Genomic DNA, 72,089 nt, shown 5'->3' with positions numbered 1-72,089 from the left:
TTTAATAAATCGTTAACTTTCTTATTTTCTAATCCTTTTCCATGCCTATTTATTACTTACCTTCTTTTACTTTTTTCCCTTTTTTTCTATTTCCTCTTATTTACTAATCAGAAGAGGAAAGGGAGAAAAAGAATCCTTCACTAGTTAAAAGTTAAAACATTGGTAGGCTTTCAAAATACACCAAACGAAAATACTAAAACAGAATCTTTCTCGACTTCTCCGGTTCTCCTTGTAGGTTTCGTAGGCTAAACTATGAATAACAAGTTTTCCTGACCTCCCCATCTCAAAATTAAAACACAAGGAACAAGGTAATAAGATTTGGTATTTTGATTTAAGCTAGTTAGCTAGAGATTTTGGGTATAAATTACAATATTTTATCAAAGATATTGGGTTTTACAAATTACAATTCTTATTACCTATGCTTTGTAAAATAGATTCAGTATTTTTTTTTGTAATTATTTTGTGGCAAATAAACAATAGTTATGCGTACTTGTCAAAAAGTGAAAAATTAATTTATCTCTATTTCTGACTTAATTTCAAAACTGATTTTTATTTTTGGGATAAATGTAGGTTATTAGTATCAGTTTGTGTGATTGATGAATTTATCCTCATTGGCTCATTGCTTCGAAAATTTGTAAGTTTTCATCTTATCTTCCGAAAGAATAAATATTTCTGATATTTTTAGTTATAAAGAAGTGTGATCAATTTTCCGCTGCAATATAGTTAAATATGTTATTATTGCTTTATTATTTGTATTGTTATAGAGGGGCATGAGTTCCCCAATAGGATTTAGTTGAATTATTTGAATTGAATTTTAGGTAAAATTGAATAAAATTGAATCTTATTCTGTAGGAATATTTCATCAATCTTTGTGAATCGAGATGGATAGGTTTGTCACAAGAACGAATGTTGGGAAACCAAGTTCTAGTTCTATTAATCCATCTATTGCTTCATCCATAGCTCCGAAAATTTAGAGGGACAAATTTCTTTCTGATCTTGATTTAGAAACTCTCAACGTTGATCCGGGAGATAGAAAGCCTATTACAGAATACAGTCCTAATATACGTGATGAAGTTAGAAGACATTATATTCAAAAAAAGCCTTGCCAGCCTGTGAATCATGATTTTCCTAAAACTAAGTTTGGGAAGACTGTGCGTCAATTTTGTCCTGGTTGGTTTAAGGGTCAACATTCTAAGTGGTTGGAATACAGTATATCAAACGATGCTGCATATTGTTTGTGTTGCTATTTATTCAAAAATGAACATGAAAGTCATGGAAATACGGGAGATGCTTTTACAAAAAATGGCTTTAAAGCTTGGAACAAGGCTATTGAAAGATTTAAAGCTCATGTTGGAGAAGTAAATAGCATCCACAACAGGTGTTTCAACAGGATGCTTGATTTAATGAATCAATCACAATCAATTCACACTTCTTTTGACAAACAATCTGAGAAAGAAAAAAATGAGTCTCGACGTCGCTTGAGTGGTTCAATCGATGTGGCAAGATTTATTTTGAGACTAGGTTTTCCATTTTGTGGGCATGATGAGAGTCAATCTTCTACAAATAGAGGTATCTTTCTTAAGCTTTTGCAATGGTATGGAGATATTGATCGGGATATTGGAAGCATTATATTAGAAAATGCTCCAAGAAATGAAATGATGTGTTCTCCAAGTATTCAAAAAGATATCGTTGATGCTTGTGTTAAAGAAACAATCACAGCTATCATTGAAGACCTGGATGGGGATTTTTTCGGGATACTAGTTGATGAATCAAAAGACATATCACACAAGGAGCAAATGGCACTTGTTTTGAGATATGTTAACAAAGAAGGAGAAGTCATAGAGAGATTTGTTGGTATTGTTCATGTTAGTAATACATCGGCTATGTCATTGAAAAAGACAATCTGCTCTTTTCTTTCTAATCACTCACCAAGTCCAACACAAATACGTGGACAAGGTTATGATGGGGCTAGTAACATGCAAGGAGAGCTAAATGGTGTTAAGACTTTGATTTTGAATGAGTCTCCATCAGCATATTGCATTCACTGTTTCGCTCACCAATTTCAATTAACATTTGTGGCTCTTGCAAAGAAGCATTCAGATGTAGATGACCTTTTTTGTATAGTTACTAATGTCTTAAATATTGTTGTAGTATCTTTTAAGCGCAGGGATTTGCTTCGAGAACATCAAGCTGAAAAATTAGATGAGTTGCTCAAATCAGGTGAAGTACATACTGGACGAGGATTAAATCAAGAACGTGGGCTTCAACGACCAGATGATACTCGTTGGGGTTCTCATTATAAAATGTTGGATAACCTTATTGTCCTATTTCCATTGATTATTCATGTGCTTGAATTTACTGCATGTGAGTGTCCAAACTATGCCGACAGAATTGTTACTGAAAGTCTTATGGGTAAGATTAAGGGATTTGATTTTGCTTTTATGTTGCACTTGATGTTAAAAGTTTTAGCAATGACAAATGAGTTGAACTATGCATTACAAAGGATGGATCAAGATATTGTCAATGTTATGGGACTCCTTGCTCTTTCAAAACAACGATTACAAACGATGAGGAATAGTGAATTTGGATCTTTAATGGAAGATGTATCTTCTTTTTGTGATAAACATGATATAATAATTCCAAAGATGGACGCTCGCTACTTTCCTGGGAAGTCGAAGCGTAGAGCTATTGATGTTACATATTCTTATCATTTGCATGTCGACATTTTTTATGTTGTTATAGATTTGCATTTTCAAGAGCTTAACCGTCGTTTTGATGCTGTGAGTACTGACTTACTCCTCGGTATGGCTAGCTTAAATCCAGTTAATTTATTTGGTAATTTTTATAAGAACAGGATAATGAGATTGGTTGAATATTATTCGAATGAGTTTGATAGCATCGAGCTTCGAGATCTCAGTTGTTAGCTTGATAGTTTTATAGTTTATGCTTGTGGTGTTGACAAGAGGTTCTTTGGCACGAAGGAAATTAGTGATCTTGCTAAAGTGTTGGTTAAGTCAGAACTGCATCAAACTTGGCCACTTGTTTATTTGTTTATCAAGTTGACTCTCATTCTTCTTGTTGCTACAGCTTCTGTGGAACGAGCTTTCTCATTCATGAACTACATCAAAAGTGAACTTCGTAACAACATCAGTGATGATTTTTTAAATAGTTATTTAGTATGCTATGTAGAGCGTAAGATATTTTTAAGTGTCAGCAATGATGCTATTATTCATCATTTTCAACATATGAAAAGTCGTCGAGCACTGTTATAAGATATGACTAGAAGTCCTTTTTTTGTAATGATAACATTATTATCGTAACTCGTGGCTAGAAGTCATTTTTGGTAATGACAATAGTAATAGTATTTTTCTCATTAGATTTTTTATCGCCCCGTTCGAATAATTTGCGCTTATATTATGTGATTGATAGCACCTTTATATTAAAAGAAAGTAAGCACCCACGATCTTAAAATTCTGGATCCGCCACTGGCATTCAAATGCCTATAAAAGGGGTTTGGCTTTTCATTTACAGATCATCCCTCAACCTCTTCTTTCTCTTCAATTAATAAAGAGATATTCTTTGTGTGGTCGTGCAGTAGACAAATCAAACCATGTAAATCTTGTCTTGTCTTGTCTTTTAAATATTTTTCCCTTCTATTAGTCTGACACGCTTTCTAACAACTGGTATCAGAGCATAGACAATATAATTTTGGTAGAAAAAATATAGTATTGGTGTAATTTATTATTCACAAGAATAGTGTAATACTATTGGTCATTATTCACAATAGTAAAGTACTATTCATAAATAGTGAAGTACTATTCAAAAAATAGTAAATACTATTCAAAAATAGTAAGGCACTATTCAATGGCAAATATTTTGGATTCTGGAAAATGCAAATAAAGTATTATTTGTACCAGAAAAAATTACACTTACCTCTAACGGGGGTAAAACCAAAGAATATGGCCAAAACGGATCGGGATCTATTAGATCGACAAACTCTTAGTGTGATTCATTTGACGCTAACACGAAATGTGGCATTTAACATCATTAATGAGAAGACCACAGCAGGCCTGATGAAGGCTTTATCAAATATGTATGAGACGCCATCTCCACTTCCAAGAGGGGTTGCTCTGATGGTAAGCAACCTCCACTTCCAACCAAGAGGTTGTGAGTTCGAGTCACCCCAAGAGCAAGGTAGAGAGTTCTTGGAGGGAAGGATGCCGAGGATCTATTGGAAATAACATCTCTACCTCATGGTAGGAGTAAGGTCTTCGTACACACTACCCTCCCCAGACCCCACTAGTGGGATTATACTGGGTTGTTGTTATTGTATGAGACGCCATCAACTTCAAATAAAGTCTATTGAGGTGTCGATTATTCAACTTAAAATGACAGAAGGTGAATCTGTTACGGAACATATAAATGAGTTTAATGTAATATTAACTCAGTTGAGTTCTATTAATATAATATTCGATGACAAAGTCAGGGTGTTGATTCTACTATCATCTCTACCAGAGAGTTGGTCTGCAACAGTAACTACAATTAGAAGTTCATCGAGAAGTATCAAACTCAAATTGGATGATATTAGAAACTTGGGTTCTAGGCGAAGATATTCACCGGAGAGAATCAACTGATTTTTCAGGATCTACTTTTAATACCAAAAGCAGGGGAGAAGTATCTAAAGAGGACAAAGTCATTATCGTGGCAGATCAAAGTCAAGGAGAAGAGGGCAATCCAAAAACTGCAAAGACATTACTTGTTGGAATTGCGATAAAAAGGGTTAGTACAATAGTAAATGTAGAGAGCCAAAGAAGAAGAAGAACGACCAATACATGAATGATAATTCGGCAAATACAATTGATGAACAAGTTGGTGATGCACTAATTTATTATGCAGATAGTCCAGTCAAGTCTTGAATTTTGGACTCGGGAGCATCCTCTCACTCTACCGCATGCAAAATATTATTGCATAGTTATATTGTTGAAAAATTTGGGAAGGTTAATCTAGCAAACGACGAACCTCTGGATATTGTTGGGAAATGTGAAGTTCATATAAAGACTTCACAAGGGACGCTATGGAAATTGTAAAATGTCCGATATGTTCCTGGCCTCAAGAAAAATCTGATATCTATGGGTCAGGTTGACAGTGAAGGATACACAATGGTATTCGGTAATGGATCATGAAAAATAACCAAATAAAATTTGGTTGTGGCACGAGGCTTCTAGAAGGGAACATTGTATGCAACTGTAATACAGAGAGATACTATAGCAACAGTTGTTCATGGTCGTGATACAACATTGTGGCACCAGAGGCTCGGGCATATGAGTGAGAAGGGAATGAAGTTGTTGGCATCCAAAGAAAAGTTTCCAAACCTAAAGTATGTTGAATTAGGTTTGTGCAAAAATTGCATTTACGAAAAACAAAAGAGAGTTAATTTCTCAAAGGCGGGAAGGACACCAAAGAAATAGAAGCTGGAACTAGTGCATATAGATGTGTGGGGACCAGCTTTTGTAACTTCTTTGGGAGGCTCACGCTATTATGTCACCTTCATTGATGATTCCACAAGAAAGGTATGGGTTTATTTTCTAAAAAATAAATCTGATGTGTTTGTTACCTTTAAAAGATGGAAAAGTGAAGTTGAAAATCAAACAAGTCTAAAGTTAAAACGCTTGAAGTGTGACATTAGGAGAGAGTATGATAGTCAAGAGTTTAAAGCATTCTGCTATGAGAATGGGATCAGAATGATCAAGACAGTTCTTAGAACACCAGAACAAAATGGCGTTGCCGATAGGATGAACAGAACCCTTAACGAACGATACAGAAGTATGAGAATACATTCTGGATTACCGAAGTAATTTTGGGCCGAGGCTGTTAACACGGCAGCTTACCTCATAAATAGGGGACCCTATATATCGCTGAATTTTGAAATTCCTGATGAAGTATGGACAAACAAGGAGGTAACTCTCTCACATCTGAATTTTTTTGGCTGTGTTGCTTATGTGAATGTAAACTCTAATGATAGAGATAAACTTGATCCTAAAGCCAAGAAAAATTTCTTTATTGGCTATGGTGATGATAATTTTAGTTATTAATTTTAGGATGATCATAATAGAAAGATCCTAAGACATAGAAATGTCACATTTAATGAAAATGTAATGTACATGGATAAGCTTGAAGTAGAACTAACCAGCACCAGCAAACATGCATCTGAAACAGTTGAGTTAGAAGAAATCTCAAAAAATGAAGTTGCTAGAGGGATTACAACTGATTTTGAAATTGAAGATGAAGAACCATAAGCCGAACTTGGATCAGAACCAAAACCAAAACCAGAATTAGAGATAGAATCAGATGCACAACCAAATATGGAGTTAGGACTTGAACCAAATTCGGGACCAGATACTCCTGAACCTACATTAAGGAGATCTAAGAAAGTTATGAATGCTCCAGATAGATTAACTCTTTCTCTCTCTCTCTTTACTATTTATTTCTGACTGATGTTGCAAAACCAGAATATTTTGTTGAAGAAATGCAGGTGATAAACCCTGATAAGTGAAAGTTAGCCATGAAAGAAGAGATACGTTCTCTTCAAAATAATAAAACATGGATACTTACAGAGTTACCAAAAGGAAAGAAAGCATTGCAAAATAAGTGGGTGTACAACGTCAAAGAAGAGCATGATGTTAAGAAGAGATACAAAGCACAGTTACTAGTAAAAGGATTTCACCAGAAGGAAGGAATTGACTACACCAAAATCTTCTCTCTTGTAGTCAAATTAAGTACTATCAGGTTGGTGCTAAGTATCGTACCTGTAGAAAATTTGCATTTGGAGCAGCTAGATGTTAAAACTACTTTCTTGCATGGTGGCCTTGAAGAAGACATCTACATGAAGCAACCTGAAGGTTTTCAAGTTTATGGTAAAGAAAACCTTGTGTGTAAGTTGAATAAGAGTTTGTATGGTTCGAAACAAGCTCCCCGACAATGTTACAAGAAATTTGGTAGATTCATGCATAACAATGGTTTCACGCGGTGTGAGATGGACCATTGCTGTTATATTAAAAATCTTGATGAATCCTATATTATTTTACTAATGTACGTTGATGATATGATAATTGAAGGATCTAACATAAAAGAGATCAACAGGGTTAAGCAACAACTGGCGGAGGAGTTTGATATAAAAGACTTAGGACCAGCCAATCAAATGCTTGGGATGAGGATTAGCAGAAACAGCCATGAAGGAACTTTAAAGTCATCTCAAGAAAAGTACATACATAAGGTACTAAGGAGGTTTATTCTTCATGATGCAAAGACCTGAAGCACTCCACTCAGAAGCCATCTTAATCTGTCGAAGGACTAATCACCTAAGACAGATGAAGAAAGGAAGTACATGTCCAAAGTTTCATATGCTTCAATAGTACGAAGTTTGATGTATGTTATGTTTTGTACTAGACCTGACATAGCCCATGCAATTGGAGTTGTCAGTAGATACATGTCAGATCCAGGAAATGAGCATTGGGAAGCTGTAAAATGGATATTGCGATATCTCAAAGGCACCTCAGGTATGACACTTTGTTTTAAAATGAGCAATATTATCTTACAAGGTTTTGCTGATGCAAATTTAGGCGGCAATCTGGATAGTCGAAAAACTACCACATGCTACGTGTTCACCTTAGGTGGTACTGGTGTTAGCTGGATGTCCAGACTTCAGAAAAGTGTTGTTCTATCTACCACTGAAGAAGAGTACATGGCAATCTCAACAGTTGAAAAAGAGATGATTTGGCTCAAGAATTTTCTTAAAGAGTTAGGTAAAGAGCAGGACAATTGTGAGCTTTTCAGCGATAGCCAGAGTGCAATTCATCTTGCCAAGAATCCAGTGTTTCATGCAAGATCGAAGCATATCCAATTGAGGTATCATCATATCCGAGACTTGATAAGTGAATAAACTCTTTCCCTACAGAAGATACTAGGATCGAAGAACCCGTCAGACATGTTGACCAAAGTTGTCGGTATTGACAAACTGAGGCTATGCACTGCCTCAGTTAGCCTTCAAGACTGATAATGTGAAGGCGCCACCAGAGAATAGCAAATCTTTTTTAATTTCTTTCTTGATGTATCATAGGTTTGAGTGGGAGATTGATGGGAGAAAACGTTATTGTATGTGAAAAAAAGAAAAGTAAACAAAATAAAAGAATAAAAAGTCAAAGAGAGAAGAAAAAGTAGTACGGAACAGAATGATAGGCGGAAGAATTCATCTTTAAATTCTTTTCTTATGGCGGAAGTGATTACGTCGATACGGTATTCAAATACTATAAAAAGGGTCCTGCCTTTTCATTTGGAGATTATCCTTCAACCTCTTTTTTTTCTTCAATTAATAAAGAGTTATTCTTTGTGTGATCGTGCAGTAGACAGAAATTGTCAAACCACATAAATCTTGTCTTGTCTTATCTTGTGCAATTTATTGCTTTTTTTAAAAATATTTTTTCCGTTTCATTAGCATGACACGTTTTCCAATAATATATAATAGTCAAATGCACAGGCGCGTGTATAAAATTTCGATCATTGTCACATAATAATTTAGTAACAATGTTCATACTTCTGTGGCAGATATGGAGCTGCAGTCAAGGCACTGCATTCGCCGCCTTATGTTGAAAACATTAATAACAACATTTAGCTATTGATAGAATGTATTATATATGTAGTGGTACCCAATACAACTTAAAATTTTGATTGCGCCTATATCGATATTTATCATTAATTAACTTGGCATCCCGCTCATATCTAAAGATAACCCCAAATCAAACTTATAATAGTCAAATTAAATCAAAGAAAGAAAAGATAAATATAATTGTAGAGCTAAGCTTGGTACAAATTTCTTTACTTTTAAAATTATCCCATATATTCCAATGTTCGATTATCAAATAATACGGAACTACCTCTTGCAGTAAATGGAATTGCGTAGCATGATTTGTTTACTCAAGGAACAAAAGTTTGGTACCATACTTAACAACAAAGTATTGACCAAAAAATTGGTTGTAATTTCTTTGGTGATACGGCAGTCTAAAAACTAAAAAGTCATAAGAACAAACTAATTATATCAAATTCATAAATCATTGATGACCATAAGATTTTCAGAACTCAAGTATTACCCATAGTGTAAAACATAACTTAAACAATCAAATTACTTAGAAGTAAATATTTACCCGAAAAAGGGATAGAGTTGAATTTGTACGTAGTTCTAAGGATATGTGGTATAGCTTTATACAAATCGTAAGGATAAATAAAAATATCAAATATGGATTGCAAAGAATGCAAAATAAACAAGGTTGGAAAGAAGATGATTTCTAGGACTAAGCACAATGAATCAATTAACGAAACTTAACAGAATAGTCCTTGAATATAGGAGAATATAGTACTTGAATTACAATGTAAGCGAAAAACTGCCTTCTACAGAAATGTAGCCATCCTCTTTATAGTGGAGGATACTACTTTAGATATAATTAAAAACACATAGTGAAGAACCCATGAGAAATCAGCTTTTCTCTAATTTCTGCGAGATTCTTTCCCTTAGTGTATTTACAACGGCTCTTGCCTGTGAACTCGAGCTCGATCGGCCTCGGTGCTGGTCGGTATTGCTTCTAAAGCTCGATGTGGACTTGGGATCAGGTGATGATTCAGGCTCGGCATCGGTTGGCCTCTGCCTACTTAAGCTCGAAATCATCTCATCATAGTTCGATTCAGATCCGGGCTTGATAATGACTTCGAACTCGTTGTTTGACCTATACCTGAAATCTGAAGCTCGTTCATACCATCTTCGGAACACATCTCGATGTTACAAAGTCTTTCTTCGATCCATTATGTTTCGACCTCGATCAATCGTACGAAGGCCGAAATCTATTTCGACCGTATACAGATAGTCCCCTTATTTCTCGGGGAGGATGTGGTGAGAAACGATATGATTTTTCAATGGCTTGACTGGATATGCGCTAACGTTTGCATCGAGCCCGACCATGACGTCCATGATAGATGTCTGTCGGTTTAGCTTACCAAGGCATTTAATGTGTGTCAGACGGTGGTCGGCCACCACTAATATTGAACTGCCATTGCTTCAATCTATAAATAGCCCTTCCTTCCACCATTTATCACTTTTACGTCTTCAACCTTCAAAAAAAAAATTTAAGTTCCTTTTCGTCTGTTCTGAGTTCATTCGCTGATCTATGACTCTTTTCTGCAAAAATTCTTCTTCTAAACCACCAAATCTTTGTCACCTTCTTTAATTCTAAAAATGGTGAACATCAAAAACCGTCCTCCAAAAAGAAAAAGCTTCTTCTTCCGAGTCTGCCACCGACAAAACATCGGTGGATCCACGGCCTGAGGAGTGCGTTTCGGCGGCGTGCGTTCTAACCTCCGATTTCAAACTTGATAGAGGTTCGCTGGTTCCTGGTCGATGTGAGCCCGTATCGAGATATATTTGTTCGATAACCGGGGGGTACATCGAGTAGATAAAAAAAGATTGTAATTGGGGGAACAAAGAAGTAGTAGTGTCGTCTCCCGAAGAGGATAAGATGCTTTGGGGGTCCTCGAACGAGACAGGCCTCATGATGGAGAGGATCCTTTTGGTGACCTTTTTACCGATGTCGAGGACGCTACCGGTACAAGTGACGCATCTGATCTTTTTTACGGAGTGCAGCAGTCTTTGAATCAGGTAAGACTTAAATTATTTTGTTGGCATTACCTTTATGTTTGCTTTTCTTTTCTAACTTCGTTTCTTCTTTCTTTGCAGGCCGCGACAATTCATCGAGAAGCATGTTCTCGGTCCCGAACCGAGATGCGTTGATATGAGGACGATCTTCAATGGGTTACGGATGAGAGGAACTCCCTTAAACTCCTCTTAGGGCAAAGGAGAGAGGAAATAAAAGACCTCAGAGCTGAGTTGGCCAAGGCTCACCAAGATCAGACTGATCTGTCCGAGAAGGTAATGATACTTTTAAAATCCTATGGGCTCGATACCGGAATGATGGCTAATTTTTTGGTCTCACAGCTGCAGCAGAAAATTGAGATGATCGAAAAACTCCGTGAGGAGGTCGATGTGATAAAAATGGAGATTTTGAAGTGGAAAGAAGGTATGGACCGCTTTACTGCAGAGAAAGAACCTGCTCGAGCCCAATTATCATCGGCCGAAAACCAACTTCAAAGTATGAAGGAGAAAGGCTCGGTTCAGGCAAGAAGAATAAAGGAGCTCGAGGCTCGGTTGGCCTCGAAACTTGCCAAGGCCGAATCTGATGCTGAAAAGGCAAAGGCCGATGCAGATGCACTCATGGCCGTCTATCGGGCCGATGCTGAAGCTGCCTAGGTCCAAGCAAGAGAGGCAGCCAAGATCGCCAATACTCGAGCACATTGGGTCGGTGAACTTGCTAAGTGCCGATCTCGGAGGGAGACCCTCGAGGAGATCCATGCTCGAGGTTTCGATCTTGCTGAAGAGATAAAAAGGGCTAAATAACTCCAAGCTAATGCTGAAGCCTTGGCTTCCGATGATAATAATGATGATGATGATGATGATGGGAGTAAGAGTGGGTCCGAGAACCGGGGGGAGCCCAGTGAAGAAGATATCGCTCCCGGAGATAGCCAAGAAACTTAGCCCTTAGTTTCTATGTTGCAATCAATTATGTAAACAATCTTGTATATATATAAATATCTTTTTGTTTTACCTACTTGCTTTTGTTTTGTTTCCTGCCTTGTGAATATTTTATTCATGTCTTATGAATGTTTTTATAAGGATTTAGTCAATTTGATCGAATTTGAAATTCATAGCCTTTATAAATAACCAAGTGAGCGCTTACTCAAGCTTGAAATAAGGTAGTGTGATGACCTAAAATGTCATCTTTAAATTTAATAAGTAATTATGTGTTGTAAAACCTTAAAAATCACCATTTATTATTCCTCGACTTGCGTGCGCTGTCCGTACAAGTTTTTGGAAAGTTTTTATGCGAAAAAATGGATTAATAGGTGAAATAGATCTTTAAAACTCAACTGAATTGATTTTGGTCAATATTTTAAGCAAACGGACCTGGATCAGTATTTTAACAGTTTCGGTAGGTTCGTATCGTGATTTAGGTCTTGGACGTATGCCCGGAATCGAATTCTGAGGTCCCTAGCCCGAGTTATGGAATTTTAATGAAAAATTAAAAGCTTGAAAGCTTAATGATTTTTAAGAAATTACTGATGTTGGATTTAATAACCTTTGTTCCATATTTTGGTTCCAGATCCCGGTATAGGTTCACAATAATATTTATGACTTGTCTGCCGAATTTGGTGAGAATCAGAGTTGATTTGACGTGATTCGGACGTCCGGTTGTAAAAATATAAGTTTTAAAGTTTTCTTGAAAATTTCCTTTGAATTGGTATCCGATTCATAGTTGTTGGTGTTATTTTGGCGATTTGATCATGCGAGTAAGTTTGTATGATGTTTTAGGACTTGGGTGCATGTTTGGTTTGGAGCCCCGAGGGTTCGGATTAGTTTCGGGTGGTTAACGGATCAGTTTTGGACTTGAGGAAACTGCAGAAACCGGCTTCTGGTTTCCTTCTTCGCGTTCGCGAAGAGCAATTTGGGGCTGGCACATTTTGTGCTTCGCATTCGCGACAGAGAGAACGCGTTCGCAAAGGCTTGAGGTGCGAAGCTTCCCGTTCGCGATCGAAGCCTCGCGTTTGCGGAGGGAAAGGGGTTGGCCAGGACAATTGCCTTCGCGTTCGCGAAGGGCATCTCGCATTCGCAAAGGCCAAGCCAGGCAAGCTTCGCATTCACGAAGAGTAAAATTGGGCAGTAGGTATTTGTGCTTCGCGAACGCGAGGCACTGACCGCGTTCGCGAAGGGTAAAAATCCGAGAAACAGAACTTAAGTTTTGGAAATGGGGTTTCGACCCATTTTCAACTCTTTTCCATTTTTGAGCTCAGGTAAGGCTATTTTTGGGAGATTTTTACGGAAAAATATTGGGGTAAGTATTCCTTATCCTATATTAATTATATTTCATGATTTCATACTCATTTATATCATGAATCCGTGAATTTAAGGAAGAAAAATCGAAATTTTATAAAATCTTTCAAAAACAAAAATTTAAGATTTGAAGGTCCCTTTGAGATCGGAATTGGATAACTTTTGTATGGTTGGACTCGTCTCGGAATGTGTGTTCGGATTTCATAAGTTTTTTCGAGATTTGAGACGTGGGTCCCACTGCCGAATATTTTAATAAATTTCGGATTTTATCCGGAAAATTTGTAAATTCATATGGAATTAATTCCTATGATTCGTATTGAATATATTGAATTGTTTGTGAATAGATTTGAAACTTTTAGAGACAAATTTAAAAGGAAAAGATGTTGTTGAGTAATTGATTGGAATTTGCAAAGCGAGGTAAGTGTCGTGGTTAACCTTGACTTGAGGGAATAGAACCCTCAAATTATTTGTTATGTGAATTGCATGTCAACGATGTATAGGCGAGGTGACGAGTGTCTATACGTCATCAAATTAATTATTTGCCCGCTTACTTGAAAAATCATAAATTATTTTAAATCATGAATTAATTATTATAATTATTATTTTTCTACTATTCTTTGTCAAATATTAATTCTTGAATTCCTGCATTAATTGTTACATGCTATTTAAATTATGTGCCTTAATTGTTATTTGACATTTAGCATATTAAATATTAAACTGCATATTTTCTCTCTGATTTCCATAATAATTTATTATTTGTCTTTGTTTGTTTCATAATTAAATCATAATTATTGTATGCTTATTGTCTTATAATTTTATATTAAATTATTGTATTTATTGGGGAAATTTCTTCTATAAAAATTGATAAATGAATATGTTGGAGGAGCGGGTTGCACGTCGCAACAAGATTGATTATAATGAATATATTGGAGGATCGGGTTGCACGCCACAACAGAATTAATTATATTGAATATATTCGAGGATCGGGTTGCACGCCGCAACAGATTTATTAAAAGTCCATATTGGAGGATCGAGTTGCACGCCGCAACAGACTTATTCAAAAGTCGACATACATATATATATATTGGGGGATCGGGTTGCACGCCGCAACAGACTTGATTAAAATGAATATATTGGAGGAGCTGGTTGCACGCCGCAACAGAACTGAATGTTAATATATTGTGAGAGCGGGTTGCACGCTGCAACAGAATTGATGGAAATGATAATTGGTTATGACTATTGATTTGGCTTCAATTATTATAAATGAGTTACCTGATTTATTTCTATTATTGTTGTTGTTACTAATATTGCGTACAGGTAATGTAAGCAACCCGCCTTAGCCTCGTCACTACTTCGTCGAGGTTAGGCTCAGCACTTACCAGTACATGAGGTCGGTTGTACTGATACTACACTCTGTACTTCTTGTGCAGATTTCGGAGTTGGTCCCAGCGGCGTGACACGGACTTGCTCGGATTTCAGCTACTCGGAGGAGACTTGAGGTATAACTACATGGCGTCCGCAGTTCTGAAGTCCCCGTCTATTTTACTTTAGCTGTGTGTTTATTTCCAGATAGCTTTATTTTATTCAGACCTTTATTTGTATTATTCTAGAAGCTCGTGCACTTGTGACACCAATTTTGGAATAGTATTTAGACACCGTTATTTTTATGGATTATTCACTACACTTCAGACTTTACTTCCGTATTTGTTCTTTGATTATTAATAAATTTAAAAAAATTGTTTTAAAAATAGATAATATTATTCTAACATTGGCTTTCCTAACAAGTGAAATGTTAGGCGCCATCACGGTCCAAAGGTGGAAATTTCGGGTCATGACAGTTGGTATCAAAGCCCTAGGTTACATAGGTCTCACGAGTCACGAGCAAGCTTAGTAGAGTATGAAGGATCAGTACAGAGATATCTGTACTTATCTCTCAGAGGCTATGAAGTTTATGAACAATATCACTTCTTTCTTATTCTGTCGTGGGATTTTATTCTATCATCGATGATTGAACCATTCTACTCTTGTTCTCTCGCAGATGGTGAGAACACGTAATACCTCTACTGATGGTCAGGGACCAGAACCCCCGGTGGCAACTATGGCCAGGCAGAGGCCGATGTAGAGCTTAGTCCAGAGCTCGATCAGCTGCACCTGTTGAAGAACCTTAGGTGGACCTTCAGGAGAAGGTTCCAGTTCAGAATGTACCAGTTGGACCAGTTCAGGTCCCGGAATGATTCATAGCCACTCCAGTACTTCAGGACGCTTTAGTCCGTTTGGTAAGTCTTATGGAGGGCGTGGGCCAGATTGGTACATTTCCAGTGGCACCAGCCGTCTCACAGGCTGGGGGAGGAGCACAAACTACCACTACTCCAGCTCCGGAGCAGATGGCTCCCCAGAATCAGGCTCCAGCAGCCCCACCAGTTGGGGTAGTTCAACCACTTATTACGGCACAAATTGGTGACAGGCCCGCCATGTCTTTTAAGGCCTTATTGAGACTGGATAAGTTTATCAAGCTCTTTCCAGTTCACTTCAGTGTTACACCTTCTGAGGACCCACATGATTATCTTGAATGCTGCCATAAGGTGCTGCAGAACATGGGTATAGTTGAGACCAATAGGGTTAATTTTGCTGTATTTCATATGACGGGTTCCTCCAAGAGGTGGTGGAGAGATTATACATTGACCCGACCAGTCGGATCGCCTGCACTTACATGGGAGCAGTTCTCTCAGCTATTTCTAGAAAAGTTTCTCCCTATCACACTGAGAGAGGAATTCCGCAAGCAATTTGAGTGTCTACAGCAGGGCAGTATGACTGTTACTCAGTATGAGTCCCGTTTTGTGGATTTGGCCCGTCATGCACTCCTTTTACTGCCTACAGAGGGAGAGAGAGTGAGGAGGTTTATTGAGGGACTCACTCACCCTATCAGACTTCAGATGTCCAAGGAGACCGGAATCGAGATTTCTTTTCAGGTGACTGTTAATGTCGCAAGGAGGATCAAGATGGTTCTTGCACAGGAGAGAGGGTAGAGGTCCGATAAGAGGCCTCGTCAGTTCGGTGGTTTCAGTGGTGCCTCGTCTGGAGGCAGGGGTAATTTTGGTAGGGGTCATCCTTCCAGACCGTTTCATTCAGCACTTCATGTATCTCCCGGTGTTTCAGGGAGTCATGGTCCTATTATGCCTTACTTTGGGCAGCCATTATTCAGTGCACATTCAGCTTCTATCAGTGCATCACCACTCTAGAGTTACTATAGCGGTTATCCGGCCCATTTGGGTCAGCATCAGCTTCAGCAGCCACGACATCAGGATCGGTGTTATGAGTGTGGAAACATTGGTCACATTAGGAGGTATTGCCCTATATTGGCGAGTAACAGATCTCGGCAAAATTCTCATGCCATCATACCGTCACCGGTTGCTTCACCGCCTGCTCAGCCAGCTAGAGGTATGGTTCAGGCAGCTAGAGGGGGAGGTCAGGCCGTTAGAGGTGGAGGCCAACCAGTTAGAGGCCGAGGCCAGCCAGTTAGAGGCCGTCCCAGAGACGCAGTTCAGAGTGGTGGGGCCCAACCCCAATTTTATGTTTTTCCATCTAGGCCTGAGGCCGAGTCATTTGATGTTGTGATCACATGTATTATTCCAGTTTGCCATAGAGATGCGTCAGTTCTATTTGATCCAGGATCTACTTATTCCTATGTGTCCTCCTATTTTTCTTCATATTTGGTTGTGCCTTGTGATTCTCTGAGTGATTCTGTGTGTGTATCTATACCGGTGGGAGACTCTATTGTAGTAGATCATGTTTATCGTTCGTGTGTGGTTACTATTGGTAATCGTGAGACTATTGTGGATCTTCTACTTCTTGATATGGTAGATTTTGATGTCATCTTGGGTATGGATTGTCTGTCCCCTTATCATACTATATTGGATTGTCATGCCAAGACAGTGACCCTAGCTATGCCGGGGTTACCTCTGTTAGAGTGGAAAGGAACTCCTGGTCATTCTGCCAGTAGGGTTATTTCTTATATGAAAGCTCGGCGTATGGTAGAGAAAGGGTGTCAAGCCTAATTGGCTTATATTCACGATCCCAGTACGGATGCTCCTTCTATGCACTCAGTACCAGTTATTCGTGAATTCCCAGAAGTATTTCCTGCAGATTTGCCGGGGATGCCACCCGACAGAGATATTTACTTCTGGATTCTTTTGTGGTTGTATTCATTGATGATATCTTGATTTACTCCAGCAGTCGAGAGGAACATGAGAAGCATCTTCGAAGTGTGCTTCACACCTTGAAGAATAATCAGTTATATGCCAAGTTTTCCAAATGTGAGTTTTGGTTCGACTCAGTTGCCTTTTTGGGGCATGTTGTATCGGCAGAAGGCATAAAGGTGGATCCTAAGAAGATTGAGGCTGTTCAGAATTGGCCTAGACCTACTTCAGTTACAAAGATCCGGAGTTTCTTGGGTTTAGCAGGTTATTATCGTCGGTTCGTGGAAAGGTTTTCATCTATAGCAAGCCCATTGACCAGATTGACCTAGAAAGGTGTCCCATTCAGATGGTCAGACGAGTGTGAGTTGAGCTGTCATAAGCTCAAGACTGCTTTAACTACGGCGCCAGTGTTGGTATTACCCACAGGTTCAGGATCGTATATGGTATATTGTGACGCATCTCACATTGGGCTTGGTGCAGTATTAATGCAAGATGGTAGGGTGATTGCATATGCGTCGCTGAAGTTGAAGGTTCACGAGAAGAATTATCATGTTCATGACTTAGAACTGGCAGCCATTATTCATGCGCTGAAGATTTGGAGGCATTACCTCTACGGTGTCTCGTGTAAGGTATTTACTCATCATCGTAGCCTTCAGTACTTGTTCAAACAAAAAGATCTTAATTCTAGGCAGAGAAGATGGTTGGTGTTGTTGAAAGACTATGATATCACCATTTTGTATCACCCCGGAAAGGCCAATGTGGTGGCCGATGCTTTGAGTATGGGCAGTCTTGCGTATACTCTGGTTGGTGAGAGGCCATTAGCTGCAGATGTTCAGACTTTGGCTAATCAGTTCGTGAGGTTAGATGTTTCAGAACCCAGTCGGGTTCTAGCTTGCACAGTCGCTCGGTCTTCTTTATATGAGCGCATCAGAGAGAAGCAGTATGATGATCCTCATTTACTTGTACTTAAGGGACACGGTGCGGCACGGTGATGCCAAACAGGTTGCTGTGGGGGAAGATGGGGTTCTGCGAATACAGGGTCATATTTGTGTGCCTAATGTGGATGAGCTTCGTGAATTAATTCTTGAAGAAGCACACAGTTCCAAGTATTCTATTCATCCAGGCACTGCCAGAATGTATCAAGATTTGCGGCAACATTATTGGTGGAGGAGAATGAAAAAGGATATAGTTGCATATGTAGCTTTGTGTTTGAATTGTCAGCAAGTTAAGTACGAGCATCAGAGACATGGTGATTTGCTTCAGAAGTTAGAAATTCCTGAGTGGAAGTGGGAGCGTATCACTATGGATTTTGTTGTTGGGCTCCCACGGACTCAGAGAAAATTTGATGCAGTTTGGGTCATTGTGGACAGGTTGACCAAGTCAACACATTTCATTCTAGTGGCAGTTACCTATTCTTTAGAGAGGTTAGCTGAAATTTACATTCGTGAGATTGTCCGCCTTCACGGTGTGCCCGTGTCTATTATTTCAGATCAAGGTACGCAATTTACATCATATTTCTAGAGGGTTGTACATCGTGAGTTAGGCACGCAAGTGGAGTTGAGTACATCATTTCATCCACAGATAGACGGACAGTCAGAGCGCACTATTCAGATATTGGAAGATATCCTCCGCGCTTATGTTATAGACTTTGGAGGTTCTTGGGATCATTTCTTGTCACTTGCGGAGTTTGCTTATAATAATAGCTACCAGTCGAGCATTCAGATGGCTCCATATGAGGCATTATACGGAAGGTGATGCCGATCGCCAGTTGGTTGGTTTGAACTGGGAGAGGCTCGGTTGTTGGGTACCGATTTGGTACAGGATGCCTTGGATAAGGTCAAGATTATTCAGGATCGACTTCGCACAGCTCAGTCTAGGCAAAGAGTTATGCCGACCGTAAAGTTCGTGATATTGCATTCATGGTTGGAGAAATAATATTGCTCTGGGTTTCACCTATGAAAGTTGTAATGAGGTTCGGAAAGAAGGGCAAGTTGAGCCTTAGGTATATCGGACCCTTTGAAATTCTTGAAACGGTGGGTGAAGTAGCTTATATGCTTGCATTACCACCTAGTTTATCAACTATTCATCCGGTGTTCCATGTGTCTATGCTCCGGATATCATGGTGATCCGTCCCATGTGTTAGATTTCAGCTCAGTCCAATTTGACAAAGATTTGACTTACGAGGAGGAGCTGGTGGCTATTCTAGCCCGGCAGGTCCGATAGTTAAGGTCTAAGAGTTATCCTTTAGTTCGGGTGCACTGGAGAGGTCAGCCGGTAGAGGCATCTACCTGGGAGTCCGAGTCGGACATGCGGAGTAAATATCCATACCTTTTCTCCAGCTCAAGTACTTTTTCTATCTCCGTTCAAGGACGAACGCTTGTTTTAGAGGTGGAGAATGTGATGACCCAAAATGTCATCTTTAAATTTAATAAGTAATTTTGTATTCTAAGACCTCGAAAAGCACCATTTATCATTCCTCGACTTGCGTGCGCTATCCATATAATTTTTCGGAAAGTTTTATGTAAAAAATGGATTAAAAGGTGAAATAGAGCTTTAAAACTCAACTGAGTTGACTTTGGTCAACATTTTGAGCAAACAGACCTGTATCAGTATTTTGACAATTCCGGTAGGTCCGTATAGTGATTTGGGACTCGGGCGTATGCCCGGAATCGAATTCCGAGGTCCCTAGCCCGAGTTATGGAATTTTGATGAAACATTAAAAGCTTGAAAGCTTAATGATTTCTAAGAAATTACTGATGCTGAATTTGTTGACCTCGGGCCCGTATTTTAGTTTCGGAGCTCGATATAGGTCCACTATAATATTTATGACTTGTCTGACAAATTTGGTGAGAATCGGAGTTGATTTGATGTGATTCAGACGTCCGGTTGTAAAAATATAAGTTTTAAAGTTTTCTTGAACATATCCTTTGAATTTGTGTCCGATTCGTAGTTCTTGGTGTTATTTTGGCCATTTGATCGCGCGAACAAGTTCGTATGATGTTTTAGGACTTGGGTGCATGTTTGGTTTGGATACCCGAGGGCTCGGGTTGGTTTAGGGTGGTTAACGGATCATTTTTGGACTTGAGGAAACTGCAGAAACCTGCTTTTGGTTTCCTTCTTCGCGTTCACGAAGAGCAAATTGGGGCTGGCACATTTTTCGCGTTCGCGAAGGGAATAGGGCTAGCTAGGACAATTTCCTTCGCGTTCGCGAAGGGCATCTCACGTTCGCGAAAGCCAAGCCATGCAAGCTTCGCGTTCGCGAAGAGTAAAATTGGTCAGTAGAAATTTGTACTTCGCGAACGCGAGGCACTGACCGCGTTCGCGAAGGGTAAAAATCCCAGAAATAGAACTTAAGTTCTGGAAATGGGGTTTTCATTTTTGAGCTCGAGTAAGGCAATTTTTGGGCGATTTTCATGGAAAAATATTGGGATAAGTGTTCCTTATCCTATATTGATTATATTTTATGATTTCATACTCATTTATATCATGAATCCGTGAATTTATGGAAGAAAAATTAGATTTTTATAAAATCTTCCAAAAACGAAAATTTAAGATTTGAAGGTCCTTTGACATCTGAATTGGATAATTTTTGTATGGTTGGACTCGTCTCGGAATGGGTGTTCGGATTTCGTAAGTTTTTTGCGAGATTTGAAATGTGGGTCCCACTACCGAATATTTTAATGAATTTCAGATTTTATTCGGAAAATTAGTAAATTCATATGGAATTAATTCCTATGATTTGTATTGAGTATATTGAATTGTTTGTGAATAGATTTGAAGCTTTCAGCTACAAATTTAAAAGGAAAAGATGTGGTTGAGTAATTGATTGTAATTTGCAAAGTGAGGTAAGTGTCGTGGTTAACCTTGACTTGAGGGAATAGAACCCTCAAATTATTTGTTATGTGAATTGCATGTCAACGGCGTCAAGGTTAGGCTCAGCACTTACCAGTATATGGGGTCGGTTGTACTGATACTATACTCTGCACTTCTTGTGCAGATTTTGGAGTTGGTCCCAGTGACGTGCCATAGACTTGCTCGGATTTTAGCTACTCGAAGGAGACTTGAGGTATAACTACATGGCGTCCGCAGTTCTGAAGTCCCCGTCTATTTTACTTTAGTTGTGTGTTTATTTTCAGACAGCTTTTATTTTATTCAGACCTTTATTTTTATTATTCTAGAAGCTCGTGCACTTGTGACACCAATTCTGGGATGGTATTTAGACACCGTTGTTTTTATGGATTATTCACTACACTTCAGACTTTACTTTCGCATTTGTTCTTTGATTATTAATAAATTTAAAAAAAAATTATTTTAAAAATAGATAATATTATTCTAACATTGGCTTGCCTAGCAAGTGAAATATTAGGCGCCATCACGGTCCGAATGTGGGAATTTCGGGTCGTGACAGGTAGCCCATAGGCTTAGTAGTCGAGTTGAGTGATTGTTTGAACTTGAAGTATGATGTATCCCTTAGGCTTATTACTTGAGTGAGTGATTTGAACTCGAAGTAATATAGCTCGTAGGCGTAAGTCGAGTGAGTTCTTGCTCGAACTCGAAATAAGGGTAGCCCGTAAACTTATTAGTTGAGTGAATGTTTCGAACTCGAAATAAGATTATCCCGTAGGCTTATTAGTCAAGTGAATGTTTCGAACTCGAAGTAATGTAGCCCGTAGGCGTAATGGTTGAGTGAGTGCTTGCTCGAACTCGGAATAAGAGTATCCCATAGGCTTATTAGTCGAGTAAATATTTCGAACTCGAAGTAACGTAGCCCGTAGGCTTAGTAGTCGAGTGAGTGCTTGCTCGAACTCGGAAAAAGAGTAGCCTGTAGGATTATTAGTTGAGTGAATGTTTCGAATTCGAAGTAATGTAGCCCGTAGGCTTAGCAGTCGAGTGAGTGCTTGCTCGAACTCGGAATAAGAGTAGCCCGTAGGCTTATTAGTTGAGTGAATGTTTCAAACTCGAAGTAATGTAGCCCGTAGGCTTAGTAGTCGAGTGAATGTTTCAAATTCGAAGTAATGTAGCCTGTAGGCTTAGTAGTGGAGTGAATGTTTCGAACTCGAAGTAATGAGATTTATCTCAATCATGTTTGCATAATAAATCTCAAAATAGAGGAATTTTTCTTGGATATAAGATATCGATAAAGAAAAGAACTTTCTTTGCAAGTCATTATACATGTGTTCATGTTTTGCGTGAGGGCTCGGGACAACTACATGAGCATGGTTCGTTTTGACCATTTGGCTCCTACAACCTTTCCTATTGGAACCCTGTTGTTACAACATAACTTTCTTGCATCAGAACTTGAAATATTTGAGGGCTAATGCCCCCAATATTCGAGGTCGATTGTAAAGAGGCCTCGGATACTGTCGAATTATTTCTAGGTTTAGCACGATCATTGGTTGCCTCATTAAAAACGTTGCCGAAAAAACCATTTGGGATAAAACCGGTCTAAGGAAAAAAGAGTGCAACGCGTGCTTTCAGACCTAGGGCTTCGTATTGAAGGATCTACCCTAGCACCTGATCGGACTCCTGCAGGGGTTAGTTTCGAAATGTAAACGAATATAGGAGGGTCGTACCTTAGCAGTAGTATCGTTTTAGGTGCGACACATTCCAATTGCTTGATAGTTGTTTGTTGTTTATAATACCGAGCTTGTATGATCCTTTTTCAATATTTTCGAGAACCTGATACGGTCTTTCCTAGTTCGGTCCTAGTTTTTCTTCATTTGGATTTCGGGTACTGAGGGTGACTTTCCTTAGCACTAAGTCCCCGAGTTTAAAATGGCGAAGCTTGGTTCTTCGATTATAGTATCTTTTGATTCGCTGCTTTTGGGTGGCAAATTGGATGAGAGCATCTTCTCGTTCTTCATCCGATAATTCGAGGCTAGTGTTCATAGCCTCGTTATTTGACTCTTCTGTTGTATATCAAAACCTGGCACTGGGTTCCCTGACTTCGACTGGAATCAAGGCTTCGGAGCCATATACTAAGGAGAATGGGGTTGCCCCCATACTAGATTTTGATGTTGTTCGATATGCCCAAAGGACTTCGGGTAGGATTTCTCTCCATTTTCCTTTAGCGTCGTTCAGCCTCTTCTTTAGGTTTTGAATGATAGTTTTGTTCGTTGATTCGGCCTGTCCGTTCCCATTGGGGTGATACGGTGTTGATAATATCCTTTTTATTTTGTGGTCTTTGAAGAATTTCGTCACTTTGCTGCCGACAAACTATTTCCCATTGTCACACACTATTTCGGTGGGTATCCTGAATCGACATACGATATGATCCCAGATAAAGTCTATAACCTCTTTCTCTCTTATTTTCATGAATGCATGTGCTTCAACCCATTTAGAGAAATAGTCAGTCATAAATAAAATAAATTTGGCTTTACCTGGGGCCGATGGCAGAGGGCCGACGATATCCATTCCCCATTTTATGAATGGCCATGGGGAAAGGATTGAGTGAAGTTGCTCTCTGAGATGATGGATCATTAGTGCAAACCTTTGACATTTGTCACATTTTCGAACAAACTCCTTTGCATCTTTGCCCATACCGATCCAATAATACCATGCCCTGATTATTTTTCTGACTAATGAATCGACACCTGAGTGATTTCCACAAGTGCCCTCGTGCACCTCACGTAGGATGTAATCGGTGTCTCCTGGACCTAAGCATACTGCCAATGGTCCATCTAATGTCCTTCGGTATAGCGTTCCATTTGCAGTTAATGTGAATCGAGCAACTTTGGTTCGTAGGGCCCTCGAATTTTTAGGGTCCGATGGGAGCTTTCCATTCTTTAAGTATTCGATATACTTATTCCTCCAATCCCAGGTTAAGCTTGTAGAATTTATCTCGGCATGACCTTCTTCGATCACGGATCTCGAGAGTTGAACGACAGTCCCCAATCTTATCACGTCTTCCTCGACCGATGTTCCCAAATTTGCAAGTGGATCAGCCTCACTATTTTTCTCTCGTAGAATATGCTGTAAAGTCCATTCTTTGAAATGGTGCAAAGTGACTTGCAATTTTTCCAAATACCTTTTCATTCTATCTTCTCGAACTTCGAAGGTTTTGTTTACTTAATTTACCACCAGCAAAGAGTCACACTTGGCTTCAATGACTTCTGCTTCCAAGCTTTTAGCTAGCTCGAGACCTGTAATCATGGCCTCATACTCGGCCTCGTTGTTAGTCAACCTAGTAGTTTTGATAGATTATCTAATAGTGTTACCCGTGGGTGGCTTTAAAACGATGTCTAGCACGGACCCCTTCACGTTCGAAGCTCTATCTGTGAAAAGGGTCCATACCCCCGATGATGTACCCGATTTCAATAAGGGTTCTTTTTCAACTTCGGGTACGAGGGTCGGCGTGAAATCGGCCACGAAGTCCGCTAAAATTTGAGACTTGATGGCCTTACGGGGTTGATACTCGATATCGTACCCACTGAGTTTGACGACCCATTTGGCCAATCTGCCTGATAGTTCGGGCTTGTGAAAAATATTACGAAACGGGTAAGTGGTTAATACGCATATGGGGTGACATTGAAAGTACGGTCTTAACTTTCTAGAGGCGCATATCAGTGCAAGTGCCAATATTTTTAGGTGCGGATATCTAATTTCTACTTCTCCTAAGGTTCGACTTACATAATAAACGGGAAATTGTGCACTTTGCTCTTCTAAAACTAGGACACCGCTTACCGCGATCTCCGATACTGTCAAGTACAAGCAAAGTTTTCCATATATTTTTGGAGTGTGAAGCAGTGATGGGCTCGATAGATATCGTTTTAATTCCTCTAATGCATGTTGGCATTCCGGGGTCCAAGCAAAATCGTTCTTTTTTTTGAGTAGAGAGAAAAATTTATGACTTCGATCTGACGACCTTGAAATGAATCGGCCTAAGGCTGTAATCCGTCCCGTTAGCCTCAATACAACTTTTACGCTGTCCACGATGGCGATGTCTTCGATGGCCTTGATTTTATTGGGGTTAATCTCGATCTCCCGATTTGACACCATGAAGCCGAGGAACTTGCCCGAACCGACCCCGAAAGCACATTTCTCGGGGTTGAGCTTCATATTGTATTTTCTTAAAATCTCAAATGCTTCCTGCAAATGGGTCAAATGGCCCTCTGCGCATAAGGACTTAACTAGCATGTCATCAATATAAACTTCCATTGATTTACCTATTTGTTCCTCGAATATTTTATTTACTAGGTGTTGGTAAGTAGCTCCTGTATTTTTTAGCCCGAAAGGCATCACATTATAACAATATGTTCCATACTTGGTGACAAATGAAGTTTTTTCCTAGTCTTCCGGTTTCATTTGGATTTGATTATACCCGGAATAGGCATCGATAAAAGTAAGGATCTCGTGGCCGGTCGTGGCATCGATCATGCGATTGATGTTGGGCAGCGGAAAGGAATCTTTGGGGCATGCTTTGTTCAAATCCTTATAATCTACACACATTCTAAGTTTGTTCCCTTTTTTGGCTCTACAACTACATTGGCTAACCATTCAGGATATTTCACCTACCGAATGGACCCTATTTTGAGAAGTTTGGTTACCTCGTCCTTTATGAATGTGTTCTTTACCTCGGACTGGGTCAACTCTTTTGCTTCACCGGTCTGAACCTAGGGTCTAATCTTAGCCGATGCGTCATTATATCCGGTGGGATCCCTGTTATATCTAAATGGGACAAGGCAAAACAATCTATGTTATCGATAAGAAATTGAATAGGTTTTTTTCTGAGTTCGGGGGTCAACCCCGTTCCCAGGTATACCTTCCGTTCGGGCTAGTGCTCGATTAATGTGACTTGATCTAATTCCTCAATCGTTGATTTGGTAGCGTCGGAATCATCGGGAACCGTGAAGGATCAAGGGATCCTTTGATCATCATCTTCATCGATCTTCTAATTTTTTGGTCGGGTTAAAGCTGATATCTGTGATTGCTATTTGGCATCTCGTTCCCCTTTTGAGCTCGATCCCTTTATTGGCGAAGGCGAGGATATTGGATTCGTTTCCTCGATGTCGAACATTTCTCTTACGGCCGGTTGTTCTCCATACACTGTTTTGACTCCCCTTGATGTTGGGAATTTAAGGACGTGATGTAGGGTCGAAGGTACCGCTCTCATGTTGTGAATTCATGGCCTTCCAAAAAGGGCATTGCACCTCATGTCGCCTTCGATTACGTGAAACTTCATTTCTTGGATGGTCCCGACTACGTTTATCGGTAGAATTACCTCGCCTTTGGTGGTTTCACATGCTATATTGAATCCGTTTAGAACCAGGGTTGCGGGTACGGCCTGGTCCTATAGACCGAGCTGTTCTACGACCTTCAATCTATTGATGTTGGCCGAGCTACCTGGATCAATTAACACACGCTTAACTTTAGTTTTATTCATAAGTACGAATATTACCAGTGCATCGTTATGAGGTTGTATGACTCCTTCTGCATCTTCATCATTGAAGGATAAAGTTCCTATGGGTACGTAATCCTGAGTTCGAAATCGCTTTTCTCTCACGATCGATGTCTTAGTACGTTTAAGCACCGGTCCTTGAGGGGTATCGGCGTCGCCGATGATCATGTGAATGACGTGTTATGGTTCTTCTTGTTCATTTTGCTTGCCGAAATCCCTGTTTTTAAAATGGTTCGTCGCCCTATCGCTTAAAAATTCTCGAATGTGCCCTTTGTTGAATAACCTGGCTACCTCCTCTCTTAGTTGCCTGCAATCTTCCGTTCTGTGGCCATGGGTGCCATGATATTCGCACATTTGATTGGGATTCCTCTGGGCAGGATCGATTTGTATGGGTCAAGGCCATTTAGTGTCTTTGATGCGTCCGATAGCCGACACGATGGCGGATGCATCAATACTGAAGTTATACTCCAATAACCGAGGCGCTTCCTTAGATCCGGCAGGCCTGTCGAACCTACTTCTGTTCATCAGCCCCCGAGACCCTTGACCTCGATCACTTCGTTTGTTATTTTGTCCTGGGTTATGTCTCGATTCACTGATTCTGTGGTTTCTATTATACGGTCGGTATCGATCCCTAATCGAACCTTATTTTCGATTAATATACCTTCGAGCAGCGGGTTTAGACCCCAACTGATCATCTTCGACCCTAATTTTTGATTGGTACCGATTGTGCATGTCAGCGCACGTGATGACTGGGTATACGATCAGGTTATGCTTCAACCATCATGAAGCCATCGAACTTCATTCGTTCAAACCTTGAGTGAAAGCCTGGACATCCCAATCGTCTGTGACTGGTGGCAGATCCATTCATTCCATTTGAAAACGAGATATGAACTCCCTTAGCATCTCGTTATCCTTTTGTCTTACCTTGAAAAGGTCTGATTTCCTTGTTACGACTTTTATGGCGCCGACATGTGCTTTTACAAAAGAATCTGCTAACATGGCAAACGAGTCGATAGAATTCGGTGGTAGGTTGTGATACCAAATCATTGCTTCCTTAGAGAGGGTCTCTCTAAATTTTTTTAACAATACAGATTCGATTGCATCGTCTTCTAAATCATTGCCCTTGATGGCATACGTGTAAGAGGTGACGTGTTCATTGGGGTCGGTCGTTCCATTATAATTGGGAATTTCGGGCATACAAAATTTTTTGGGGATTGGTTTTGGGGCTTCACTCGAGGGAAAAGGCTTTTGCACGAATTTTTTAGAATCTAGCCCTTTTATCATTGGTGGAGCTCCCGGGGTCTGATCGACCCTGGAGTTATATGTTTCTATTTTTTTATCGTTGGCTTCGACTCGCTTTGTGAGCTCCTCGAGTATTTTAGCAATTTTGGGAGTAGTCCCCGATTCTTGTTCATTTGACCTCACTATGGCTGGCTCCATTATGTGGGATATTTCTCGAGGTGGACTGGGCTCCGCCCTGCTTGGTAGCTGGGTTTGGCTCTGCAACTGAGCTATTACTGCCTGTTGAGCTTGCAACATTTCAAAAATCATACGCAAGCTGATGCCGTTTTTCTCGACGTTATGGGTATCTCGAGCTGCAGACCGAGTGCCACCATGAATGTTGTTTTCAGGTTCAGAATGTAGGTTCGCCTCAATGGCCACATGCGAATTGATATCTATCGACACTTCGATTCGAGCTCCAACGACGTTGACAAGTGGTCTTTCGGTACTGGGTGTCAAGTTGTTGTTCTCATCTTGAAGACCAACTTCGTTGTCGATAGGTGAGGCCATTTGATTGGTAGTAAGTCGTTGCTAATCCGAAATCCAAGACACTTTCGGAAACAAGCGCAAAATGGTGTTTTTTTGCAGATTCGTATCAAATAACCACTGTTATCCTTAGCCCCACGGTGGGTGCCAAACTGTTTACCCGAAAAACGGATATAGTTGAATTTATACGTAGTTCTAAGGATATGTAGTATAGCTTAATACAAATCGTAAGGATAAATATAAATATCAAATATGGATTGCAAAGAATGCAAAATAAACAAGGTTGGAAAGAAGATGATTTTTAGGACTAAGCACAATGAATCAATTAACGAAACTTAACAGAATAGTCCTTGAATATATGAGAATATAGTGCTTGAATTACAATGTAAGCGAAAAACTGTTGTCACGACCCAAATTAGCCCTCCGTAAGGTGTCATGATGGCACCTAGTCTTTACGACTATGTAAGCCTAATATTACAAAACATATATATATATATATATATATATATATATATATATATATATATATATATATATATATATATATATATATATATATATATATATACAAAACATATATTGGATTTTCCAATATACCCTGGCGCCTGGTGAGAGCTTGATAGGTGCTGCTTGGTATTTTTCAATGACAAGTAGATTCACATACACTAATAGGAGAAGGAAGCATTCAACTTATCATGTTGTAATTGCTAGTTCATTAGATTTTAGCTTTTGTATCTTTTTAATAGCTAGTAGCTTCATGCAACTTCAACTTCTATTTTGGTTTGGACATCTTGTAAGCTTTGGACCTATTTTGGGATTTTATTTATAAAAAACAAAATAAAAAAAACAAAGCATTTTTAAAGATAAACAACATATACAAAATAATTTCTCAAGACCCGGAATATCACTAAGTCACAAGCTGCTATAATCTATGTAGCTCTATACAAAAGTCTGAAGATAATAAAGAAAGTCTCTAGGCGAGGGAGTAGAAGGGGACTCCGAAGATCTGCGGACGCAAGCAGAAGTACCTTAAAGTCTCCTAGAATCAACAACACGCACTAACCCCGAGGCTGATAGCTCGCACCCGGATCTGCACACGAAAACATATGCAGGAAAGGATATGAGTACACCACAATGGTACCCAATAAGTGCCAAGCCTAACCTCGGTCGAGTAGTGACAAAGTCAGGTCAAGGCCCTACCAGAGTAAATATAATAAATTAAACAGTAAAAGATATAAGTAAAATTTACGGTAACACAGTTAAAGAAAATTTTTGAAAATTTAACAGTTAAGGGATCCCTCGGCTCAGAACAAGGTAAACACAGTGGAAAATCTCCCGGGATACTGTCCCGTAGTTCCAAATGGATATGCAATACATGGGAATCTCCCGAAATACGTCTGTAGTCCCAAAGTAAATATGCAGTAATGAGGGATCTCCCAGAATACGTCTGTAGTCCCAAAGTAAATATGCAGTACTAGGGGATCTCCCGGAATACGTCCGTAGTCCTAAAGTAAATATGCAGTACATGGGGGATCTCCCGGAATACGTCTGTAGTCCCAAAGTAAATATGCAGTACAGGGGGATCTCCCGGAATGCGTCCGTAGTCCCAATTTAAATATGCAATGCAAGATAAAATGACAGGTATGACATCGAGTTATACAGTTTATACTTAACACAGATAAGGAAAGTAGGGACTTAACTAAGCATGGCGCACAGAATGTTAAATAGGCAGTTAAAACACATAAGCATGATTCTCGAGTCTAAGTTTAACAATTAAACGTATTAGTGCAATTTAATAAGGAAAAATAGTTTATGATTTAGAAAGGAAAAATGGGTTTTTTGCAATAATAGCCCATGTACGTACTCGTCACCTCACGTACACGGCACCCACACATCAATTAATATCGAACATCTTAAGGGAAAAGTCCCCAACACAAGATTAGGCAAGCCACTTACCTCGAACTGCTCAAATCAACTCGATATCACGTTCTTGCCACGAGTATACGACTCCAAATGGCCCGAATCTATTCAAATTAATTGCATAATGTAAATATAACTATAAGTAACTAATTTAGCTAATTAATTCGAAGCTAAAGCATGAAATTAAGAAAAATGCCCAAAAAGTCTCCTCGGGCCCACGTCTCAGAATCGGGTAAAAATTATAAATTATGAACACCCATTCACTCACGAGTTCATTCGAATAAAAATCATCTAAATCCGACGTCAAATTCCCATTCAAATCTCAGATTTTCAATTGGGGAACCTTTCCCCCCATTTTCAAACTTCTACCATCAACTTTCTTAATTAAACGAGGAAGACAACAATAAATTAATGTATTATGATCAAAATAGAGTTAGAATTAGTTACCCAATAGTTCTCCTTCAAAAATCCCTCGAGAAATCGTTTCCCACCGAGTTCTAAATTGAATTTTATGTTATGAAATTTCAAACCCTCGAAATCCTCTTTTCTGCCCAGCGATTTCCGTACCTGCGGACATAGGACCGCACCTGTGGTCACGCACCTGCGGGCAATCCATCGTAGGTGCAAAGTCCACTTACTTGGGCTGGGTCCGCACCTGCGCACATGAGTCCGCACCTGCGAATGCGCTTCTGCACTCATTCGTCCTCTTCTGCGGAACCTTGGGTCCTTTTTACCTCCGCATCTGCGACTGCCCTTCCGCAGATGCGGCTCCGCTACTGCGGCTCACTCATCGCATCTGCGACCACTGACTCCCTGGCCTAAAAGTGCATCTGCGAGGCCGTACCTGCGGACTCCCCACCGCAGGTGCGAAAACACCAGAACCAGCAACTCCAAAAATCCCTCTAAGTCCAAGTTCATTCCACTAAGCATCCGAAACACACCCGAGGCCCCCGGGACCTCAACTAAACATACCAACCAATCCTAAAATACCATACGAACTTAGTCGAGCCTTCAAACTACGTTAAACAATACCAAAATCATGAATTAAGCACGGATTCAAGCCTAAGAATTTAAAATTTTCCAAATTCTACAAACGACGCCGAACCACATCAAATCTAGTCCGAATGACCTCAAATTTTACACACAAGTCACAAATGACACTACAAACCTACATCCACGTTCGGAATTCCATTCCGAGCTCGATATCAAAATTTTCACTATCGGCCGAAATCGCCAAAAAACTAACTTCCGCCAATTCAAGCCTAAATCTACTACAGACCTCCAAAACACATTCTGGATGCGCTCCTAACCCTAAAATCACTCAACGGAGCTAACGGAGTCGACGAAATTCCATTCCGGATCCGTCTTCGTACAATTCCGACTACGGTCCAAACTCCAAGGCTTAAACTCACAACTAGGGACTAAGTGTCCCAAAACTCTCTGAATTCCATAACCAGTCACTCTGGCAAGTCCCAAAAGCAGAAACAAATATGGGAAAAGCAAATATTAGGGGATCGTGGCTCTAATTCTCAAAACGATCGGTCGGGTCGTTACAACTGCCTTCTACAGAAATGTAGCCATCCTCTTCATAGTGAAGGATCTTACTTTAGATATAATTAAAAATACATAGTGGAGAACCCATAATAAATCAGCTTTTTCTTAATTTCCGTCGATATTCTTTCCTTTAGTGTATTTGCAACGGCTCTTGTCTGTGAGCTCGAGCTCGATCGGTCTCTGTGCTGGTCGGTATTGCTTCTAGAGCTCGAGTGGACTCGAGATCATGCGATGATTCAGGCTCGGCATCGGTTGGCCTCTGCCTACTTAAGCTCGAAATCATCTCATCATAGTTCGATTCAGATCTGAGCTCGATAATGACTTCGAACTCGGTGTTTGACCTATACCTGAAATCTGAAGTTCGTTCATACCATCTTCGGAACTCATCTCGATATTACGAAATCTTTTTTCGATCCATTATGTTTCGACCTCGATCAATCGTACGAAGGCCGAAATCTATTTTGACTGTATACTGTAAATATTGAAAAAATCTACATTGAGTATGGTCAGTAATTAAAAAAGAAAATGTACAACATGGTTGAGTCAGTCAAATTACATTGCACGTGGTTTTGAGTCACACTCGTTCAACACATTGAGAGTTAATTGAAATGAGTTGTAGAAAATGTGATGAATGTTAGTTGAATGTCGGGGTGCTTTTAATGCTCCCAGAAACCATAGGGGTGTTAATGATAATTCAGTAAGTACCCTCCACTCTCCGTTCTTAGGGGCATGTGAGCCATGTGGAGGTGGTCTAAACCGAAAGCGACATATTCCATTAATTCATCTTAAATTAAAAACAATATAATTTGAAGACAAAGAGTCAAAGACTAACACAATCCATACAAATAATAATTACATATTAAAATCAAATTTTGATATTAGAAATACTTAAAAGTATAAAAAATGATTATTGAAGAATCAATTGATTAACGCTCAAGATAGTAATAGTACCTTTTTTTTTTCCTCGAAAACGGAAAACTAATAGAAAAAAGATACACATAGTGACATATATGTTGAATTAATAAATATATGAAATGTGTCTTTTGTACAAACTTTTATCACTTAATTATAGTTAATTAATATACGCATTGCTTCAATTTGTGCTCGTGTTATTTAGGTTAACTTTTTGCAAACTATTTTTCCTCTTGCTGCACTATCAAATGATGTTCGAAATTCAATGAACATAGTAATATTATGGCGATATTAGCTCATCCGTACTCAATATTTATAACAACAACAACATACCCAGTATAATCCACATAGTGGGATCTGGAGAGGGTAGTGTACGCAGACCTTACCCCTACCTTTGTGGAGGTAGAGAGGCTGTTTCCAATAGACCTTCGGCTCAATCAAGCATAGGTACCACAATAATAATAAAAAATAATACGGGACAACACCAAAAAACCATGTAGAAGCAGAGAAAAGAAGAAAAAAAAAATCAAATAAGCCGACTACCAACCAAATGCGAGAGTACGTACTAACACTACCGGTATGAATAATCTAGACTACCTAACCTACTATCCTAATCTTAGACCTCCACCCCTTCCTATCACGGGTCATGTCCTCGGTCAGTTGTAGTTGTGCCATGTCATGCCTAATCACCTCACCCCAACTCTTCTTCGGCCTACCTCTACCTCTTCTAAGACCCTCCAATGTTAACCTCTCACACCTCATTACCGGAGCGCCTGTGCTTCTCCTCCTCACATGTCCAAACCATCTAAGTCGTGCTTCCCGCATCTTGTCCTCAATAGGGGCCACACCCACCTTGTCCCGAATAACTTCATTCTGAATCCTATCTAATCTGGTGTGAGAGCTCTTGACTGGCCAACACTCAGCCCCATACAAACATAGCCGGTATGACCATCGCTCTATAAAACATACCTTTAATTTTTGGTAGTACCTTCTTGTCACACAAAACATCGGAAGCAAGTCTTCATTTCATCCATGCCGCCCCAATACGATGTGTGACATTTTCATCAATCTCCCCACCCCCTGTATAATAGATCCAAAGTACTTAAAACTCCTTCTCCTAGGGATGACTTGTGAATCCAGCCTCACATCCCCTTCCACTCCCTGAGTAGCACCACTAAACTTACACTCCAAGTATTCTGTCTTGGTTCTGCTCAGCTTGAAACCTTTAGACTCCAGGGTCTGTCTCCACACCTTTAACCTCGCGTTAACACCGTCTCGCGTCTCGTCAATCAAAACAATGTCGTCTGCAAATAACATGCACCACGACACCTCTCCTTGGAGGTGGCGAGTCAGTACGTCCATCGTCATGGGCCGTACCCAATATTTATATTAAACTAAATAGTTATCTTAGTAATTACTCCCTCCATCATAAATTAACAATTATTTTAGCTCAGGAAATTATCCTAAAATAATTATCACTATAGAAATTTAAAATTAAATTTATTAATTACTTTCAAGTATAACATTAATATTAAAGAAGTAGTAGCTCTTTTAATATTGCTTATTTATCAAAAATATCTAATAGGAATAATTTAATAATTATATTTTATACGTTTTTTATTTTTTTATTAATAGGCACGGAAAAAATTAAAGCGCCGTTCAAAATGAGATAGAGGGAGTATAATTAAAGGGGAACTTATATCCCTCTATCTGAATATAAATTGTATATCGCTATGATTTGGTGCAAGTATGGAAGGTAGATGATTTTTCTTTATTTTTTTGAGTTTGGGGTCCACTTTATCGGTCCAAGGGCCCAGGGGTCAAGGTGGGAGGAACTGCACAGTGCAGTTGAACCACCTTTTATCTGCCTACAATAAATACGACGTCATTTTCACTTGCAATTAACTCCATAATATTCCAGTTTCCCAAAATTATAATAACAACGACGCATTTCCCGGGATTGCTTCACTCACACACACGCACTCCTTATAAATTCTCCTACCACCTCCACCGCTACCACCTCCACTACCGTCCACCACCGTGGTGGCCTACCGAAACCCTTTCCTTAACTCCTAATCCATCTTGAACAATTATTCACAATTTCTCCATTTTCTAATTAGCACTTTTTGAATATAAAATGCATATCGCTATGATTTGTTGATCGATTGATCTAGAAGGAAGTTAATTTTTTTGGAGAATTTGTGCGGTTTTTGAAAGAGGAAAGTTATGGAAGTAGAACAATTGAAGCTTCAAAATTCTCCGGCGATGACGTTTGATGAAGTATCAATGGAGCGAAGCAAGAGTTTCGTTAAGGCCTTACAGGTTCCACTACTTCTTTTTCATTTGCCAAATTCGAGATCAGATCTGGTTCTTGTTCAATGTCTATCTACAATATTAGCTTCGTTTTATCTGGAATATTAATAATAATGTTGACTGTTAACTTTGCAATGTAAATCTTCGTCTGCTGTGTGAGAAGCTCAAATGAAAAACCAAATTATTATGATGATAGCTTAGGTAGTGAAGGATACTCTTAACATGTTCAAACTACCTTAAATCTTACTGATTCAGGGTGTTCTTGACCGTTTAGCTACTCCTTTTTGTATCTTGTTTAGTGACTTTTAATTCCATCCATTTCGCAAAGCATACCCAGTTTCCAAGTCAAGTCAGGCAAAAAAGATACAGCAATGGTCATTTATTGAATTCATTGGGACGTGTTCAATAAAATGGGTATGAATGTGGCAGAATAGATACAACAGATTCATATTCATATAATGTTAAGAAATGGACATTAGGCCTACCTCAACCCCAAAAGCTTAAAAGCTAGTCATAAGGTGAAGATTTTTTAAGACCATATAAGGAGACCAATTGTCCATCCCACAACTGATGTGGGATTTCGAACACTCTGGACACCCAAGACTCAAGACTGGACATCCGGATCATGAACAATATAACATGGGAGCCCTAAATAGGGTAAACAAAGAACTGGGCTCTGATTCCGTGTTAAGAAATGGTCATCGGGCCTAACTTAATCATAAAAGTTGGCTCATGAGGTAAGAATTACCTAGACCACATAAAGAAATCAATCATCTTCCACACAACCGATGTAGGACTTCTAACATATAACCGACCTGGCTAGTTTGTGATTGAGATGTAATTGTTGATTGATATGTGGAGGTGGAGTGTTGTTGGCATATTGCATCATTTTGTTTATAATCTATCTCCTTTATTACTATTATATAACCTCCTCGAAGCAACGAAGGGAAGGAATCAGAATAGGCTCGGGAGCTAAGAGGGATTTGAAATGTTTGAATAAGAGTGTGTCTATATTTGTTGGCCAGCTTATGAATACTACATGCAAAATGGTTGTCACTTTAAAGCTGCAGTTAGTGATTACTGTATATAATAAAACTGCTTCATTTTTCTCCAAATATAGAACATATAAAAAGTACGTTTCGGGCCAAATTTCAGAGGTTTAACCTGACTTTGTCCGTGAGTAGAGCAGAACGATTTCAGAAGATTATATAGCCAAACCCAGCCTTCTTTTTAGGATTGAGGAGTGTTTGATTGATTGATATTAATGTTGTTTTGATAAGCGATTGATTGATATTGATATATAAACGTATAAAATGTACTATAAGCACTTTTGTTTGGTTAAGATGACAGGAAAGATATTTCAGATTCTAGTAAAAGTTCCCAAGTTATGTTTCGTATCTGCTTACAACTAGTTTCCATCTTAACCATTTGTCAACTTTTGCAAGAACTCTGGTCTAACTTAATGTGTTGCCTGTCTCAGGAACTCAAGAACTTGAGGCCGCAACTCTATTCTGCTGCAGAATATTGTGAAAAGTCTTATCTTCAAAACGAGCAGAAACAAATGCAAGTGTATTGCAATTAGCTTAATATTTTCCACTCAATCTTTCATGTTTCTCCTAGGTTTTGCAGCATTCTAATCAAAAGTAGGTAGAAGCTCATTGATCTCTGGCTGTACGGGCTCTTTTAGCCTTCTCAGCAAGAATCTTCCCTATGTTTAATCAAGCTTCAAAATGCTGGTGCATTTATTCTTGGTCATGCTACACTCTTCCATTGCTCCTTTGTGCTCTTACTCTAATACTATGTGTTTTCAGGGTTCTTGATAACCTGAAGGATTATGCTGTAAGAGCTCTTGTCAATGCTGTCGACCACCTAGGAACTGTTGCTTATAAATTAACTGACTTGCTTGAGCAACAAACACTGGATGTCACAAGCATGGAGCTAAAGGTCACTTGTCTTGATCAGGTAACTTCTGGAACTTTCCCTAATGCATATTGTCTAATTGAGAATTAAGACAGATATAACTGAACTTAGTCTTTTGATTTAAGCGACTTCTGACATGCAAAACATACACTAAGAAAGAAGGCCTCAGGCAGCAACAGCTATTGGCTATCATCCCAAGGCATCACAAGCATTATATTTTGCCAAGTACAGCTACTTTTTAGTCCTTGTTGCATTTCTTTTAAAGCTCTTGCTGTTTTAGACCTTTTTGTCTGACTTGCACACATCTCTGATCTCTCTCTTCTGATTGATACACAATTAGATTCCGCTGGCAAGAAGGTGCACTTCAGCCCTCAAGTTAAGATGGATTCGAGGCAACATTCGCAAGCAAGACCTCGCCTTTATCCTTCAGGTGGCTGACTTATTGTGATACTGTCCTGTCATCTCTTCAGCATTTTATTTCGTCGTTCTTATCATATGTTCTGTATTAGGTACACCTGCTGCAAAAACTCTCTCTTGGCATCTGGCAACAGAAACTAAATCGACATTGAAAGGGACTTCACGTACTTTTATGAGGTTAGTGTTGGTATTGATCTTGAAGGTTCGAGGAGACTACTATCATTTTGTTTTGGATAATATTCTCAAATATTTCTAGAGCTTGTAGAAAACTGATCTTTCCTTGCATTTTAGTCCTGAGGAAGCAAAAGGTTCTGAAAAAGCATCTGCTGCGTTCAACTTATTAGGTATATTGTGAAGGTTCCATGTTCACTTGTGCTTTCCGTGATGTGGATATTTGACGCAATAGACTCTTGATTTCTCACTGTCAATTTTTATTGAACAGACGAAGAGAATACACGGAAAAAATCATATGCAGCTCGTCCTCAGTCACCTAATGTTGGTCCTGCATCAAATCTAGCGATGCAAACATTGGGTGTCACACGGCAGGTAATGTCAAATGCATTAGAAGTGAAAAAGAAATAAATTTATAAATTGAAAAGAACAGTTCCATATATATTATGCCATCTGTTCCTTATATTACATGCTGTCCTTCCTGAAACTGCACTATGGTGTTGTTATATGGCAGCTGCTCATAGAACGGTTTCATAGAGCTGTCAATTTTTTGTGTATATGCGCTCTCGCTTTGTGTAAGCCAAAGCCACCCTCACTTATAACTAAATAACCACATTTTCAACTCTATCTTGATAAATATGATAGCTGTGGAATTACAGAATAGGAAATATAATTCAGAGGAAAGTGTGTTAAAAGATTTTGGTGAATATGCAGACGTGAGTATCTTTGTTAAACATTGCCATCTGAGGATCTAACATTGTTGTAATATGAGCATCTATGTGGTTTAGCAGTCCAAATCTTGTGATCTGTCATTGTCTTGTTAATCAATCAGACAACTTAGCAATTAATATCTGAATTAGTTAACACTTAGCAGTTTCATCTCTGCAAAAATTTTAATTCCAAGGGGGTAAAATATTGCACTTCTGTAAGGTCTGCGTACACACTACCTTCCCCAAACCCCACCTGTGAGATTACACTGGGTTTGTTGTTGTCGTATTTTGGGGGTAAGAAACGTGAGAAAACTAATGTTTGGATTGCAGTCGGTTTGTCTGCAATTTCATCTCTTCTCTTCAGATATAAAACATTTGTGATCATCTGTCTATGTATGTTTATATGGTTTGCCTCTTCTCTTTTTGTAGTCTAATTTAATATGTGGATTTCTTGTATCTGCAGAAGCGTTGCTTTGTATTGCATCATTAGTCTTGACTTGAACCTTATTCAGTCTTATAGTCTGTTTGAAGTTACTTACTTTGCTTGTTGGCATCTAATATAGGACCAGACCGAGACTGCAAGTCTTAAATGATCAAACATCCTCTCTCTCAATTGCTTTCTATACTTATCAAAGAAAATAAAAATGAATTGCTTTCTTCGCAATAGCTAAAACGAAAATTTGCTTTTTCAGGGAACCCTAGAGGGTAGCAAACCTCTAACACCATACAGATCATTTGATAATCCAAGACGGGAGATTATCCGTGCACATAATCGCAGCAGGAGTATGCTCTCGGCTTTCTTTGTCAAGCATAAGACATCGAAGTTGAAGACCAGTGCTGTCTCGTAATCTACGCAAAAATGAGCGCGAGCAAGTTAAGAGGTCTCGTCCATCTAACTTTCCATCTGTACAAGAGAAGTTGTACTACGCCATCACCTAGAGAACATCTACTTTTAAGATCATTCACGAACTTCCCACGATTATAGGCAATTTGTTTCATCATCCATTTCTTTCGTTTGAGAATCAATAAAGAGCAGTGTGTATATTTGAAAGGTAAAAGAGATGTTAATATCTGTCTTCTTGTCGAGCAAATTGTTGGAGAAATAATTCTCTATAACTGCATTGTCCAGTATTCTTGAGTCGAGCTGAGTGATCAATCCTCAATGGTTATCAATGTTCTTGCAATCATGAGATGAATCATGCCTCTTAACCATATTGATCTTGAACAAAAAGAAAAAGTAAATAGGAATGTCAGGCAATTCTGACCAATTTTGTAGAGTGTTAAATTTTCATTGTAATTATTATTTTCCAGTAATTAAATTTCTTTTCCCACAACAAAATACTGGAGATAAAATTGGGGAACCGAAAGGTTTGTAGTTCAACCCTTCATTTGGTTTTGATCATTTGAGTCCCCACTAGAGAAAATTAAAATGCGTCGGATGGTAGATAACACACTGATCTTAATTTCTGTATAGATTTGACAAACAAAAAACACATCTTTGGCAGAACGAATGACATAATTAATGATTCGCCATAAGTTGAAGCACACAAGACAAAGTGCTCTCATTATGCAATTTGGATAATCCTTTGTCGAAAAAAATTAGAGAAGTGTTTTGGAAAACTTTGCCGCAAAAACATAAAAACATATTTAGATAACAACAATAACTATGTTTCAATTTCAAACAAGTTAGGATCGAAAAACATATTTAAATTATTTTCTTAAAAGCTTTTATGTATTTTTTTTTTTGAGGATTTTAACTTTTATACACTTCAACCAACAATTCGTCCATAAAATGTGACATTAATAATCTGAAAAATTAGACCCATTACATTGATTGAGTTTTTGCTTTATCAGTATATATAAATTATTTATAAAGAAAAAACTCGAGACAGTATTTAACAAAAAACTTGATCTAGAAAAAAAATGATTAAAGTGTCAAATCAAACAAACTCAATTTTGTTATAAATTGAGTTGTATTCTAGGTGAATGTCTATCTTTTAGAGAGTTTGTTACTTTGTGGTTAAGTTACTTCTCCCTTATAAATAGAGAGGTTTTATCTCATTGTAAATCATCTCAAAATCAATAAGAATTACCTCTCTATTTCCTTGCAATATTCTTCTTTTCTTTATTGTTTTATTTCACGTTATTAGCACGAGACTCTATCGTCTCAATTATGAAACGAAAGTTCATTGTCCTTCAAATTTCGGGCAAGAACTGTGGGTCTTGGAGACGCCATTAAAGATAAAAATAAAGTATTTATCCAAGATTATACTAAGACATTGATTTTCTTGCGCTATCACATTGATGAAGGGTTGACTCATTTGAGTCTCCAAGACTTTTAAGTCTATTTCTAAATACAATCCGGCGATATTCAGAATTACTTCTAAATTGAAACTCTGTGGAGATAGCATCGCTGAATATGATATGCTTGCAAAAACGTTCACAACGTTTCAATTTAGAAGTAATTATGAACATCGCCGAATTGTATTGAGAAACATACTTAAAGTCTTGGAGCCTCAAATGAGCCCAATCATAATGTGGTTGTGGAAGTGCGACCAATTTTAAGTTGTCATATCTTTCCTTTGAGCCATTCCACAAGATAAGTGGATCTTTGACTGTGAAATTTTTTATGTTAATCTTTCATCAATGTGATGGCGCAAGAAAATCAAGGCCTTATTTTTATCTTTAATGGCGTATCCAAGACACACTGCATCTAAATAGATTTCAGCACTCATGACATATAGTTCTTGCCCGAAAGTTTAAGGGCAATATACTTTCGTTTCATAATATGAGTCATAGTTAAAAAAGGAGAAAAAGTATAGCTTAGTTACATAATTCGAACAATTTCGAATTTACCTCAAATAAAAAAAATAAATAAACCCTAAATTCGAAAAAAAAATCCGAATTATGAAGGCTTTAAGCATGTTTGGCCAAGCTTCTCAAGAGGCCAAAATTGCTTTTTTTGCCAAAAATATTTTTTTTTCCTAACTTGAGGTGTTTGGCCAAGCTTTTTTGGGGGAAAAAAAAGTATTTTTGAGAAGAAGCAGAAGCAGTTTTTGAGAAGCAGAAAAAAATAGTTTCTTTCCAAAAGCAGAAGCAGAAGTAGTTTTGACTTTTCTTCTTACCAAAAATACCCTTAACAAAATATAGTATATACTAAAATAACCGTCAAACCATTTTAGGATATTAAGGTATACATATTTTTTATTATTTTTAGGATAGTTTTCTAATATATAATATGACTTTAGGGGTTAATACTTTTATATTTGTTGAATGATTTTTAATATATTTAACTTATATTAAAATAATTAAGTACTTTTAAATTTTATTTTCATATTTTACTTAAATAAAATAAAAAATTTTAATTAATGCCTGTAATAACAAAATTTTAAGATTATTTATTTACTTATGATATTAACTATTAAGTAAATCTATTCATAATCTTATTCGTAATTTGATACTTAAAAGCACTTTTTGAAAAACTTGGCGAAACATAAATTATTGCTCAAAATACTTTTTAAAGTGGTTAACCAAACACAAAATGCTTATCTCCAAAATTATTTTTTTTAAAAATATTTTTGAAAAATAATATTTTTCAAAATAAACTGATTTCTAAAGGTTGACCAAATATGCTATTAAAGAATGATAATTTTTGCTTGGTCAATTCTTAGAGACGGAAAATAACAAATTCTTTCTTTTATCATTTTCTCCTTTGGCACTCTGTTTTCACTTGAACCAGCGCCAAGAAGTTAACTCAGCAAGTGGGGATCCTGTTCAAGTGAGCGCCTCATCAGATTCATTATCAAAATCTGAAAGTGCCAGTGTTTTCAGTCCCAGCCCCCATCTGAGATCTACGTCTGATCTATAGAATTTTCCCAATTTCTTTCTTTGGAATTAGTGTAATTAACTTCCATTTTTTCTATTGCAATTCAATCCAAATCTAGCAACAATGTCATCAGCGTCATTACACCAAAGACCTCTTCACAATCTTCTAACAGACCCAAATCCAGTATCCCCACGATCCTCTCAAACTTCCCAAAAACCCACCTCATCTCTTCAATACCGCACCACCCTTTTGCTCCTTCTTTCCCTTTTGGTAATTCTCGGAGTTCTTTATCCATATATTCAGTTCCCTCAAAATGGGTTCCTCTCTTACACCTCAAAATCCAATCTTTTTGAATCCAAGTGGCGTGACTATTCCTTGCCTAAAGCTGCTGCCTTTGTGGCCAAGAACAATACCCTTATAGTCTGTATTGTTAGTGAACCTTACTTGCCTTTCTTGAATAACTGGTTGGTTAGCATTGTGAGGCAAAAGCAACATGAGAAAGTGCTTGTGATTGCTGAGGACTATGCTACTTTGTTTAAGGTTAATGAGAGGTGGCCTGGTCATGCTGTGCTTATTCCTCCTGTTTTGATGTCTCAGACTGCTCATAAGTTTGGGTCTCAGGTACCTTTCTTGAGCTTTTGCATCTGTGTTTATTATACTGTATTTAGTTTCTCCCCCTAATTTGACTTAGAAATTTACCAGTATTTGGAATGAAATGGCGAGTAGAGCACAAACATATGGAAGATTAATATCACTGACTTCAACTAGTCTAGGATTGAGGATTGGATAGTTGATTGTTTGTTGTGTTTAGAGAACCTTTAGTTTTACAGAATCCCTAATTTGCCATAAAAGATAAATTGCTTACTAACATTGGAATGAGATGGGCTCAAATAAAGCAGAATATATAGATTCATTTTGCAAAACACTGACTAATTTGGGATGAGACGCTGTTGATTGATTGATTTACAGCTTGGTTTGTTGTATTTCTCGCTGTTTTTGTCGATTGGTTTGAACAATTTTTAGTTTCTGACTTTCTGTTTATAATATGCTTGTCTGCCAGCAAATGTGCAAATATATACTCGGGACTTCATCCATTAATATTTTCCATTAACGAATATTGGATTTAATCATGACCATCATGTAGAGATACTGCATAATTGGCATTTCCCCCCTTCCATATTTGGATATTTACAGTTTTGTAGGTAGAATGTGTTTGAGAGTGACAAGATCCTTGCATTAGCGTTTCTTCATCATTCAGCTGATTAATGCAGTAAAATTGGAGAGCTGATGATTAAAGCTTGAGAATAATAACAATAATGAACATTGTGTTTCTACTGATCCTTCACTATCTGTCTTTGACTGTCCTGAATCACAAACTTGTTCTTAGAACTAGAGAGGAAACTTTTAAAAAAATAGAGAGGAAACAAGTGTTTTCTGGAATGTTCTACTTGCTTTGAGTTAGTTATTTGTTTTCTACTGAAATGACATTGATAGTTCTATTTTTAAGGGATTCTTCAATTTTACGTCCAGAAGGCCTCGGCATCTTCTGCAAATTTTGGAGCTTGGTTATAATGTCATGTACAATGATGTTGATATGGTTTGGTTAGCAGATCCATTTCAATATTTAGAAGGAAAGCATGATATATACTTCATGGATGACATGGCTGCGGTAAGTGCTGAAGAGGATGCAAATGCTTTAACTTTTCCTTGTATAGTTTGGTAGGCAATGTTATGTTGCATGATTGAATTAGAGAATCTGGCTTAATTTATTGCGATATTTTTCAACTCTCATCATCTTGCTCCACTGCAAACTACGTCCTTGTTTCCCTTTCCTTTAAATTTAACTTCTCTGTTTTTTTTTTTAAAACTGAGAACATAGGTCATTCTCGGTAGTTATGACAGTTGTTAATTGGTTGCATCAATTTATACTTTGTATAAACTTTATTGTCTTGACATTGTCGATTGGACTGTTAGTGATGAAAGATCTGCTTTCTTCCTTTCTTTTGGAATGCCAGGTAAAACCTCTGAATCACTCCCACGGTTTGCCACCTCCAGGGAAGAAGGGTCGGCCTTACATATGTAGCTGCATGATCTATCTGCGACCCACCAATGGAGCAAAACTAGTTCTGAAAAAGTGGATTGAGGAAATGCAGATTCAACCATGGTCCAGGGCAAAGAAAGCTAATGACCAGCCTGCTTTTAATTGGGCATTGAACAAAACTGCTGGACAGGTGCATTGCTTTCTTTTATTTGTATTCTACTGCCATGCTTCAAAGCCAGCTCAAGAAGTCTCATTTTCTATTGGAGTCCCTTGTTGCTTTTGCATTTCATGACTTATCAGGTTCCACGCCTCATTGAATAGTTTCAGCAGGAAGTATTAAAAATGTTAGGCTTATTTCTGATCCAAAATTAAGCTTGATCTAAACATAAAATTAAGCTAGGTTCTCAAGTAGCACTGTTTTCTTTGAAGCCAAATGATGTAGGAAGATATAGCCAACTTCCTTTATTAACCCCTTTCTGTCCTTCTTCTGCTGTCCCTTTTTTCCCCCCATTTTCTCTTTGTATTTTGGCCCTGTCGGCTGAATAATTATAGGCTAACTGTATGCAATTGAGGTTGAAGAAGAGATGTAAAAATTAGATGTAAGAAATAATCTGATTAATGCAGTAGCCTGGATCTATATTCAGAGGCAAATTAATTGTTTTTTAATTCCTTTTTTTCCTTCATGCACTGACTGCAGTTCCACAGATAAGTAGGTCTGCACACAAATATGTAATCAATGTACATATACAACAACAAAAACAAACCCAGTGAATCCACAAATAGGGGTCTGGGGAGGGTAGTATGTACGCAACCTTACCGTTTCCGATAGACCCTTGGCTCCAAGCAAGCATGCAAATCACAACAGTATAGAGAATAGATATAGTAGTGTAGAAGTCAATCAATGTACATATATGCAACCAAATTTGTTTGTTACTTGTGCTTTCTCCCCTCTTTAATAATTTGTCCTTGTAATTATGTAGATGTCCCTTATTTGTAGCTTAATAGCTATTGTTTTAATCCTACTTAATTTTGTGCGCAATAGCTATGAGAAAATGTTGAGATATTTTCTCCTTATTAGAAAGTCCCAGTTATATAGATGTTCCTTATTGTAGTTTACTAGTTTTTGCTCTAACCCTGGTTAATTTGAAGATTTGTATTTATTTTACATTGAGTAAAAGACAATCGCATGGAGCTTCTCAAGTGGTAATTTAACCAACTTTTGAAATTATAGCCATATGTCATGTCCTTTCTAAGAACTTAAATTACACAAGAAGTACTACTATATAGGTTGAGTTTGCTTTTTAAATCTAAAAGTTTCCTGCACAATATATGCAACGGCTCTTCCAGTTTTTGTTTGACTGTTTACTTTTGTTCTTTCGTTTTGCTTTCTTTTGCATCCAACATTTGTTTTTTTAATTTCATTTTTCTTTTGGGGTACTATTTTAGTTACCTTTGATCAGGGTAAGCAGTTAACTTGTTTGTGTAATACATGACATGCTGCAGGTCGACATGTATCTACTACCTCAGTCAGGATTCCCAACAGGTGGTTTATACTTTAGAAACAAGACTTGGGTGAAGGAAACCAAGGGAATGCATGTAATTATTCATAATAACTATATTGTTGGTTTTGAAAAGAAGATAAAACGTTTCCGTGATTATGGTCTCTGGTTGGTGGATGATTATAGCTCTGAATCCCCGCTTGGCAGATTAGAATAAATAGGAAGGCCTTTTTATCTGGTGTGAAGGGGGAAATACCCCATAATGTTTTGGCAAACAAGCAGAGCAGTTATTGAAACAACAGCAGCCCAGATTTCTGTCTCCGACTTTGGAAAGTTTTAGCAGCTGGTGTACATGTATTTCCAATCTCTCAAATCATTTCATTGTGTTCTGGGATGCAAAGCGAAGCACGACGCAATATCCCCTCCAAGATGCATACGTTTTGTACTTCCAGCCCAGCTTTGAGGAGAATTCTGCTGTTAGTTTGTATTAGTATTTGCTTCTGTTCTCATAATATACGAGTCTCTGTTCGGAACTTCAAAATTTGTTCAGTCCTATTTATTATACTCCAACATTGATTTATTTGTTCAGTCTTATTTATTGCATACTCCAATATTGATTTACAGCTGTTCCACGTGCAAGAAGTAGTAATTTCATGGAAATATTGAATTAAATGTTTAGTATTATTGCACGAATGCATCCAATTTGATCTGTCAATCTTTAACACAGGGTGTGTTCGGTAGCTGGAAGTCATTTTTCGCGAAAAATGTTTTCTGGCATTTGGTTGATAAGTGGACTTTGGATAAAAAGTATATAATGATATTAGCAAATCATTCCCGAAAAACACCCATGATATTGTTAAGTTTTCTGTGCAATGTTTTTAGTAAAATAGCAGGCGCACTTTCATGTTGATTTACAAGCATAACCTTTTTTATTCTCTTATTACCATATTCTTTAACTATCTTTACTCTTTACGTACAATTTTTCCGAGCATTTATTAGAATTGTTAGATTACTTTTAATATCACTTATCAATGGCGTCACTAATTTTTTTCTTTACATATATATGAGCAAAAAAATAAAGAAATGAGTGGAACATTGAATAACAATAACCTTAAAACTGAATATTCTCATTTACGTGTACTTGATAGAATTTGGAATCAACTTGCATGTCTGGTTACATATACAACCTCTTCACGTAGCTATTATCTTTCCCTTTTTAAGAAATAGCCATCCATTATTGCCACAAGATTACCGATTCCTTTTATTTTACCAAAAATCACATCAATTCTTATACTTACTTGTTACATCACACGACGTTGCCATTTCGTGTGACTAAGCTTGTTGGACAATGAAATGGAAGCCTTATTGGACTTCTTATCACAGAATTATTACGAGAGATTTGAGATTTACAATCGGCACCTACTGAATTAACATTCTCTCTCATCGCCTATTTGGCCAAAAGTATTTTCTTTTCAAAATTAAGGTGTTTGGCCAAACTTTTAAAAGGGAAAAAAATATTTTTGAGTAAAAACAGAAATAATTTTTGAGAAGCAGAAAAAAAAAATAGCTTTTTTTCAAAAGTATTTAAAAATATTTTTGAAAAAAATATACTTAGAAATATTTTTTAAAAGTTTGACCAAACATATGTTTAAGTATGTTGGAGGAGTCTCGTCTAATAGATGTTCCATTAGTACCTTTAGATATTAAAATATGTTCCTCTTAGATTTTTATGCCACTCAATTTTAAAATTAGTGATATCTTTTTATCTTAATAATGTCCATTTTGGTTTGGAAAATTTTTTCTCTTTGAAATATTATTTACATCAATTTATTATTTAGTAAATTATTTTACATTTAATAGAGTCAAACTAGTCGTTACTAGCCGTTGGAGCAACACCTATATAAACATAGTATTTGGAGAGCTAAAGACACACTTTCTAACATAACTTTCTGAATCATCTTCTTCCTTCTATATGCTGGGTTCTTTCTTGAATTTTTTGCTAGTTCTGTTCCCAATTTTATAACTGGAAGAGTTTGTTGAATCCTGGGGGATATGCTTAATTTTATTCATTATTATGTGAGCGAAATATCCTTAAGGACAGTGTCATTGATACGCCTCAAGTTAACTCCTATTCTCCATAATAATTTTTCCAACAATCTTAAGGATATTTCCGCACTGTTATTATGGAGAATACCAATTACAATATTTTTGCCGAACAAACTATTCTAGCCATTGTTCTAATTCCACTCGGCGATATATATGTGTTTCATCCATTGTTTTTTCAGAGAAGGTAAAGATTACAACTGTTTGGCTTAGCATATTCATCTTATCAATGATATGGAATAAATCATAGATGTGCGATGTTGGTAACTTGGTATGTTTTCTCCCAATCATCTATAGTTGTTGATGAAATGCTATTCATTCTTTTTGTTTTCTTTTAACTACCTGAGATTTAGTTTTATATTGTTAACCATACACCTACTTGAAAATTATATATAATTTTAAATTAACTAAAATCTTGGTTGTATAGTATATGGTGCAATTTATTTGCATTTTATCTGCACAGTTGATACATATAAAATCGAAGAAAGTGATTTTCTTAAGTTTCTGTGAATTTTATATTTTGAAATGATGGAAAAGTTCATATTTGAACTTTTGTTTCCATTAGTCTTTAATATGGTAAAAGATTTTATGTTAAGTTGATCTACTGGAAATGATATTAAGTTATCTTATAATAGACAAATATAAAGAGGAAAAATCATATGTCTTGCTTATGTTTCTCATGGTATATGTGTCATATCAACTGGTATATTCTGCTTCTTTAAGAATATTTACCCCTCTTTTAATTAAAATGTTACTTTCTTAAAATATTTGTTGATGATGGTAGATGTTCATAATCTTGTATGATCTTAATATTTTTGCCTTACATTTATTCAAATATGGCATAATTAGTTTTATTTGAGTCATGAGAATATCAATTTGGTCCTTTAAATAAAGGCATTAAAAATGATTTATAAGTGACGTCTAAGGTGCTATGAGGTCTTGATTCCTTTTGTATGAAAAATAATTAATGTGAATAAACTACTACGATGATGTGAATTGTGATGTAGTCAAAAATAATACATGAGATAAGACCTTCATGTTCTTTTGAATATAATAATATAGCTAAATAGAAGAAAAATCTTCGGGGTGAAGTTATATTATTAGCTTGTTATTTATAAAGTAGAACTTTTTATGAGCTGTGAAAAGGTTTTTTTCCTTAACCTGAATTTTTTGATAATGTGGGGGTCTATGGTGTTCAGAATTATATAGCCCGATCCTAAGAAGGAAAAGCGCAAAACCGCGATAACAATAGAAATTGTGGGGGTATAATATGATGAATAAGGTCCCTAGCTTACAACAAGAATTTTTTTGTTCATAAAAGTTATCAACTTCACCAATTAGAAGTTATCTATATCTGGTTCATAGTTTATGAGACGCCAGATGAATTTCATTTTGCCCAAAACCCACCAAATTATACCCTCTTTCTTTCTTTGTTTACTATTTATTTTTTATATCCTTTTTGAGATATGTGGGGGATTGCTTAGTGATATCTCAAAAGGTAATGTCTATCTTGGTTTGGTAAATCTTTTCTCTTTGAAATATTATTTACATATACTTATTATTTAGTAAATTATTTTATATTTAATAGAGTCAAACTGGTTGTTACTGGCCGTTATCTAGACCTATATAAACATGGTCTTTTGAGAGCTAAAGACACACTTTCTAACATAACTTTCTGAATCATCTTCTTCCTTCTATATGCTGAGTTTTTTTTCTTGAATTTTCTACTAGTTCTGTTCCCAGTTTTATAACTGGAAGAGCTTGTTGAATCCTAGGGAATACGTTTAATTTTATTCATTATTATGTGAGCGAAATATCCTTAAAGACAATATCCCTGACACGCCTCAAGTTAACTCCTATTCTCCAATCTCCATAACAATTTTTCCAACAATTTATACACATAGTTGGAGTGAGGAGGAAGAGGAGAACATTTTCTCTTCCTTTCTCTTTTACTTGCAAATGAGCAATCCACCAATAAGGTATTGAAATTTCAAGAGAAAAAGAAAGTAATCAAGCATGTCCATCACTGTGGCGCTTGCAGATGTCAAACATAATAAGTATGAACACTATCAACAAATGAAATGTAATAGTTTCTCTATTTTGGAAGGTGATTCTACTGAATATTAAGCTTGACTTTATGCAATTATGTTATTAAATTTTTCCACCTTTTGATCCCCATAGCAAAGTAGTATCCACTTATAAAAGATCATAAAGGGAACTGCATTTTCTCTTTTTATACTTGTATTCCTGATTGTAAATCAAGATGTCTTTATAAGAATGAATTTTTCTTTTCATGAAATTAGAAAAATACGGAAAAAATAAATAGAACAGTGGAAACACACTTGATAAAGAAAGAGAAATATCAATTATGTATAAAAATTTGATTACAAATAATCGAACGTGGCAACATTAGTATCAGACTGATGATTTCACAACTAATTGCTCTATAAGATAAACATTAGTCATTAAAGGCTAAACAAATATTTAATCTAAAAAGATGACACAATAATTTTACGGAATTTACGTCGCCTAAAAAACTGAATGAACAAGTGAAAAGAAATACATATATGTAGTGATGATACCTGCTAGCTTGAATTCAATTTAGTTGTAGTGGGTTCACTTACATTAAGGTATGGTAAATTTAATAAAAAAATAAATATTCTAGCTATTATTAGATACGAAAAAGGGTCATATTTGCACATGTACTCTTTAAAAAGGATTATATTTGTCATTCGTTATACTTTTTAGATATATTTATCCTTACCATTATATTTTAGCATCATATTTGCCCCTCATCCGTTAGATCGCCATGTCCCACCTTTTTTTTCCTACATGACGGCTATGTGGATTTCTTTTTCTTCCAATTTAAATATGGTCACCTATTTAAACTAATTTAACCCGCCCACCCAATTTAAGTAAGACACGCTAACTAAAATAAATGAAAATCCTAATTCCTAACCCCTCCCCCCTCCCCCCGTCCATCTCTCTTCTCCGGGTCAGCTTCATATTTTTCGAAGAGCGAGAAAATTTTGGAGAGTGAGTGAATGAAACTATAGTGTTATCTCTAATTGATTTATTTAATTATTTCATCTTTGTCTATGTTAATTTGTTTCCCTTTAATACTTAGGAGTTGTGAGACATTAACCACTCAATGATGTTTTGGAGTGTTTGTAGAGATATAACTCTGTAAAGTCTAAATTTGGTCAATTGACCATGATTGATCCATGAAAAGCAATTTTCTGATACGACATTTACGAAGATTATGCGAAATACAATAGCGATATAGCAGCGACAACATATTGGAAAACAATAACTTTGAACTCAAAAATCACTAATCTAATACAACTCATAACTATTGCAGTAACCAAAGTAAATTACGAGAAGTTGCACAATAATAGAGTTAATGAAGTCTTATTTAAATTAGGTGGACGAGTTAAATTATCTTAAATAGGTGACCATATTTAAATTAAAAGAAAAAGAAATCCACATAGGCGCCATGTAGACCTGGCGATCTAACAGATGAGGGGCAAATATAATCCTTGTAACGACCCAACTGGTCGTTTTGACTCTTAGAACCCTGTTTCCCTAAATAAGACTTCACGTATGTGCTTTTATTAATTTATGACTTGAGGTGATGGTTGGTTCAGATTTTGAAAATGAATGGGTTGAAATTGGAACAATTGGTTCCTTAGTTTGGCTTTAAAAGGGCAACTTTGATTTCGGTCAACATTTTGAGAAAACGGCCTCGAAATCGGGATTTGACGGTTCCAATAGGTTCGTATGATGATTTCAGACTTGGGCGTATGTTCGAATTGGGTTTTGGATAACGCGGGAGCATTTTGGCGCTTAATAGTGAAAAATCAACTATTTGAAGGTTTAAAGTTCTTTAAAAATTGGTTTGGAATAGGTTTTGGAATAATCGAGGTCCGTTTAGAATTTCGAGCTGGGAATACCTCCATATAGTGATTTAAGACTTGCATGCAAAAATTTGGTGTCATTCTGAGTAGTTTAAGTATGTTTCGGCATGTTGGTAGTAAATTGAAGAACTTGAAATTCTTAAGTTTGAATCAATTTGGTTTGGGGTATGATTCTTAGATTTGATGTTGTTTTACACGTTCAGAGAGTTCGAGCGAGTCCGTTTTATAATTTTAAACTTGTTGGTATGTTCGGGCGGGGCTTCGGAGACCCCGAGCGTTAATCGGACGAGGCTCGCACTAAGTTAAAAATTTAGAGCCAAGCTGAAGCTCCCCAGTTCTGTCAGAACCGCAAAAGCGGAAGAAGGGTCGCACCTGCGTAGGCGCAGATGCGGAAAAGGCGCATGTGCAACGTGAAAGTCGCAGAAGCGGACTCGCATATGCGAGCCGCTGACCGCAGAAGCAGACGGAGCCGGCATAGGGGAAATCACATCTGCGACGCATCTTCTACAGATGCGGAGCCGCAGAAGCGGCTTAGGAGCCGCAGGTACGAAAATGACTGTTGGGCAGAATGTGTTAAAAATCGGGGCTCAGTCATTTTGAGCCCATTCTCTTCCATTCTTGGGCAATTTTGGAGCTTTTTTAGAAGAGATTTCAACTAGCAATTTGAAGGTAAGTTAATTCTACACACTTTGAGTTAAATGCATAGATTATGGGTAGATTATAACTAGTAAATCTTAGAAATCAAACGCTTAGATGAAAAACTTAGATTTTTATGAAAATGAGATTTTAACCATGAAAATAGTTATAGAATTGAGTAGAAAGTATATATTTGAGTTCTTGAGATTATGGGTAATATTTTCATCCGAAAATTTCTAGAATCCGGGCACGTGGGCCCGAGGTGAATTTTAGGAATTTTACTGTTTTGGTTAGGGTAATTTATTCAATTGCCTAAATTAGAATTTTTGAACATGTATTAATTATTTTGTATAATATTTGGATAGCTTCGTATTTTTCGGCACCGAATTAGGAATTTAACGCGACGTGGATCGGAAAGTGGACTTTGAGACGAGGTAAGTCTCTTGTCTAATCTTGTGAGGGGAAAATTACCCCATAAGGATTAAATTGAATAATTGTTGCTAATTGCGGGGGCTACGTACGCACGAGATGACGAGAGTCCGTGCGTAGCTACTATTAATACTAAAGTCCGGGTAGTTTAGGACTCAAAGCATGAATTACTTGTGTAAATTTTATCTTTGTTTAACTAATATTATTTGATATATATATATATATATATATATATATATATATATATATATATATATATATATATATATATTGTGAATTGTTAGATAAAGATATTAAAGGATGAAAATCTCATATACTTGATTTTCTGTTTTAATTAATTAATTGTTAAGAGAAATTGTTCTTCCTCCCGAATTTATCTTATAATAAATATATTCTTCTTCTGGAGGTACATAAGAAAATATCATCCTTTCTTGTGGAGCGGGCCGAATGCCTCGGCATGATAGATGCATCTATGGATCGTGCCGCACGTCCCTCGGCAGTGTACACGAAACTTTGAACGCCTCCTTTCTTGTTGAGGGTAGTTGTTAGTCCCAATTGATGCTTGATGAAGTCACCTTAGAAAAGCTGAAATTTTTCTTTCTTCTTTTTGTGGAGGTGGAAATTACCTTGTTTGCTTGAGGACAAGCAAAAGTTTAAGTTTGGGGGAGTTGATAACTAGGGGTTTTAGCCTATTATTTGCTCTCTTTTGCTTAGGTTTTGAGTCAAAAATGCGTAAAGGTATTCCCGAAAACTAACTTAATATGCTTGCTTGCAGGGTTTGGTCAAAATGAGACAAAGAAGCCATAATCAACTCATGAAGGAGTCAAACTTGCACTAATCCAAGGCTGAGACTGGAGCGCTGAGAGCGGCTGAAAAGCACGGCCGCGTAAGGACCACCGCTAAGGCGGCCACTATTACGCGGTCCGCGAAAGCAGATTCAGAGAAGTTGCTTTGATTACTAAAATAAACGCTGACTGCGTTGGAAAAGCGCGGCCGCGAAATCTTTAGCGCGGCCGCGGGGAGATTTTCGCTGAGAGCGTGGTTCGAGGTTCAGAGACTCTATAGGTTAGGCTCAAATGAAGAACGCGGCCCGCGTCCAAATTACGCGGCCGCGAATTGATCTTACACAGACGCGAAGGAAATTCCGCTGAGAGCGCATCTTGAGGTGCAGAGACCCTGTAAGTCAGGATTAACTGAAGAACGCGGTTCGCGTCCAAATTACGCAGCCGCGATGGAAGCTCACGCGGACGCGGTTAAAATTATGCGGTCCGCAAAACTAAGTCCAATCCAAGCCCAGTATTGAAGAAACACGGACCGCGCTTCTTATTATGCGTCTGCGAAAGCTCAAGCACGGACGCGGTCAGAATTACGCGTCCGCGAATCCTCCGCAGGGGCATTTTTATCTGAAAATTTTAGCTGTGTATAAATAGATCTTTATGATATTTTTAGGTCAAGTTTTGTAGAGCTGAGCACATGAACGGCTGGTTTTTCCCCTTTGGGGCAATTTTATAATATATTTACCTTCGAACTTTAGATTTTCATCTAGTACTTTAATATTATGGCTTATATTTTATCTTTATCTTTGATTTCTGTTGTTATCATGAGTAGCTAGACCTCATAGCTAGGGTTATGACCCAATCCTAATGTGGGTATTTAATGGGTCTTGAATTTTATGGCTTAATTATTTATGGGTTAGTGACATTTAGCCTAATTCATGCTAAAATTATAAAATTAGTGGTTGCAAACACTGATTCATGCCTTTATGACTTAGGCTCTTCTTGAGAAAGAGAGACTAAGTCTAGGAAAATTAGGCTAACAAGGAATTGGGGGGAACTCAAGAGATTGATAGCCCCGATTAAAGGGTTAAACCTAGAGATAGTAATACCCGACTTGAGCCAATTTTATTTGGATTGTATGAACACCCATTTGGGCTTGAGAAAGCCAAATCGGGCAAAGTCACTCAAACTACCGAGAGGTATAGAGTGAGCACTTATGTGTGATGATTATATCATGACCCCAATCGTAACAAGCTTGTCCTAGATTCTTGATACTCATTAGATACTCTCCTAGGCGGAAGTCACTACCCTAGTGCCTTTTAACACTTGAAAACTTTCACCAAAACTATTATACTTAGCTTACACTTGGCATACAATAATATAAAATTAGAATAGAATCAATCACAACAATGTTTGGAAGTGCAATTAGAAATAACACGCACATCTAGATTAGTTAGATACCCGACTCCAAACCAAACTAACTCCCTGTGGAAATCGATCCCGACCTCATCGGGTAAAACTGTATCGACCACTCCTTGCTACTATATAGTGGTGTAGGTTTAGATCCGAACACTTTTTAGCGCCGTTGCCGGGGAGTTAGATGGTGTTGGCTATCTATCTAACTATTTGTGTGTCTTGTTTTTCTTTCCTTCTTTTTTTCTAACTTTTGTGTATCAATCACTTTAGGTACCAAATGGCTCATAATGATGCTCTCGGACATGTTCTTCCGGGGGAGGAGGTAGATGAAAATGGTGAGGATGAAGTTAATCTAGAACCTCAAGTCCAAAGAAGAGGCCGCCAGGCTAATGACAACATTCCAAACCCCTCCCCCCTCCCTCCCCACCTCCTCCACGGGCAGCACACCGGGTGCTACCGATTGAAGGTTACGCAAGTGCAATTGTCCCGCCCTAGATTCGGGCGGACAATTTTCAAATTACAAATGTCATGCTGACCTTATTGGAGCAAATGGACTTCTTCACTGGAGCTCCTCATCAGTATGCATACAAGCATCTAAAGGGTTTTGTAGACACATGCTGGGGGATCAAGCAGACGAACGTGTCGGAGGACGCTCTGAGATTAAGACTTTTCCCATTTTCACTTAGAGGGAAAGCTTTGGACTGGCTCGAGAGGCTACCCAACCACTCCATACACACGTGGGATGAGTTGGCAGAAAAGTTTATAGCCAAGTTTTTCTCACCGGATCATATGGCAGCATTGAGGGATGAGATCTTAGCCTTTAAACAAGAACCTAATGAACCCCTACATGAAATCTGGGATCGATACCGGACAATGGTCAAGGAATGCCCAAACAATGATATGACTGAAGCAATGATTCAGCAGACATTCTAGAGGGGCATCAACACGACCAACCAGTGTGTGGTAAATCAGCTAGCTGGGGGAAATTTTATGAAAATGCCTTATGTCGATGCTTGTGACATACTTGATGAGATGGCTTACACATCCTCAGCTTGGCAGAGTCGGGCAAATGTTCCTTAGGGTGACCCTAATGTCATCTATCTTCACAAGGAACTTTATGATCACGGACAAGCCATAGCCGAGTTGACAACTACTATGAATCAGTTAGCGAAGGCCCAACTTCAGCAAGTTTAAGGGACAAAGCAAGTAAATGCCATGGAAACGGTAAATATCATGGTCAACAAGAGGAGACAACGTGGTCAACAAGTGCAAAACAATCAAGATCAATATGAGGAAAGTGGTAGTGGTTACAATCAAGACGATTCTTATGATCATCAAAGTGAGGAAGTGTTATATGCCAATAACTACCAAGGTCAACGGAGCAATGCTCCAACTCAACAATGGAGAACGCAAGGGAATAATCAAAATTGGGGCAACCAAGGCCAAGGGAATTGGAATAATGGAAACAACAACAACTCGAACAATTGGAGGAAGAACAATCAAAATTGGGGGAACAACAATAACAACTGGGGCGGCAATGGAAACCAAGGGGGTTGGAAAAATAATAATCAAGGCAACCGGGGGTCGGGCTTTCAAAGGCCCCCGATGTATCAACAACCCAACAATCCGCCTCCATATTCGTCTCAAGGGCAAAGTTCCTCAAACAATAAGATGGGGCAGATAGAGAGTATGTTTAAACAAATGATGGAAAGGAATGCTGACTCTAATGCCCAAATAGCCTCCCATACTACCTCTATTCGCAACTTGGAAGTACAAATGGGTCAAATTTCTCAAGCATTGAATACTCTCCCTAAAGGGGCACTACCAAGTGATACGGTAGTAAACCCGAAGGGTGGGAATAATACAGGCCATGCTATGGCGGTGACCACAAGAAGCGGTAGAGGTGGTGATGCAAGTACCTCTAATCTAAAGAAGATTGTGAGTGATGATGTTGTGTTGCAAGAAAATGATGAAATTCAAGCCAATGATGAGAATGTGAATAATGAAGTGAGGATTGATATTGATGACAACACGGAGGAGACTCAAAATGATATGAACCTGTCTAGGGAACACGTGATAGACATACCGGAAACGGTAGTGCCTAAAGCCAAGGCCCCTTTTCCAAGGCCTCCTCTACCGTATCCTCAAAGGCTTGCAAAGCAAAATAATGAAAACCAATTCAAGAAATTTATTGAGATGATGAAAAGTTTGTCAATTAATGTGCCCTTGGTGGAAACTCTCGAACAAATACCGGGATATGCCAAGTTCATGAAGGACTTGGTAACTAAGAAGAGGTCTATGAATTGTGAGACCATCAAAATGACTCATCAAGTGAGTGCCATTGTGCACTCGATGGCTCCAAAGCTTGAAGATCCTGGTGCCTTTACAATTCATTGCACCATTGGTAGCGCCGATTTCACAAAAGTCTTGTGTGATTTGGGAGCAAGTATTAATTTGATGCCATATTCCGTGTTCAAGACACTAGGTATTGGGCCACCAAGAGCTACTTCCATGAGATTACAAATGGCGGATCGTACAATGAAAAGGCCGCTTGGTATTATTTATGATGTTCTAGTCCGGGTCGACAAGTTTATTTTGCCTACTGATTTTGTGATTCTCGACTTCGAAGTCGACTATGAGGTGCCTATAATATTGGGGAGACCTTTCCTATCAACAGGGAAGGCATTGGTTGATGTGGAAGCATGGGAGCTCACCTTCCGAGTGGGCGATGAAAAAGTTGTATTCCATGTGTGCAAATCAATGAGGCAACCAAATAGCAATGAAGTTTGCTCTTTTGTGGATCTTGTGACGGAAGTGATAGTTGATGACACGAGTGCCATGATCAATGTGGAAGACCCTTTGGAAGCTGTGTTGTTAAACCATGAAGATGATGACAAGGAAGGCTTGGTTGAATATGCAAATGCATTTCAAGGAATGGGATCCTACTCATATGGGCCCCGTAAACTTTCCTTGGACTTGGAAAATCGGAAGACTCTACCAACAAAGCCCTCAATCGAGGAGCCACCAACATTGGAGTTGAAGCCTTTGCCTTCACACCTCAGGTATGAATTCTTAGGCCCTTCTTCCATAGTACCTGTTATTCTTTCTGCTTGCCTAACTAATGTGCAGATAGACTCCACCCTTGCGGTGCTTCAAAGAAGGAAAAAGGCAATTGGATGGACTTTGGCTGACATTCGGGGTATAAGCCCCGCCTTTTGCATACACAAAATTATACTAGAGGATGATGCCAAACCCTCCGTGGAACATCAAAGGATGTTGAACGAGGCTATGCAAGAGGTCGTCAAGAAGGAAATTATCAAGTGGCTTGATGCAGGGGTTGTGTACCCTATCTCGGATAGTTTATGGACTTCACCGGTACAATATGTGCCGAAGAAGGGGGTATGACTATGGTCACAAATAATAAAAATAAGTTGATCCCCACTCGTACTGTCACCAAATGGAGGGTACGTATAGACTACAGAAAGCTGAACAAAGTGACCCACAAAGACCACTTTTCATTGCCCTTTCTTGATCAAATGTTGGATAGACTTGCCGGGCGTGCCTACTATTATTTTTTGGATGGGTACTCAGGGTACAACCAGATTCTCATTGCACCGGAAGACTAAGAGAAAACCACCTTCACATGTCTGTATGACACATTTGCATTCTCACGGATGACGTTTGGTTTGTGTAATGCACCGGCTACCTTTTAGCGGTGTATGATGGAAATATTTACGGATATGGTGGAGGACTTCCTCGAAGTATTCATGGATGATTTTAGTGTTGTGGGGGACTCATTTGAAGAATGCTTGGATAATCTTGACAAAGTGTTGGCCCGATGTGAAGAGACCAACCTAGTGCTTAATTGGAAAAAATGACACTTTATGGTCGAGGAGGGCATTGTCCTCGGCCATAAGATCTCAAAGAACGGTATTGAAGTGGACAAAGCAAAAATTGAAGTTATTTCAAATCTCCCTCCTCCTACTTCCGTCAAGGGAGTTAGGAGCTTTCTTGGGCACGCGGGGTTCTACCGAAGGTTCATCAAGGATTTCTCAAATATGGTGAACCCCTTGTGCAAGCTGCTAGAAAAGGATGCAAAGTTTGTGTTCAATGAAGATTGCATGAAATCTTTTGAGCTTCTCAAGTATAAATTGACAACCACTCCCATCATTACCTCACCCAATTGGAGCTTACCATTTGAGCTCATGTGCGATGCTAGTGATGTTGCGATAGGAGCGGTTTTGGGGCAAAGGGTCAACAAGATATTTCATCCGGTCTTTATGCAAGCAAAACGATGAATGACGCCCAAGTCAATTATACGGTGACCGAGAAAGAGTTACTAGCCATTGTCTTTGCCATGGAAAAGTTCTGGCCATATCTCATGGGAGCCAAAGTGATTGTGCACACCGATCACGTGGCACTCCGTTACTTGATGACAAAAAAGGACTCGAAGGCTAGGTTAATGAAATGGGTACTTCTGCTTCAAGAGTTTGACCTTGAAATCACTGATATAAAAGGAAGTGATAATCAAGTGACGGACCACTTGTCCCGCTTAGAAGAGGAGGGGAGGCCCCACGATGGCCTCGAAATTAATGATTCGTTCCCGAATGAACAACTCCTCTCTGTGTCTTTGAATGGTATGCCTTGGTTCGCCGATGTGGCTAACTTTCTTGTGACCGGCATTATCCCGAGTGAGCTCTCTTCAAACCAAAGGAAGAAACTCAAATGGGACAGCTTGGATTATTATTGGGACGAGCCCTATCTTTTTAAGATTTGCAATGATGGTGTGATCCGGAGATGTGTTCCGAAAGAGGAGCAAATGAATATTCTTGATGCTTGCCATTCCTCGCCCTACAATGGTCATCATGGTGGGGCGAGAATTGCTTCAAAGGTTCTTAGTTGTGGATTTTATTAGCTTACCCTGTATAAAGATGCACGTGAGCTTGTTAAGAGGTGTGATGAATGCCAAAGAGCTGGTGGAATTTCCAATAAGGATGAAATGCATCTCACTACTATTATGGAAATCGATATTTTTGACGTATGGGGCATAGACTTCATGGGGCCTTTTGTGAGTTTGTGTGGTAACACTTACATTCCGGTTCTTGTTGATTATGTTTACAAGTGGGTTGAAGCTGTAGCTTTGCCCAACAATAAGGCACGGAGTGTGGTGACTTTCTTAAAGAAAAATATCTTTACAAGGTTTGGCACTCCTAGGGCGATCATCAGTAATAGGGGTTCTCATTTCTGCAACAAGGCCTTCGACACTTTACTTTCCAAGTATGGTGTCAATCATAAGGTGTCAACCCCTTATCATCCCCAGACTAGTGGACAAGTTGAGGTCTCCAACATGGAGATAAAGAGCATATTATCAAAAACTGTCAATGCAAACCGGACTGATTGGTCAAGGAAACTTGACGATGCGTTGTGGGCTTATAGAACTGCGTACAAGATTCCAATTGGTATGTCTCCGTACCGGTTAGTATTTGGGAAAACATGCCATCTTCCGATTGAGTTAGAGCACAAGGCCATGTGGGCGCTCAAGAAGTTAAACCTTGAATGAGATGTAGCAGCCAATCTCTGGGTAGAGCAACTCAATGAACTTGATGAATTCATGTTTCATGCTTATTCTAGCTCGTCCTTGTATAAGGACAAGATGAAGTACTTACATGAAAAATATGCCCAGAACAAAGAATTCAATGAGGGTGACTTGGTTCTTCTATTCAACTCCCGGTTACGACTATTTCCGGGAAAGCTCAAGTCAAAATGGAGTGGCCCTTTTGAAGAGGTGCACGTGACTCCGTTTGGTGCTCTTGACTTGAAAAACAAAAATGGTGAAATCTTCAGAGTTAATGGGCACCGAGTGAAGCATTACCTCGGCAATTTTGATGACAGCCATGTGGTAGCCTTGATCAATTTCCAATAATGTTGGTAACATGCATTGTGCCGCGACGTTAAATCAGACGCTTCTTGGGAGGCAACCCATGTGTTTTTCTTTCTTCTTTGATTTTCTTCTTAGATCGGGTTTTATTTTGAACTAACTGGTTGTGAGATTTATGTAGGAATTTTTTATGCAGTACATGACTGTTGCTGGAAAAATTTGCCTAAGTGTGGGGAATTACGCGGACCGCACTCAAAATTTCGCGGTCAGCGAGAGCTTTTCGCGGGGGCGTATATTATCAGTGGAAGCAAACTTGAAAAGTCCAGAATATCAACTCTCTAAAGTTGTATTCGCGTCCGCGTTCGTAATTTCGCGGTCCGCGTTGATATTACGCGGTCGTGCCCGTTATTCCGCTCTCAGCGGACTTGTTTCTGAAAAGGTTCTTCGAAAGGTAAAAATTGCGGACGCGGTGGAATTATGCGGACCGCGCTCAGGTAACCTCTGAGTTGGTATAAATAGGAAGTCCTTAGGACTTTTACACTTTTTCGAACCCACGCTCTTAGCGAAATATGCCACTGTTCATCTTCCACTTCTTAAAATTTCAATTTCATATCTCATTAGTCAAGAAGCAATTTTCTACTACAAATCCACATCTGGTATGCTCAAATCTTTACATTAATTTTATCTTTTGATTTTCATTTCTTCTATTTTTAATTTCTCTTTTTAGTTAGGGTTTAATACATGCCACAATCTCAAAATCATGCTTAATTGATGCTTAAATTCATGTGGGTAATCGCTTTACTTGCCTAATGGGGGATAGGGTTATTAACTATGCATGTTAATTGCATTAATTTTTGCACTTAGTGAAAACCCTAGGTTTCAAATGTACCAATGTCAGTTTTTGTTTGAATTCCGCGGACCGCGGTCCATTTTACGCGATCCGCGTTCTTTAATTTGCGAGAGCTGAGTATGGTTGCATGTTTGCGGATGCGATGATTCTTTCGCGGACCGCGTAATTTAGGACGCGGCCACGTCCAAAATATGCGGTCCGCGCTAATGAGTTTCAGAGAGTTTGACAAATTGATTTCGCGGCCGCGTTCATTTTTACGCGGTCCGCGGAAGACCATGATCAGAGAGTTGATAGTCTGAGTCCAGCCTCTTTTGCGGCCGTGCTCCTTTTTACGCGAACCGCGCTGACCATTCTGCAGACGCACTCCTTTTTATGCTGTCAGTGGATCCTTGCTTTGAGAAACAATGTGATCATATCATCTGCTTTCTTTTGCTGATTCATTGAACCACAATACTAATAAGCTTTCACTAATTATGTATGCAAATAATGGTGCGATCTCGTGGCGGTCCTGAGAAATCACAAGGGAGGGGAGAATCCTCCCGAGGCCAGGGCAGAGGGAAACAGACTGCATCCTTAGCACCTAAAAAGGTCATTGGCAAGAAACAAACCATCCGAAGACCCACTCCCAACTCTTTTGAGACTAGTGAGTTTGTCCCCTCCCTGGGGAAGCTGCACAACCCCAACAAGAGGCTCAATCACAGCCCTACCGCCTCGTCGATGAATCTACTTCCCTGTCTTGGTCGTCTGATGGATCAGGAGGAGGTAGTGCGATTTCCACACCACCTGCCCCACCTGCTGCAACTACGGCCTCAACAACGGCTCTAATTAATATTAATAATGAAGAGGATGTCCTGAATGACGGGAGAGGTGGTGATACCCGGGTTGGAGGTTTTATTAGATCAAGGAAGCCGGCAGTGTGGCAAGATAGGTTCGTGAGTGAGAAAACCTACCACAAATTCCGGGAATGGTGGCCACAAAGGTCGCTCACCCTTGAGCGGCATTTCATATAAAGAGATCTTCTACCCCACAATCCCAATGTGAAGAAGCAATTTGATGAAAGAGTGGGGTGGAAATTCTTCACTAGCAAGCTACCGGAGGCCAATGAGTACTTAGTCAAAGAATTCTGCACCAATGTCGCCCATATCAAAAAGGGCACCTATGTGACTAAGGTACGGAACCGGAAGATCAGATTTGATGGCAAGACACTGAACACATATGTCGGGTTCGATGATGTGAATGAATCCCTGTACTTGGAAAAGTTGGCATTAGATGAGGCAGCCCGTCCATGGCTTGCAGAGGTGATAGCCATCCCTGGGTCAACACCGGCTAGGCTTACACCTGGGGTCCATATTCATAGAAAGACTTTGAGCTTTGAAGCAAAAGGGTGGTGCACCTTTGTCTGTAGCCGCCTTGATCCGTGCCTGCATGACAGTGACATTCCACTTTCCCGGGCGATCCTCATAGCATCCATTATGGCAGGGTACCCAATAAATGTGGGGAACCTCATGGCCCAGAACATATCTAAGGCAACCGGGAAGGAAGAAATGTCCTACCCTTACCCCAATTTCATCACTATGTACCTAGAGGACCAAGGGGTTGAGGGAAGACACTTTGACATGAAGGTGAAACCGAAAAGTCCCTTCTCTTGGTACAGCCTTCAGCGAGCAGGCGATCCCAAGTCCAAAGGCAAAGCCACTCCCTCCGATGGTCAGTCTGAAGAGCCAAGGGTAGTGGCTACTGGGTCCGAGCCTTCCACAGCCGAAGGTTCATCTGCTGATATGCCACCTCCGTCCTTAGGGCCATCAGTCTCTGCCCCACTATCTGTGCCTTCCTCCTCAACTTACCCTCAGACTGCACTGAGGGCTAATCAGACTTTATCCAGCATCAACAACTAGATGCAGGTAGCTACAACAAAGTTATGTGCCTTATCCAGTGCAGTCACAGCACAGGTAGCTCCAGCACAGTTTCAGATGCCTCCGTCAGTAGGGGATTCATTGAAAAAGATCCTTGAAAACTAAAAGCAAATTCTGGAGACTCTGGGTACTCATGTGAAGGTAATCAAGGAGATGGGAAAACAGATCAAAAAGGTGAAGAAGAATCAAGAGCTGTTAAATAAAGAGGTGGAGCAGCTTACTTCCACCAGCGATATTCCTCTGGACCTCCTTATGGAGGAGACTGCACTGGCAGCACAAATAGCACATGCATCAGAGCAGGAGGCTGACAGAGAGCCGGTGAGATAATTTGTGGTACCCCAGACCGAGGACTTAGAGATTCAGCTAGAGGATCCTGATGGGGTTGATGAGCCTACACAGTCTGAGGACCCTACCAGAGTACCTGAGACCACATAGGGAGTTTTTTTTAATCTTTATCCTTTCCCTGAGCTTATTTTTACTTTTAGCACTGAGGACAATGCTAATTTATATTTGGGAGGGTGGTCTTATTTTGATTTGATGACTTTGATTTTGGCATGTAATAATTATGATACTACTTTTTCGTTATTTTTCACTTTTGGTATGTATATAACTTTACATATTCAGTTTGTGCATTTTCCTTTCACTCCCCTATTGTACATATTCAGTTTACTTTCTATATTTTACTATATAACTTCTTTTATAATTTTCCTTAATAGCTTAGCTTCTAACTTCCTTTAATAGCTTCTTTTTGAGTTTGTAGCCTCTTTTTACATTTCTGCGTGATCAATAAGCCTTTGGTTTTCTTAATACCTCGGTTCTTTTCAAATGTGGATGTTGTGTGAACCGGGTGACTCTTCCCAGCGATGGATGGCGTGACAACCTTCTTAAGGGATTGAGTCTGTTTTTCTTTCTGTTTTGATATATAGTAGTAATGAATAAAAGTGTCTCAAGCAGGCTTCACTTGGTACCAACATATTTACCTTCGACCTCATGGTTAGAGACAAGTTGGTTGAAGAGATTAGCTCTAGTTGTGACCTTTATACTCTTGAGTTGACTAAAACTATCATCAAGTGGTTTCTGTGAGCCATATGTGATCTTCAATCTTAGCTAAGGTTGTTGTGGGCCCTCGACTCTATTCTCTTTAACAATCCAGTAGCTTGAGAGGTGAGGTATTGCATTGCAAGTCCAAGTCCCATGCCAACAAGTCTAGAACTTGCCTTGAATATTTGTCCAGGCGAAATTCTAAGTGTAGCTCGACTTGAGAAGTGATTATAGGCTCTCCTTGGTCCCATTTGAACTATGAAAGCTTTCGTAGCCTACCAATGTAATATCCCTAGTCAACCCCTTTGAGCCTAAGCCTTTTTCATTCAATCCACATTACAAGCCTTCATCCGTTTAATAATGACCATCTCTTGGCACCCAATCTTTCCTTAGCATTCATGATGGGCAATGAGTGAAAACATAAGTTTGGGAGAGAGACGAGGAACTTCAAAGTGATAAAAGATACAAAGAACAAAAAGAGTTGATGAAAAGGAAAGGCAAAGAAAAGGATAATGAGTCAAAAAGAAATATGTCAAAAAGAAAGAAAAGGTTGAAGGAATTCAAAGAAAATAATGTTGAATGGCATGGAATGATGAGAAAAGGATAAAAATGATTGTCATGAACAAGAAAGAGTGACAATATGTCTCTCTAGTTCCCCTGAGGAAGAAGAAAATGACTTAAAGAGTCAAGAAAGTATGAACCGAAATGAGAAAATGGAGTGCTTAAGAAAAGATGAAACCGTCATAGTTCATTATATCCTACCTTGATCCAAAAAGCCTTCATTACATCCCACTAAAGCCCTATATGATTTCAAGTTGAGTGAGCTTACATTAGGGGTGATCTACATAAGGGGCAAGCTTATGGTACTTAGAGCCGGACTTGTGGTGTTCTTTTGAGAGTGATGAGCCCATTTCTTTACAATTCTTGTTTTGAGTGTCACATTCTATAAAGTGAGATTTGCTCATGGAGAGTAGAGGAGGAGGAGTTTGGAATCCACAATGACCTACGTGAGAGAATGAGCTTCCTTGATGAATTGAGTCAATTCTTGATGCTTTTGTGTCACATTAGAACTATGGAACTCAAGAAATCATAGCATGATGTTGTTGATAATGTATTTGTGTTGAGTGTAGTTGTTAGTCCCAATTGATGCTTGATGAAGTCACCTTGGAAAAGCTGAATTTTTCCTTTCTTCTTTTTGTGGAGGTGGGAATTACCTTGTTTGCTTGAGGACAAGCAAAAGCTTAAGTTTGGGGGAGTTGATAACTAGGGTTTTAGCCTATTATTTTCTCTCTTTTGCTTAGGTTTTGAGTCAAAAATGCATAAAGGTATTCCCGAAAACTAACTTAGTGTGCTTGTTTGCAGGGTTTGGTCAAAATGAGGCAAAGAAGCCATAATCAACTCATGAAGGAGTCAAACTTGCACTAATCCAAGGCTGACACTGGAGCGCTGAAAGCGACAGAAAAGCACGGCCGCATAAGGACCACCGCTGAGGCGGCCACTATTACGCGGTCCGTGAAAGCAAATTCAGAGAAGTTGCTTTGAGTACTAAAATAAACGTTGACCGCTTTGGAAAAGCGCGGTCTCGAAATCTTTAGCGCGGTCACGAAGAGATTTTTGCAGAGAGCATGGTTCGAGGTTCAGATACTCTACAGGTTAGGCTCAAATGAATAACGCAGCCTGCGTCCAAATTACGCGGCCACGAATTGATCTTACGCGGACGCGAAGGGAATTTCGCTGAGAGCGCATCTTGAGGTGCAGAGACCCTGCAAGTCAGGCTTAACTGAAGAACGCGGTCCGCGTCCAAATTACGCGGCCGCGATGGAAGCTCACGCAGTTGAAATTATGTGGTCCGCGAAACTAAGTCCAATCCAAGCCCAGTATTGAAGAAATACGGACCGCGCTTCTTATTATGCGTTCGCGAAAGCTCAAGTGCGGACGCGGTCAGAATTACGCGTTCGCGAATCCTCCGCAGGGGCATTTTTGTCCGAAAATTTTAGTTGTGTATAAATAGATCTTTATGATATTTTAGGTCAAGTTTTGTAGAGCTGAGCACATGAACGACTGGTTTTTCCCCTTTAGGGCAATTTTATAATAGATTTACCTTCGAACTTTAGATTTTCATCTAGTACTATTATGACTTATATTTCATCTTTATCTTTGATTTCTGCTGTTATCATGAGTAGCTAGACCCCATAGCTAGGGTTATGACCCAATCCTAATGTGGGTATTTAATGGGTCTTGAATTTTAGGGCTTAATTGTTTATGGGTTAGTGACATTTAGCCTAATTCATGCTAAAATTATAGAATTAGTGGTTGCAAACACTGATTCATGCCTTTATAACTTAGGCTCTTCTTGAGAAAGAGAGACTAAGTCTAGGAAAATTAGGCTAACAATGAATTAGGGTGAACTCAAGAGATTGATAGCCCCGATTAAAGGGTTAAACCTAGAGATAGTAATACCCGACTTGAGCCAGTTTCATTTGGATTGTATGAACACTCATTTGGGCTTGAGAAAGCCAAAATCGGGCAAAGTCACTCAAACTACCGAGAGGTATAGAGTGAGCACTTATGTGTGATGGTTATATCACGACCCCAATCGTAACAAGCTTGTCCTAGATTCTTGATATCCATTAGATACTCACCTATGCGGAAGTCACTACCCTAGTGCCTTTTAACACTTGAAAACTTTCACCAAAAATATTGTACTTAGCTTATACTTGGCATACAATAGTATAAAATTAGAATAGAATCAATCACAACAATGTTTGGAAGTGCAATTAGAAATAACACGCACATCTAGATTAGTTAGATACCCGACTCCAAACCAAATTAACTCCGTGTGGAAATCGATCCCGACCTCATCGGGTAAAATTGCATCGACCACTCCTTGCTACTATACAGTGGTGTAGGTTTGGACCCGAACACCGTACGACCTCGTTAGAAATCGTGCTTAATAATAATAATAATTACACGATACTTGGACAGTTTATTACACCTTGTAAATCTATTTGATAAATTAGATTTTTTTATTGAAATTGAAGGATTTAATTAATAGATTAGAAATTGTTAGATTTGAAGGAATTTGATTGATAAATTGGAAATTATTGGAAATCTAAAGAATTAATTATCTCTGCTTGTTAAGGAAATTATGGTTATTCCTGTAAATGAGGCTAATTGATAAATTAAAAATTTATTGGAATTGAAGAAATTTAATTACTTCTGTTGGTTCAATAAAATTTTTGTTAATTCTGTGAATCACGTTGATATAAATATTTTTATTTTCATGATTATTTAATATTATTGACCCATAGTGAGTGTCATAGTCGGCCATCTCGTCTCTATCTCTTCAAGATTAGGTCGCAGAGGTGTGGTTAATAGTTGCAGAGACATAGGTGAGATGCATTCTGTATTACGATCCACATCCAACAGAGTCTACTTCAGAGATACTATAATTTCCTGTCTAATTTATATTCTGGACGGATGATGTATTTTAAATTTTAATTCCCTAGTAAATGCTCATGCACTTGTGACACCGGGGTTTGGGAATGATTGTGAGTTTTTTAGAAATTTAGTTGCTAAAAATATTTATCATTTACTCTATGAGTTTTATTTTTATTATTTCATTGAAGAAATTTTGATTTTAAATCCATTAAAATGGGTAATTAAGCTAAGTATGTATTGTTGGCTTGCCTGACAATGGTGTCCGGCGCCATCACGACCTTTAATGGATTTTGGGTCGTAACAACATGGTATCAGAGCACTAGGTTCACTTAGGTCTCACGAGTCATGAGCAAGTCTAGTAGAGTCTTGCGAATCGATACAAAGACGTATGTACTTATCTTCGAGTGGCTACAAGGCTGTTAAGAATACTTCCCTTTTTGATTCCTCATCGTGCGATTCAATTCCTTTGAGGCTTATGCCTACATTTTCTTCCTATTCAATCTTATGCGACGTAAAACGCTTGTTATAAATTGGGGATCGAGGAAATTTTTTTATGGTACTACAGATGTAGTGCAGCATACTTCTCCCTGCGAAATTAATTGGGCTATTGTTGTAGCCTTGCGGAAGGCCGCTCTATCATTTCAGTTCAGTATCAATACTACCTAAGGTTTTGAGATTTGGCATTGATTGTTATGATGATTCATGCATTGTTATCGCATAGTGTTTATGTAATGGTAGAATGCCTGTCTATGTGTCAGGGCAGTAAACGACTTGAAGGAAGTTTTTTCTCAGTACATGATTCATAGGTTCCATATTTTATTTCCAGCAGAGTAAAGGCAATCGGACTAAGAATGTTCAGGTTTGGGTTGATGGAGTAACGAAGCTTGATATTTTTGAGCGTGGTAGAGTTATCAATTGTGATGTGGTGTCATCGCATTGTTAAATGCGATAAGGTTCGCCGATGTTATGGTTTTCTTCAACTCACCTTCACGGCGGGGTGTTAGAAATTTGTGTAAGGGAAGCAGTTGTTAGAGATCGCGGTGTGCAATGGTTCAGGATTTAAGCGGTGTTCCTAGTATTGATGGCTCGAGAAGGATGATCCTCGGAAAGGTTTAAAGTTAGTAACGACCTATTGGTTCAAGTGCTATAGAAACGGATTTTGAGTTAAGGCAACAATTGGGCAGCAAAAGATGAGGAAGGACTTGTGGAAGGTGTCTTGTGGTGGTTAAGTTCCTAGGAGGCCAAGTGTGAGAAACAGAAGTCGAGTAGCTGCTTAAAAGAGAGGGTTTGACCAAAGTGGGAGAGTGGCAAGGTAGCATATGTGTTACGGGGTAGGATAGCTACACGTCTTGAGGAAAGTTTAGAGTGGTTTGGGATTCATGGTGGACAGTGACTAGGTCTACGGGCTTAATTTGAAATATTAGTTGCTATATTGAGGAAGATTGGGTGTGACAAGAGGGAGTTGCTTGATATGACGAAGGATACAACATGACTTTGGATTGGAATGTATTGTCACACCTTTTGTTGACGCCCATGAGGAGTGAACGGACTGGTGCAGCTGGTGAATGAGCTCCGACTCAGGATGATCTACTGATTTTGTAGTAATTGCACCTAGTGCAGCAATGTTGGAATATGTCAACATGTAATTTTCACGGGTAGGTTTGTCTCATGTGAGCAGGTTAGCGGTCGCGTGGTGTTGACAAAGCTTCTACGAAGAATTCTACTGCTACCCGGTAAGAGATTTAATATATAAATATGGCTAGTGGTTCGGAGTGTTTATTAAAGGTTAATAGGAGGAATTCGAGAAATTTGGCGAGTTGCGTGTGCAAGATCATGTCAACAATGAAGAAAGAATCTCGGTGGATTCCAGAATTATGTAATTATAGCTTCAAGCTAAGTGGGAGAGCCCTACCGTCTATGATTGGATTGCGCAGTGTCAACTTGTGCGGTTTTTGGTTATCGGTGTATTGGTGGGTCATTAAGACTAAGGAAAGAAAATATCGGTGGTAATTTGAGCAAAGGATTTGAGGAATGTGTGCCATATTTGGCCTTTATTGATTCATATTCAGCTTTGGGAAGACTCAGAGTTTATGTTTCGTGTAGATGTAATGCACAAGGAAAGTAAGACAGTCGAAAGTTTCCTTGAGAAAGTGTCAATGTGCTAGCAAGGCCTTGGAGTTGATCATGTTTGGGAACAAGTCAGAGCAAGTGACTCTCAATAACGGTCTTAGGGGGTTCAAAAAGGTAAAGTGCGATGCCTAAGGATCCCGAGTCCGTAGTATGGTTGGGTATCGAGCTTTTGCAGCAGATTATGAAACGGAGCTTATAGTACTCTGCATTATCTTCAGGTTGTGGTGTAGCATTAGAGAACGGAAGAAAATAACTTCAGATTCATAAAAGAAGTATCAGAATGGGTGTACCAGTTAAAGATGTAAAAGTGCGCACCAGGAGGGGTATGAGATGATTCGTGGATTTTGAAACAGCGTAGTCTCATGAAATAGGTCACTCGGGATGAGCACAGATTTGAGTTCGTGATGTAATGAATGGAGCTATTATTATTTCTAAGTCAAGTTGAGAATAAATTGAGAAAAGACAGGTCGGGTAACAATGGTTGAATTGGCATGATGGTGTCAATGATCAGTTCATTCAGCGTATTGAGTTATGCGTGTGATTTTTGGCGGTACGTGTGAGGCTTGACAGCTACCGTAATTGATTTTATTTGAAGGAATTCAGGTATTATGGCATGTTATGTGTAGAGGGATCCCAGAAGAGTTATGGTGGTTTAGACCACTACTTGAGGCTGGTATTTTCTGCGAAAATGGGAATTCAGTCACGCGTTGTAATGGTTCTTTTGAGATGAGTTAAGTAGAAGGTTTCTATATAATTAAGTGTTTACCCTATTAGTGGTTCGGGAGTTATGATGGAATTCTTGTACTCCTGTGCATTTGAGTGATTAAGTGCACTAAGTAGCATAGAATTCGAAAGTTGAGGATTGAAGATTTCGGTTCGGTGTTGACAAGGATGTCATGAGCTCGGATGACTAGGAAAAGGATTTAGATGTTTAAAGTAAGATGGTATTATTTTCGGCATCACCTAAAATCGATGTTAGGTGTAAGATATCTTGTGTATTGATTTGCGGATTCCTTATATGCTTTACAGTATTAGAGTAACCGGTAGCATGGATGTGTAGACTTGTTACCTGGTGCGGAAGGTCGTAGGAGCGTGTCTCACAAAAAGATTGTGTAAGAGTGGCATATAGTCACTTTATTGAGTGAAGATTTAAACCAAGTATGAAGATTGTGGTAATATCGTTGATTCGAGAAATTATGCCTGGAGGGCGCTCGGTTCATTTGGTTGTGGACTGTGGAAGTTTGTTCCGGTTATGATGGTTGTTCTTGTGTGTTATGGGAAAAGGGTTATTATGGATACTTGAAGGGTTATTAGCCTAGTATGGTGCGATCAGAATTGGCTTGAGGTATGTTGATGGATTTAAATATGAATATGGGCTCTATATCAGACCAGATGTGTTCATTCAGCATAGCGCTCCTTATGGAGGATTATTCGGACGTTGAAAGTTATTTCGTCGTCGGCTATTTCATGAAATACTATATTGTGCCGTGTGAGTTGTGAAGCGGCTTGATAAATTTCTTATGTGTTGAGGTTCCGCGTAGCGATGGTGCTATGTGAGCAAGATGGCTCTCGAGATTCAGATCATATATCGCACCTTAGTTATGCTTGAGTTTTATAGCATATGGCGTTGTCGGTCCTCCCAGGGATGGTATCATGCACTTGGCGTGCTTGTGTCCGATATTCGGATATTTTGCAGTAATGAGCATTCTAGCTCGCTAAGTATTTTCTTACAAATTCTTTTTGTGCGGATCGGGTGGCACGCCGCCACGGGTATGTTGTTTGGATCGGGTTGCACGCCGCAACAGTGTGATGTTGAGTACAGTCCCTTATATTCTATTTTGTGTGTTTTGTGTCCCATTTTCTGAGGAGGGTTCATGACATCTTTCAGTTGTTTAATTAGTCACGTGGGTTGAATAATCCTTTCCATAGTT

At 38.7% G+C, this 72,089-nt stretch overlaps 3 protein-coding genes across 3 annotated transcripts; all 3 read left to right on the top strand.

Annotated features, from left to right (window-relative positions):
• Nucleotides 1-568: 568 nt before the first annotated feature.
• LOC104105910 (uncharacterized) lies at nucleotides 569-6,296 on the top strand. The gene is made up of 8 exons (XM_018774050.3): nucleotides 569-634; nucleotides 853-2,835; nucleotides 2,941-3,138; nucleotides 4,604-4,779; nucleotides 5,256-5,377; nucleotides 5,624-5,823; nucleotides 5,941-6,005; nucleotides 6,099-6,296. The coding sequence occupies exons 2-8, from the start codon at nucleotides 1,392-1,394 to the stop codon at nucleotides 6,294-6,296; spliced, it is 2,403 nt and encodes an 800-aa protein (XP_018629566.2). The 5' UTR covers nucleotides 569-634; nucleotides 853-1,391.
• Nucleotides 6,297-34,443: 28,147 nt separating this feature from the next.
• On the top strand, nucleotides 34,444-39,334 carry LOC104093461 (protein ABIL1). Its single transcript, XM_009599210.4, has 9 exons — nucleotides 34,444-35,053; nucleotides 36,525-36,607; nucleotides 36,856-37,006; nucleotides 37,090-37,189; nucleotides 37,305-37,394; nucleotides 37,474-37,558; nucleotides 37,673-37,725; nucleotides 37,824-37,927; nucleotides 38,955-39,334. Exons 1-9 carry the CDS (start codon nucleotides 34,958-34,960, stop codon nucleotides 39,108-39,110), a joined length of 918 nt encoding a protein of 305 aa, XP_009597505.1. The 5' UTR covers nucleotides 34,444-34,957; the 3' UTR covers nucleotides 39,111-39,334.
• A 2,642-nt stretch (nucleotides 39,335-41,976) lies between these two features.
• On the top strand, nucleotides 41,977-46,249 carry LOC104093460 (UDP-D-xylose:L-fucose alpha-1,3-D-xylosyltransferase MGP4). Its single transcript, XM_009599209.4, has 4 exons — nucleotides 41,977-42,709; nucleotides 43,596-43,757; nucleotides 44,104-44,319; nucleotides 45,633-46,249. Exons 1-4 carry the CDS (start codon nucleotides 42,212-42,214, stop codon nucleotides 45,843-45,845), a joined length of 1,089 nt encoding a protein of 362 aa, XP_009597504.1. The 5' UTR covers nucleotides 41,977-42,211; the 3' UTR covers nucleotides 45,846-46,249.
• Nucleotides 46,250-72,089: the final 25,840 nt, after the last annotated feature.

The sequence above is a fragment of the Nicotiana tomentosiformis genome, chromosome 1 (genome assembly GCF_000390325.3).
Source record: "Nicotiana tomentosiformis chromosome 1, ASM39032v3, whole genome shotgun sequence".
Lineage (NCBI taxonomy): Eukaryota > Viridiplantae > Streptophyta > Magnoliopsida > Solanales > Solanaceae > Nicotiana > Nicotiana tomentosiformis.
The sequence above is the reverse complement of the archived record's forward strand: the minus strand, read 5'-3'. Positions and strand labels throughout refer to the sequence as shown.

Excerpts from the sequence above, each read along its gene's own strand:
- LOC104093460 (XM_009599209.4), top strand. The coding sequence starts at position 42,212 with ATGTCATCAGCGTCATTACACCAAAGACCTCTTCACAATCTTCTAACA. Across the intron at positions 42,710-43,595 it reads CTCATAAGTTTGGGTCTCAG|GGATTCTTCAATTTTACGTC; the intron begins GTACCTTTCTTG and ends TCTATTTTTAAG. Across the intron at positions 44,320-45,632 it reads TGAACAAAACTGCTGGACAG|GTCGACATGTATCTACTACC; the intron begins GTGCATTGCTTT and ends GACATGCTGCAG.
- LOC104093461 (XM_009599210.4), top strand. The coding sequence starts at position 34,958 with ATGGAAGTAGAACAATTGAAGCTTCAAAATTCTCCGGCGATGACGTTT. Across the intron at positions 37,190-37,304 it reads CAAGCATTATATTTTGCCAA|ATTCCGCTGGCAAGAAGGTG; the intron begins GTACAGCTACTT and ends ATACACAATTAG. Across the intron at positions 37,726-37,823 it reads TGCTGCGTTCAACTTATTAG|ACGAAGAGAATACACGGAAA; the intron begins GTATATTGTGAA and ends TTTATTGAACAG.
- LOC104105910 (XM_018774050.3), top strand. The coding sequence starts at position 1,392 with ATGCTTGATTTAATGAATCAATCACAATCAATTCACACTTCTTTTGAC. Across the intron at positions 5,824-5,940 it reads CCTTAACGAACGATACAGAA|TATGGACAAACAAGGAGGTA; the intron begins GTATGAGAATAC and ends TTCCTGATGAAG. Across the intron at positions 6,006-6,098 it reads GCTGTGTTGCTTATGTGAAT|GATGATCATAATAGAAAGAT; the intron begins GTAAACTCTAAT and ends TATTAATTTTAG.